Genomic DNA, 72089 nt, shown 5'->3' with positions numbered 1-72089 from the left:
CTTACTGAAAGTGAAGAGGACCTGAAGCACTTAACTGATGAAGATCAAAGACCACAGCCTTTAGTATGGATTACACCTCAACATAAAGAAAACAAAAGTCCTCACGAGTGGACCAATAAACAACATCATGATAAATGGAGAAAAGATTGAAGTTGCCAAGGATTTCATTTTACTTGGATCCACAATCCACACCCATGGAAGCAGCAGTCAAGAAATCAAATGACGCATTGCATTGGGCAAATCTGCTGCAAAAGACCTCTTTAAAGTGTTGAAAGGCAAAGATGTCACCTTGAAGACTAAGGAACCCCTAACCCAAGCCATGGTATTTTTAATCACCTCATATGCATATGAAAGCTGAACAATTAATAAGGAAGACCGAAGAATTGACACCTTTGAATTGTGATATTGGCGAAGAGTACTGAATATACTATGAACTGCTAGAAGAACACACAAATCTGTCTTGGAAGACATACAATCAGAATACTCCTTGGAAGCAAGGGTGGTGAGACTATGTCTTACATACTTTGGACACATTGTCAGGAGAGATCAGTGCCTGGAGAAGGACATCATGCTTGGTAATGTACGGGGTCAACAAAAAAGAGGAAGACCCTCAATGAGATGGATTGACACAGTGGCTGCAACAACGGGCTCAAGCATAACAATGATTGTGTGCATGGCGCAGGACGGGGCAGTGTTTCATTCTGTTCTACATAGGGTCGCCATGAGTCAGAACCTACTCAATGGCACCTAACAACAACAACAACATCTTTATTCATCAAGATCAACAAAATAATACTAGTAAGAGTAATGATAATAACTAATATTTATTGAGCACTTAGTATGTGCCAGGCATTTTATACATATATTATCACATTTAAGACTTATCAACAGTACTATAAGTCATATGCCATTATTATCCCCATTTTGCAGAGAAGAAAACTGAGGGATAAAGAGAGTAAATAATTATCCAAGGTTAATGGTAGAGTCAGAATTTGATACCCAGTTCTGATAGACTCAGACCTTTCAATCTGAAATACTGCCTCTCTATCGACTAGCCTTAACTTAATACTGCTACTGGTATTTGTAAGTTGAGCTATACATCTCTTGTCTATATCTATACATATCAGAATTTTGTTTCCGCAGCAAGTAGAGACCTTTTTTTTTTTTTAGAGACCTAACTTAAACAATGGCTTACGTGTAGAAGGGTACTTCCCCCACATAAAGAGGTCCAGAGGTTGGCTACTGCTGGGTTTGGTTCATTGGCTCATGGATGCAACATCTGAGGTTTCTGCCATTTTCTTGGACTTTCCTCTTAGTTACAAAATGGCCACTCAGGCTCCAGCAATCATGCCCATGATCCAGGCAGGAAAAAAGAGAAAGGTAGAAGGGAAAAAAGCCACTGCCAGCTATATAAAACCTCTTTACAGGGCATTGCCAGAGGTCTCAGCTATGTTCTTTGTTTCACTTAAAGAATCACCTCTACTGACAAGGGAGATTGGGGTATAGGTATATTTCAAAGAGGACATTGCTGGCCCCAACAATATGGAGGCTCTGTTTTTAAGGACGAGGAGAAATAGGTGGTGGGAAGGCAATTAACAGTCTCTGCCACACTTCAAATATCTGTTCATCCATACCTGTATCTTTAAATATTTATGCTTTACTCCAGGGGTCAGCAAAATAGACCCTAAATAAAGTTTTATTGGTATTCAGCCATGCTCATTCATTTACATATGGCTGCATTAACACTACAATGGCAGAGTTAAGTAGTTACAACTGAGACCATATGGCCCACAAAGCCCAAAATATTTACTATCTGGTCTTTTACAGAAAAAGCTTGCCAACCCGTTTTACTCTATCCCTTTTTATCTTTGTGAAGAGAAAAAAAAAAAAAAAAAACGTACATCACTGTGACTCATTCATTGAAATGAGAAGATGTCCAAATGTAACAGGCGAATCGATAAACAGTCCTGGGTCGTGATTTCCGTGTCGCTTCGTCGTTGCTGCTGCAGCTCCAATTAATAAAGCCCACTCGAGAGGCATTTCCACGACCATCTGTTACAACAAGGTTGGAGCAATTCCACGTCACTCTGCAATATCTCTCACGACAATGGCAATCATTTTCACCAAAGAATAAACATATTTTCTTGCCTCCAGGTGGCCAAGGACGTTCCAGGAGACACACACACAGGAACAATCTAAAATTATCCAGCTTTGTGTGCTATGGGAATATTCCCATTCAATGGCCACTTTGTATTTGTTGGGATAATTACAAGTTTGGTAAGTACAAATTATCTGAGGAATAATTTCTGTGAAGAATTATGCAAGTGTGTAGAGTGCTGGGTAAAGAATATTTTAGAGCTAATCTGCATAGATTGAGAAAAATCAAAAGTATTAAAGTACCTATAAAAAAAACCAGTTGCCGCCAGATGGATTCCAAATCATGGAATCCCCTGTGTATCAGATAGAACTGTGCTCCATATGGTTTTCAATGACTGATTTTTTGGGAGCAGATCACCAGGCCTTTCTTCCAAGGCACGTCTGCATGGACTTGAACCTCCAGCCTTTCAGTTGGCAGCTGAGTGTATTAACCATTTGCAACACCCAGGGACTCCTAACCAAAACCAAACCTGTTGCCGTGGAGTTGATTCTGACTCATAATGACTGTGTGGAACAGAGTAGAACTGCCCCATGGGGTTTCCAAGGTTGTAACCTTTACAGAAGCAGACTGCCATATCTTTCTCCCACAGAGCAGCTGGTGGATTCAAACTGCTGACCTTTCAGTTAGCAGCCCAGTGTTTAACCACTGCACCACCGGGGTTCCTTCCAAGGACTCCTAGGCACATAAAATTCCAAATGCCATGTTTTCATTCAGTTCTCAATACAGGGCAGGTACATTTTTGCAAAAGAGGTGTGCCTGGGTAAATCATAACCCAAAACAGTTCTGTTTACTAACTCTAGTGGTGTTGTCATGTGGCTGCATTGTGTACATATATATCATGTACAGTTCACTCAACCTACTAGTTCCAAAATTATGCATTTCTTGAGAAATTTACAATTTAAGAGGGAATTTCACACATATCGAATTTTATGCAGTTAGATGTTTTTAAACTTTATGTAACACTATGTTCAAATGCATATAATTCAAATTTTCATAATGCTCATCACATTATACTTAATTTGAATTTATGGCTCCCAGACAAAGACAGGATACAAATATCAGTCTGAAGTGCTTTGGATTGGCCTGTTGTTGTGTGCCATTGAATCAATTCGGACTCACGGCGACCAAATGTGACAGAATAGGGCTGCCACATGGGGTTTCCTAGGCTGTGATCTTTATGTGGACCCCTCGTGGCACAGTCATTAAGAGCTTGGCTGCTAACCAAAAGGCAGACAGCTTGAATCCACCAGCCGCTCCTTGGAAACCCTATTTGGCAGTTCTCCTCTGTCCTATAGGGTCTCTACGAATTAGAATCGACTCCACGGCAATGAATTTGGTTTTTTGGGAATCTTTAGGGAAGCAGATCACCCAGTCCTTCTCCCACAGGGCCGTTGGGTGGGTTCCAACGACCAACTTTTGGGTTAGCAGCCAAGTGCACCACCAGGACTCTTTTTGGATCAGCCTGCGTGTCCATATAGCACAGGATTTCTCAAGAGTGGCACTTTGGATGTTCGAAGCTAGAAAATTCTTTGCTATGGAGGGCTGTCATTTGCATCACAGAATGTTTAACAACACCACTGGCCTCTACCCACTAAATGCCAGTAGGACCTCTCCCACCACCAACACCACCAGTTGTGACAATCAAAAATGTTTCCAGCCATTGCCCAATGTCTCCTAGGAGGTCAAATTGCCCCTGGTTGAGAACCACTGGCATGGCATTGTGTTCAATGGGAGAGGCGAATTATCCAACAGGCAATGTAAGCACGGTACTCACCTTGCTTACCAGATCATCTGTAGTGAACAATTTCACATGTGTTGTTCTACAGATTAGTAAGTAAGCACAAGTAAGCCTGTGCTTACGTTGTTTACTGGGCCATCCACTCCTGTCAGGGATTAGAAATCTAAAAAGAGGCCTTGATTCTGTAGGCAGGTGCTATGGGGTTGGGAGAGAGACAGATGCCAGCCATATCTAGAAGCAGAATCTTTGAGGTGAAAAAATGTGGAATTGTTCACTACAGATGATCTGGTAAGCAAGGAGAGCACCAAGCTTACCTTGCACGTTGGATAATCCACCCCTGTTCAAGAGAATTTGTTTTGTACACAAACAGACTCAGATTCTCTACTCTTGACTAGCTACTAGCTGTGAGAGTTTAGGCATATAACAAGCCCTGAAGACCTCAAGTCTCTTTCTGAAACATGTACATAATAACAGTTTCTACCTCATCAGGTTGTTGTAGAATTAAAGTAGATAATACAAGCAAAACAATAAATTCTCAACAAACGGTGCTATTATCTTTGTATTCCCATTCTGAATAATAATAATCTGTCTTGGAAGAAGATTAAATGTCATTTCCTCAGGGGACTAACCCAAAGGTCGGCGGTTTGAACCCACCAGCCACTCCACGGGAGAAAGATGTGGCAGTCTGATTCCATAAAGATTGTTGTTGTTGTTGTAGTTGTTGTTAGGTGCTGTCGAGTCGCTTCCGACTCATAGGCGCCCTGTGCACAACAGAACGAAACACTGCCCAGTCCTGAGCCATCCTTACAATTGTTGTTATGCTTGAGCTCATTGTTGCAGCCACTGTGTCAATCCACCCCATTGAGGGTTTTCCTCTTTTCCGCTGACCCTGTACTCTGCCAAGCATGACGTCCTTCTCCAGGGACTGATCCCTCCTGACAACCCGTAAAGATTATAGCTCTGGAAACCCTATGGAGCAGTTCTACTCTGTTCCATAGGATCGCGATGCCTTAGAATCAGAATGTACTCAATGGCAATGACAATCCTTAGTAGCCCTGGTGGTGCAGTGGTTAAGCATTTGGCAGCCAAAAGGTCAGCAGTTCAAATCCACCAGCCACTCCTTGGAAACTCTGTGGGGCAGTTCTGCTCTGTCCTGCAGGGTCGCTACGAGTTGGAATCGACTCAACGGCAATGGGTATAAGGAGCTTTTAGTGGCACAAACGGTTAAGGACTCGGATGCTAACTCAAAAATTGGTGATTCAAACCCACCCAGTGGCTCTTGGGTAGAAAGACCCGGTGATCTGCTTCCGTAAAGACTAGAGGCTAGGAAACCCAGTGGGGCAGTTCTACTGTCACGTGCTGGAATCCAACAGAAAGCAACGACTGGACATTCCTTCATTCCTGGGCACAACTACCTGCAGAATGTGAAGCATCTCCTAGCAGAGCGCCTCTCTGGGGACCTTGCCCCTGCTTCTCCCTTTTTCTAGGGTGTTCTTCCTCTGGCTCTCTGCACAATTGGTCTTCTCAGCACTTAGACCTCAACGTAGACGAACGTCTTCTGTGTTGCCTTCCATGTCCACCCTGTTGAAGCTAGTCATTAACCTACCCCAGTTTCACCCTATATATAAGGGTTCCCAACACTGTTTTGTGCCATGGTCCACATTGTCAGATACGGACCCCTCCTCAAGATCATGTTTTTAAATAGGTGAAGAAAAAAAAAAAAAGCCATTGCCGTCAAGTTGATTCCAACTCATAAGGACCCTATAGGACAGAGTAGAACTGCCCCACAGGGTTTCTAAGGAGCGGCTGGTGGATTCAATATGCCAGCCTTTAGGGTGGGCCAAATGCTTATCCACTGCACCACCAGGGTTTACAAAGGAAGAGAAGCCTATTGAAACACAGTTATCAAAATGTTTAAAACATGCACACATTTGTAGTATATAACAAAATGATACATTTAAATATAAGCAAGAGGTCAGTGAAAATAAAGATGTCATTTTGTCACCATTGAAGTCCACAGATCCCTTTGAATCTGTTTTCACTTGACTACTAACCTAAAGATTGGTAGTTCAAACCCACCTGGCGGTGCCTCGGAAGAAAGCCCAGGTGATCTGCATCCAGAAAGGTTACAGCCAAGAACACCCGATGAAGCAGTTCTACTCTGTAATATGCAAGGTTGCTATGAGTCAGCGATAGCAACAGGTTTGGCTTTTTTTGGTTTGGTTCACACTAAACCAACCACCTTGTTTGTTTTCGTCTTAACCCACTGCCATCATCTTAGCACTTATTAATCGCCAATTATCTAGATTTTGTCGTTGTTGTGGTTTGTGTGCCTGTTTGATGACTATGCCCTCTCCATGATGGTAGTTCCACGGTGCGAAGCGGGGGGCGGGGCTTTGTTTTGTTCTCTCCTAACTCGGGTCTACAACAGTGCTTGACACAGAGATCAGTTCATATTTGCTGGAAGGGAAAAATGAATGGACAAATAAAAAAGGCAAATAGGTGTTGCTGCATATATTAACATTACTAAATTCTTATCAAGGCTGTATTTGGGTACTTCTCAGTTCCAGGCAGGATATCCGATAAGAATACCAAAAACCAAAACCAAACCCAGTGCTGTAGAGTTGATTCCGACTCATAGCGACCCTATAGGACAGAGTAGAACTGCCCCACAGAATTTCCAAGGAACGCCTGGTGGATTCAAACTGCTGACCGTTTGGTTAGCAGCTGTAGCACTTAACCACTACGCCACCAGGGTTTCCTCTGATAACGATACCTAAGTTTTACTGAGTGCTTACTATTTGTAAGGTACTTGGACTTCCTGAAGGAGCATGATGGCACAGTGGTTAAGCACTTGGCTCCTAACTGAAAGGTCAGTCATTTAAACCCACCAGCTGCTCCGCAGAAGAAAGATGTGGCAGTCTGCTTCTGTAACGATTACAGCCTTGGATGCCCTGTGGGGCACTTCTACTAGGTTCTACCCTGCAGGGTCCCTAGGAGCCAGAATAGACTCAAAGGCAACGGGTTTGGTTTTGGTTTTAGGAGTTCCTGGTGGTACAAACAGTTAAGCACTCAACTACTAGCCAAAAAGTTGACAGTTCAAACCCACCCAGAGGCACCTTGGAAGACAGGCCTGGTGGTCTGCCTCTGAAATGTTACAGCCTCGAAAACCCTGTGGAGCAGTTCTACTCTGCACACATGGGGCTGGCATGAATTGGAATTGCCTCGATGACAGCCAACAACATATAACAACACCACCATAGAAAGCTCTATTTGATGCTATGTGGCAGGAATTTTCATTATCTTGATTTCACAGATGACAACACTGAGGTCTAGAGAGATTAAGTAGCTTGCTCAAAGTCTTACAACCAGTTAGTGGCAAGATCAAAGTTTAAACTCCAGCAGCCTGGCTCCAGATTCTTTTATCTTAACCTCTCTGTTCTACTACTTTTCTTTAATCATCCAGAATCATCTTACATGTGTGTAAACAGAGGCCAGGAGAGGAAAAATGTCATATCCTACATCCCACAGAGATTTTAAGAGAGCTGGTATTGAAAGGAGGGCCCCTGCCCCCTGCTACTTTAGAGCCTGTTCACAACACTCTGCTTTATAAACCCTATGGCAAGTTACTTTCTTCTCTCTCTTAGGCTCAGTTTCCTCCTCCATTAAATGGAAATAGCATTAGTTAACTCAAGCTCTGGAAATCTCACTCTGTGCCATGCAAGCACCACGTGGAATCCAGCAGGGACTCAAACTACGCAAAGCTTTTGTTTTGTATATTTGTTGAATGTAACCAATTTGCATTTCCACCTGTGCCTAGAAAGAGGGAAGGAAGGCATGTGAGCCCAGATAGAAAGTCAGGTAGGACCAGGATGTAGGAAAAGATAATTAAACTAGCTGAGCTGAAGGACCAGTTTCTTGTCCCCTAGGGGACAAAATCTCCCCAGGTGGAGAACTTCCTTAAGGTAAGCTGCCTCTCTTATTTCCTTATTTCTAAGATCCTCAACACCATAATAAACGGAGAAGAAATAGAAGTTGATAAGGGTTTCATTCTCCTTGGATCCACAATCAATGCCCATGGAAGCAGCAGTCATGAAATCAAACGACATATTGCATTGGGAAAATCTGCCACAAAAGACCTCTTTAACGTTTTAAAAAGCCAAGATGTCACTTTGATGGCTAAATGTGTCTGACCCAAGGCAAGGTCTTTTCAGTCACCTCTTACGCATGTGAAAGCTGGACAAGGGAAAAAAAGGAGACAGAAGAACTGATTCCTTCAAACTGTGGTGGAGGCGAAGAATACCATGAGTGTACCATGGACTGCCAAAAGACTGAACAAATCAGTCTTAGAAGACACACAACCAGAATGCACCTTAGAAGCGAGGACGTTGAGACTTCAACTCACTTACTCTGGAAACGTCATCCGGAAAGATTAATTGCTACAAGAGGACATTAATTGCTACAACAAAAGTGAGGAAAACCCTCAATGAGATGGATTGACGCGACAGCCACAACAATGGACTCAAGCATACCAACGATTGTGAAGATGGCTCAGGACCAAGCAACGTTTTATTGTGTTATACAAAAGGTCGCAGTGAGTCAGAGCCAACTCGGCGGCAGCTAACAAATCCTCGTTATCCTGGTCCCAATATCTCTGAGCGAGTCTCAGAGCTCTTGCAACATCCAAGCTGAAAGAATCAGAGCAAAACCTGGGCCCCTAGGATTTCCCTGCAAAACCCCTTTCCAGGCTGAACTCTGGAATTCAAGTCCGTCAGTGCTGTGTCTGTGCTGTGGTAACTTTGTTTACTTTATTTATTTATTTATTGTTAATCTAACCACTTTATACGAAAAATGAAACCAGGGCCCAGAGGGGTTCAGCAACCAGCCCAAGTTTACACCATTACTTGGTGAACAAGTGGCTTATTCACTTCCACCCTGCACAAACCATTGGGAACACTGCCAAATAATGATCAGTTTTTGCATTGATTTTTTTTTTTTTAGGTACAGGTATTAGATTGGCAAAGGGCATTTTGGCCACTTGGACCTCAGATGAAATGACTGAACTGGTAGTTGAGCGAAGAGACCTCAGCTCAATTTGCATGTCGAGCCTGCTCCTCGGGGGTTTTCTGTTTTGCTAAATGCCTGAAGGTGTCAGGGTTTTCCCTTTGCCTGCTGCAGCCTGTCTGGAAGAAGAATCCCTTGGGTGTTGTGAAACCTTCCAGAAGAGAACAAGAAAAAGTTCTCCAAATTCACACTTCAGGAATGAAGCAGGAGTCAGCTGAGCCAGCAGGCACCGTGAGGCGATGTTTTTGCTAAAAACAGTCAGGATCAGGTGGATGAAGTGATTTGTTTTGAAACGAGACAGTCGCGTGTCATATGCTGCCACAGCTGTAACCTTTCTCACCTTTGCAAGCACGCGTGAGTCAGAGCCTGCTCCGAACCTCAAGGATTGGGGCTGTGTGTCAGATCAAGTCCTCAGAACACAAAGCTCAGCCAGTGACTCACTGCTTTGATGCCCAACAGCTCCAGTGTGGAGGGCTTGCCCCACCTACTGCAGATGCTCACAGGGTGAGGTCTGCAAGAGGACTCTGGGACAGGGCTTGCCTACCTTTTTCTTACCCACCTTAGAGACATGTTGCTTAAATTAGGTTGTGCCCCAAGCTGTGGTTCCAGTTGAGTGGGTGGCAGTAGACAAGCAGAGATAATGCAACGAATTGTCATTCAGTCATTCAGCACGTTTTTATTGAGCACCTGCTGTATAGCCCTGCCAAAAGAACAAACAAATCTGCCTTGGAAGAAGTACAGACAGAATGCTCCTTAGATGCAAGGACGGCAAGACTACATCTCACATACTGTGGACATGTTATCAGAAGGGATCAGTCCCTGGAGAGGACATCATGCTTGGTAAAGTAGAGGGGCAGCAAAAAAGAGGAAGACCCTTCACAAGATGGCTTGACACAGTGGCCGAAACAATGAGCTGGAGCACAACAACGATTGTGAGGATGGAGCAGGACTGGGCAGTGTTTCATTCTGTTGTGTGTAGGGTCGCTATGAGTCGGAACCGACTCAGTGGCACCTAACAAGAAACACACTGTGTACCAGCACTGTTCCAGACACTGGGATATAGTCAGGGCCAAATCCTTGCACTCAAGAAACTTACCTTGTAGTCATTTGTTACTGTTGGCTGCTGCTGAATTGGCCCCCTACTCATAGTGACCCCACGCACAATGGGGTTAGACCATTATGGTCCACAGCACTGATTTTCAGAAGTAGATTGCCAGGCTTTTCTTCCTAGTCTGTCTTAGTCTGGAAGCTCTGCTGAAACCTGTTCAGCATCACAGCAACCCACAAGCCCCCAATGACAGATGAGTGGTAGCTGTACATGAGTTGCGTTAGCTGGGAGTCAAACCTGGGTCTCCCACACGGAAGATGAGAATTCTACCACTGAACAGCCCCTGCCCTCTAGTAGTTAGTCAAGACAAATAATAAATCAATATCTAAGGTATGTTGTTGTTGTTAGGTGCCATACGGTATAAAAACCAAAACAAAAAAGCCCGTGTCTTACAGAGTAAGACTGCTCCATACTGTTTTCTTGGCTGTTGTCTTTATGGGAGCTGATCATCGGGCCTTTCATCCATAGAGCCGCTGGTGGGTTTGAACTGCCAACCTTTAGGTTAGCAGCTGATTGCAAACCATTGCACTACCCAGGAACCTGTGTAAGGTAGAAGAGGGTGATAACTCTGAAGAGTGAGGGCGTGCGTGCTGTTTTTGATAGGTGGAGGAAGAAGGGTGTTTGAAGTTGTTCTGTAACCTACACCATCAATGTTTTGGGTGAAGATGGAGCTTAGGACTTCAAAAACACTTTTGAAAAGGGATGGAGTGAGGGAGGAGAGAGGAGAACATGGCCAGGAACTATATTTATGGAGTGAAGGCTCACGCTGGACCATTCGCATGGTAACCTTCTACACATGGTAACCTTCTCACTTAATCTTTACACTTAATCTCACTTAATCTTTACAGCATCCTTAGACATTAGATATGATCCCAGTTTACAGATGAACAGACTGATGCTCCAGACAGCTAAGCAACTTTCTCAGGTAGTGAGTGACAAAGCTGTGATTCAACCCCACATTCCTCACTCTCTGCCCACAGTTTTAACCTAGTGCCTTAATTAGCCAGCATGATGTCACCTGGTCATTTGTTTAAGCCATTCGCAAAAACCATCACCTCTTACGCAACTTTCAATAGAATGGTTGCTAAGTAAATCCGTAAAGGCCGTGGCCTTAAGAAGGGCTCAATTGTGGGGGAGAAATTCACGAAGAAGATAAGCCCATGTTGTACAACATGAAGAACACAATGGAAGTCACTAAACTGTATGTGTATAAAAAAATGTTGAACAAATTTTTTGTTATATAAGCTTTTACCACAATGAAACATTTTTTAAAAAATTGAGCCCATTAGATTTGGTTCCTTGGTTCGGAGGTTTAGCATCATGGTTTCATGGGACAGCCCAGTTAATTGGCCCAATAATGTGTATAGTGCTTCTGGTCTACCTCCTAGTTCACTGTGTAGCGCCTGGGGTCTTAAAAGCTTGCAAGTGGCCATCCAAGTTACAGTTGGTCTCTATTCACCTGGAGCAACAGAGGAAGAAGGGGAGTCAAGAATAGGAGGAGGGAATAGAATGTGTGGCTAACTGCCTCCATGAACAACTGCCTCCATCACCATGAGGCCAGAAAAACTGGACGGTGCTTGGCTACCATTACAGAACATTTTAATCAAAGATTCTTTGGATGAATCCTGATGAAAACGGGGGAAATACAGAATAGAATTTCATATTCTTGTGGACTCTAGACTTTTTGAAGCCACAGAGGCTGGAAGAACCCCTAAAACTATTGCCCTGAGATAATCTTTAAACCTTAAACCAAAAACATTCTCTGAACATTCTGCTAACTCAGAGCTGAAGCCACTTCCAAAGTCCACCTTTCAGCCAAAGATTAGACAGGCCTATAAAACAAACAATAACACACGTGAGGAATGTGCTTCTTAGCTCAATCAAGTATACGAGACCACAGGGGCAACACCTGCCCAAAAGCAAAGACCAGTAGGGAGGAAGGGACAGGAAAACTGGATATAGGAACCCAGGTGGAAAGGGAAAGGGGGAAAGTGCTGACATATTGTGGGGGTTGCAACCAATATCACAAAGCAATTTGTATAGAAATGTTTGAATGAGAAACTGATTTGCACTGTAAGCTTCTACCTAAAACACACACACACACACACAAAAAAAATCCCCTGAAGTCTTCTTAAAATTAAACAATGGTTAAGTGTAACTAGTAAAGAATGTCTGCCTTGAGGAAAATGGACAACAGCAACTCAAAAGATTCGATAGGAAACTTAGGAGGCAGTGAGTTTACGTTAATGGGGAAGGAACATCTCAGAAAAGGAGGAAGAGAATGGTTGCACAACTCCAAGAATGTAGTCAATATCACTGAATTGTACATGTGGAAATTGTTGAATTGCTATATGTTTTTTTTTTTCTGTTTATATTTTCAACAGCAACAGAAATAAATTAAGAATTAATTTTTTAAAATGAGCCAGTTAGAATCTTGAAAGCCCAATAGTGTAATGTTTTGAATATTTTATTGCATATTTGGTAAAAATATACCCAGCAAAGCACACTCCCATTCAACAATCTCCACACATAACGCTCTGTGTCACTGGTCACTTTTTCACATTGTGTCACCATTCTCATTATTTTCCTTCTAGCTGTTTTACTCCCATTAAGGTAGCCTCAACTGCCCACCAAATTCCTCATCTGTGCTTTAGAGTCACTGTTGTCCATTTGGCCTCATACAGATAGTTTTTTTTTAAAGTGCAGTACTCAAGGGTGACCTTTTCTTTTTGAGCTAAGCAGCTATTTAGTTTAAAGGTGACTTCAGGGGATAAGGCTTCAGTTCAAAATTTAAAGAGTATCTCAGGGCAATAGTCTCGGGGAGCCCTCCAGTCTTAACGGGTCCATAAGCCTGGGTACTTAAAGAATTTGAGCCAATGGAATCGTTTAAATCTTGAAAATAATTTGTGGCACTCATACCACAAACACACCCAGGTGCAATTCTAAGAAATTTGGACGTGTTAAAGAAACACTTAAGACAGCTGGCTACTTGATGAACAGCCTGGTCTAATAGAATAAACAGATAAAGAAAAAACCACCTTCGCCCTGTGGCACAAATGCTACAGAAATGTCACACAGGGATTGGCCCGGATGCTAACAGATCCCAGAGAACTGCAGAGAAGGGAGTTTCGCCAGCCCTAAGAAATCAGAAAACTTCCTCCTCCCCAGATAAGTTTAGTCGCCTGAGAACTTGAGCTAGAAGAGTTAACGAGAGCCTTAACTTGCAGTTTCTGACACACTTTCACTTCCCCACCCACCTTCCTTCCCACTGGTCAGTTTCCTGGGAAACAGCCACATTTTGAGAGCAAAAATACCAATAACATGTCATTAGGATGACATCAACATGACAAGAACATTTTGTTAAAATAACTCCGAGTCCTAAAGTACATGTGAGAATTATTTTTAAATGGGATTAATTCCACAGCAGGGAGGTACTAATGAGATTCTTTCTTTCTTTCTTTTTTTAATACAAAAAAAATTTGATTTCTCATGATGCTTATCCCCTGGATCAGAACAGTGATTGGGGTTTGGTATTAACTGTGGAACAATTTAAGTCAAGTGTGTTCTTTGGAAAGAATTAGCAGAGCCTCTGGGATTTTGCGATGGAGCCAGAGATAATGGGTGTAGCAAAACCTCATTTTTTCACTTTCTCCAAGAAAGGAGTATGGGATGCTGCTGTTTCAAGAGGTTTAGTTCTTATGCCTTGAACCAGAGCAGGGACCTAGAGTGTGGTGTGCATGGAACCCCCTGGTACTGGCTCTGGAGAGCCAGTTTTGTGAATTTTTTCCCAACTCCGGAGTTCCCATGTGGTGCAAACAGTTAAGCACTCAGCTGCTAACTGAAAGGTTGGAGGTTCCAGTCTACCCAGGGGCACCTAGGAAGAAAGGCCTGGAGATCTACTTCCCCCAAATCAGCCATTGGTAACCCCATGAAGCACACTTCTACTCTGACACACATGGAGTTGCCATGAGTTGGAGTCAACTCGATAGCAGTGAGGTTTTTTTCTCTTCAGCACTCTTACCTTCAGTGATATCACATTGGATGTCTAAACTCAGACTTGGAGGGAGTGTTCACACCGGGGAAATTGGCAAACACAATCAAGGATCTCCACCCACCCACCCACGACGTGGTTAACCAGCATGCCACTGGTCTGAGGACTATACATTTGTTCTATTAAAAAGTGACTGCTTTATGGTCTATAGACCTTTCTCTCCTTAGGTCCTGAAATAGAACTGTTGTGCTCATGTGAACTGCGCCTCTGTGGTTACAGACAATGTTACTGTAATTTATGATGCAAGGCGGGGCCCTTCCCTCTTGTTTAAAAATGCACTGATAGGGTGTTACAGGCCCCAAGTGTGGCTTATCATAGCTTGCTTAGGAAGGGGAATTTGTAAAAGAGGCAATTTCTAGCTCTGGCAAGAAACCCTAGCTGGGCTCCCTGAAAGAGATTAAATATCACGCAAGCACATTCTTGCAGCAGACAGATTCAACTGGGAGGCAAGCCTCGCCACAACTGAGGGGTTTAAAGGAAATTAACAAATTGCTTCTCGGAACTGGTCTAGAGAAGCTTTCAAATCAAGGACACACACAGCAAAGCACACAGGAAGGAGAGATGAGGTGGGGTTTTTTTCATTTTCAGGGAATGGTGCCAACCACATTTCTCTGCTTCCTTGGATAGAAAGCACATTTTGCCCTCACTTTAAATAGAATATTTAAGATTCCTGGACTATTCTGTGTTTCCTAAAGAATTTTATCCTCAACTGATAATGCCTTGGTGACTGAGCTTACAATCCGAGAAAAAGCACACGCGTGGTGAAGTCAAACATTGCATATTGAAGCTGCTTCGTCCCTACCTATGCACGAGGTGAAGCTCGCAGGGTAACCTGACTTACTAAGTGTGATCTGGCCAGCAATTGGACAATTCAAGCAAACACACCCTTGAGAAAAGAGATCTAGCAATGCGACTTGGTTAATATTGGCCCAGTGTGCAATTGTGTGCAATTATTCATGTGTATCCTCGAACATTAAAACAAAAATACACCCAGAAACGGAACTTATTTTGGCTTGAGTACCAAGCCTGGCTTAAAAATAGTTTCAGGTTCTAGAAAAATTTTATCAGGACTTCTGAAGAAAAGACTGGTCTTGAAAGAAAACCCCAAACTACATTTTTTCTAACTCTCTCTTTCTGAATGTTAACTAGCAAAAGTGCAGATGGATTGCCTGATAGGGAAGGGGGAAATGTAATCAGGACAGAAGACTTATTCTGAGCTGGGCTGTGAGGTGTAGGTGCAGTTTCTTTTTCTTTTTTCTGGTCTCCTTCTTCTCCTCTTTCTTGAGAATGTTCTTTTCAAAATATTGGACCTATTCTGTTTCTAGGTGGGAATACAGGTAGGACGGACACATTCCATCCACTCACCTCTGGTTCTGTGAAATCGTATCATTTAAGTTGTGTTATTTAGTGTCTACTAATCTGTGATGGAGCCTTGGTGGCACACTGGTTAAAAGCGACGGCTGCTAACCAAAAGGTCAGCAGTTCAAATTCATCACCTGCTCCTTGGAAACCCTATGGGGGCACTTCTACTCTGTCCTACCCTCATAGCGACTCTGTCCTATAGGGTCACTATAATCAGAATCGACTCGAAGGCAATGGGTTTGGTTTGGTTGTCTGTGATAGGTTGTGCGTTGCTATGATGCTGGAAGCTATGACACCATTATTTCAAATACCAGCAGGCTCACCCATGGTAGACTGGTTTCAGTGGAGCTTCCAGAAAGGCCCGGAGATCTACTTCCAAATATTAGTCAACGAAAATGCTATAGAACAAACAAAATATTGTCTAATACAGTGCTGAGAGATGAGCCCCTAGGTTGGAAGGCACTCAAAATACACAATAGCTGCACAATGGACTCACACATACCACAGTTGTGAAGATGGTGCAGGACCAAGCAATATTTCGTTCTCTTATACGCAGGGTCACCACGAGTCAGAGCCCACTCCATGGCGTCTACCGACAACAGATTCTATTCACGAAAACAGGCTTGATGAATTCTACTACTAATGCTTGTCTAAATGTGCTGAATCATATCTGCCAAAGATCCTCAGCTTGGGAAGTGTGGCATGGATGGTCCACCAGGGAATACTTGGGTATACTTGGGAAACACACGGACTAGGTTAGAGGCTTAAGGCAGTACGGAGAGTTAGGGAATCTCTGCTGAGAGCCTGGGCTCTGGGGCAGACCGCCTGGCTTCATGACATTGGACAAGTGGCTTAGCCTCTCTGGGCCTCACATCCCTTATCTGTAAAATGGAGGTAAATAATAGGCACCTCTTCACAGGGCCTTTTGGAGGATCAGATGAATCAGGACATGAATACTGCCTGGCACAAGGTCATGGCTAGCTTGTATTAGTAAAATATTGTATTTGTGGGTCCGCCTTTGGCCTACAATGATCTGGGGTGATTTAAAATCAATAATATCTGGAATGGCGCCCTGGTGGCACAGCAGTTAAGAGTTCAGCTGCTAATCAAAAGGTCAGCAATTCGAATCCATCAACCACTCCTTGGTAACCCTATGGGGAAGCTCTGTTTTATCATATAGGTTTGCTATGAGTTGGAATCAACTTTACAGCAATGGGTTAATATGTGGAATACTACTTAGCACTGAAAAGGAATGAACATTGATACCGGCAACAACCTGGATTGGCCTCGAGGGCATTGTGTTGAATGAAAAAAGCCATTCTCAAAAGATCACACACTGTAAGTGGCTTCCATTTGTAGAACATGATGAAAATCACAAAAGTATTAAGAAAACAGAAAAATCATTGCCATTGCATTGATTCTGACTCATAGCAACCCTATAGGTCAGAGTAGAACTGCCCCGTAGGGCTTCTGAGGCTGTAATCTTTCCAGGAGCATTCTGCCACATCTTTCTCCCACAGCAATGGAAGATCAGTTAGTGGTTGCCAGGGGTTGGAATGGTGGGAACACGACTCAATGGAGTAATGCAAAGGAGATCCTTGAGGTGAGAGAATAGCTTTGTATGTTGATTGCAGTGGTGGTGAAGTGAGTCTACATGCATGACAAAATGACACAGAAGTCCATACACACGTTGTGCCAGTGCCAATTTCCTGGTTTTGATATCGTCCTATACGTGTGTAAGATGTGACCATCAGGAGAAACTAGGTGAAGGGTACCTGGAATGTCTCTCTACTATCTTTGCAGCTTCCTGTGAAACTGTAGGAGCCCTGGTGGCACAGTGGCTAAGTGTTTGGCTGTTAACCAAAGGGTCAGCAGTTCGAATGCACCAGCTGCTCCTTGGAAACCCTATGGAGCAGGTCTACTCTGTCTTATAGGGTTGCTATGAGTCTGAATTGACTCAGCGACAATGAGTCGGGGTGAAGCTATAAGTATTTCAAAATACATAGAAAAAAAAATCAAGAATAGGCATGCAGTAAGTACAATCCAATAGGCATTGAGTCCATGAAAAGAGAACCATATAAACATGCTACTCAAGAGGGGCTTTTAAAGTGATTAAGTTTCCAGTTGGATTTTAAGGATCCTACCAGCCAAATCACAAAGAAAAATCTGGAAAGAAACAGGGCAAATTCCGGGGGTGGGGAGAAGACTTTATTTTTCAGATGCTTCATTCTAAAATATAATTTATGGCTGGTTGGGTAAATTGGGGTCATTTGGGAAAATATTCTGAATGGTAGTTTGTATCCATGCAGAATTGTTTTTATTTTTTTTATATTGGTTTCTTGTAGTGATTCTTAATCAAAGGGGAAACTGAAATTTATCGGCCATTTGCTAGATGCTTTATACATGTTATCTCCTTCAATTATCCCCCACTTAATACACAAAAGGAGTACTGGTGGCACAGTGGTTAAGAGTTCAGCTGTTAACCCAAAGGTCGGCAGTTCAAATTCACCAGCCACTCCTTGGAAAACATACAGGGCATTTCTACTCTGTCCTATAGAGTCACTATGAGTCAAAATCTACTCAATGGCAACAGGTTTGGTTTTTGGTTTGGAATACATTAAATAAGGAACACCGCCAAGAAAACTCTGTGGGGCAGTTCCACCCTGTCACATGGGGCCACTATGAGTTGGAATTGATTTGATGGCATCCAACAACAATGACAAAAACACTTAAGAAAACTGAGCCTCAGGGAGGCTGTTTATTTATTCAGAAACAAGTAGGTAGTCAGGTGTACCCTTCACTCCAAAGCTCAGGTCATCCAGTCCTTTCTTCTTGTAAACACCCCTGACAAAAATAGCTCTTAACATAATCTCCATCTTGGGCCTGGAATTCTATAATTTGAGAACTTTGATTCTCCAATCTTAAGTGTGCATAAAAATCCCCTGGGGAACTTGTTAAAAATGCATATTCTTGGGACACACCCCAGTCAATTCTTTATTAGTCAGACTAAAGGAGGACCAGGTATCCTCACTGGTAATATGTACTTCAGGTATTTGGATGTAGCTCATTCTTCCTCTGCTCTTGAGGACCACTGGCCCAGAGTCTTGGGATGCGACCATCAGATTGTTCTGGAATTCTCAAGCATTGAGGGCAACTTGTTAGGGTGACCTCCTGTCCCAATTTGGCCAGAATTGAGGGGTTTTCCGGTATATGGAACTTTCAGTGTTAAAACTAGGAAAGTCCCAGAACAACGGGGACAAGTTGGTCACCCTATCAGGTCAGGAGGGGACTGTAAAACATCTTTGGGGTTATGATGGCTGAGAAGAATCTTGATCACTCTTCTAAGAGCCCCACCTTTACATTCATTTCACATTACGAGGGCTGAAAGGGTCACCTAGAGCCAAATAATGTGCATTTTCTGTCAAACGCATAATTAGGAAGAATGGTCAGCATCTGGACGATCTTATTCCCCAAACCCACTGTGGTTAAGAATCTGGAATCTGAAGAGACCTGAGTTCAAGTCCCAACTCTGCTACCCTTTGCTGTCAGTTCTTGGACAAGTTATTTAACCTCTTTGATTTTCTACTTTCTCATCTGTAAAATTATCAAACTCCTATTTCCTTTTGGTTTGAATATTATCAATTTTTACATATGATTCTTTAAATCCTTTCTTCTATCCCTTTAGCGTTTATTTTGCTATCCTTTTCCAAGTTTCTTGTGTTCAAGTGTTATCAATTTGTTTGTTTTTTGTTTATATTTTCTAGAGGGTTTATTTTAAGGCTATACATTGCCCTCCGAGTACTGCTTTGGCTTTGCCAAACAGGTTTTAATGTAAAGTGCTCTGTTCTCATTGTTCAGCTTTTACTGGATTGTAATTTCCATTTTGATTTTCTCTTTAGCTGAAGAACTCATTTGTAAAATATGGATAGTAATATTTTCTATCTCACAGGGGTGTTGTTAGTCTAAATTGATATAATAAAAGAGAAATGCTTAATACAGTGCCTGACACATAATAAGCACTCCATAACTTTTTGTGCTACTGCTGCTGCTTCCCATGAGATACAACATAATATCATAGGGCTCTTCCATTTCTAATTAGAATCTTAACAGTTTTCCTGGCCCTGGTCTTCTCTCCATTCCTTGTAAATACCACTATCAGAATGAATCTTCTAAAAAGGAAACCTAATCAAGTCACTTTCTCACAAAACTAGAATGGCCACCTATTGCCAAAGCATCTTTATGATCTTCAAAACTCCTCATAACCATCCTAGATTGTAAGCTCCATGAAAGTTGAAGGTTTTCTATCACATTGAGCTCTGTCTCACTGGGGTTGGAAAGAGTTCCTGGCACATGGGAGGTCCTCAATATATACTAGCTGGGATGAATGAATAAATGAATGAATGAATGACCCACTGTTGAGGATGGCCATTTAATTTCACGGAAGCTCTTCCTTTAGATCTCAAGTTCCCTACTTCCCCATTTTCTTCCACATAGAGCTAGTGCATCTTATTGAAAATTGTTTTCATTTCAAGAAGCAGAAGTCCATTCTTGCTAGCTTAGGTTGAAAGAGGGACATTTATTAAAGGACACATGGGTGTACCCCAGAACTAAAAGCCAGGGATGAAGCCTGACATGACATCAGGAAGGACCAAGACTAGCAAGTGGTATTCACTTGGAGCCCAGGGAGACCCCATCTATCAGTTTGGCCTCTCTCTGTACATCGTTCTTCTGCTTCCTGCAGACAGGCTTCCTCTGGGGGATGTATAGTGTCCAAGGCGCCCCATCTGATTTATTTCAGGCCCACTCTGGATGCCCACCTCTTTCAGCTCCAATTCCAGATTCTCAGGGAAGGGTTGGATTTTCTCAGGCTGGATCGGGTCCTGCCCTTGTTTCATTCAGCAATAGTTGGAAGAGCAAGATCTTCAGGGTAAGCCAGGTGTTTGGTAGGGAAAAGAGAGGGCAATTAAGGAGTCATTGTGATATGGAAGTCATTCCACAATGTATCCACTGCACCTGGTCTTTCCAAACTGTCATTCACACCTCCCTCACAACGGAAGTGGCAGTACCGACTGCCTGGATACAAATTCCAGCTCTGCCACTTCCTAGCTGTGTGACCCTGAGCAAGTTACTTAGCCTCTCTGTGCTTCAGTTTCCTCATCTGTAGGATGAGCATTGTGAGGAGTGAAAGAAGTTAATCTGTGCAAGTCTTAAAACTGGTGATTGCCACATAGGGAAGAAATTTAGCTATTATTATGCTAAGAGGCTTTACTGTTTTTAAATTCCCTCAGGGACCACACGAGATTATTACTGTTATTTCTAATAGGTACTTTAAATAAATTTAGAAATACTGAACCCTGCATCACATAAAATAATAATAATAATGCTAAATTCTAGCCAGATAGCATTACCTGCCGAAGATTCAGATGAGCTGGAGACCTGCTATCTCTTGGTGACAAAGGGAGACTACCAAATATTAGACAGGTGCTCAAGACGCCCTGGCCTCAAACCGAGGCTTTCTGCTTTGAGTAATCATAAGGATGGACCAGACAATGTAAAGGGCATTATGTTGTCACTGGGGATTCGGTGTGACTAATGCCTTATCTCTGTACCACTAATTTCTCTCCTAGGAGGCAGACAGGGAAACACTGTTACTTCACCAATCTACATTCACGTTACAACAATCAGGCTTTTGTCCACTAAGAACCCCACTTCCATTACAGCCTTCACCAGCAGTCTACTTTAGCCCAGTACGGGGCTCCTACGTTGCACTTACATCTGACGGCTCACAGGAGCTAACTGAACAATAGGGGCGTAAGATGGTGCAGCTGCTTTGGAGAACAGCCCGGCAGTTCCTCGAAAGGAGAAACATAGAGTACCAAAAAAAAAAAAAAAGAGCTGAGCTCATAACCACTACTCCACCAGGGCTCCTAGAGTATCACGTAACCCAGCAATTCCACTCCTAGGTCTATACCCAAGAGAACCAAAAACATTCGTTTGCACGAAAACTTGTACTAGAATGTTTACAGCAGCATTACTCATAATAGACAAAAAGTAGAAAAAACCCAAAAGCCCATCAAGGGACGAATGAATAAATAAAATGTGTTATAGTCACACAATGGAAACCTTGGCGGTGTAGTTGTTAAGAGATTCTCCCACTAACCAAAAAGTCAGCAGTTCAAAACCACCAGGTGCTCCTTCGAAACTCTATGGGGCAGCTCTCTGTCCTACAGGGTTGCTATGAGTCAGAATCAACTCGACAGCAACTGGTTTTTTCGGTATATTCATACAGTAAAATATTATTCGTCAATAAAAAGGAATGAAGAATGGATGAACCAACTGTGTGTACATGATAGAATATTATCAAGCCATAAAAGAAGAATGAAGCACTGCTAAGGAAGTACTGATACGTGCTACAACTTGGATGAACCTCGAAAACACCACGCTGACTAAAAAAAGCCAGACACACAAAAGATCACATATTGTATGGTTCCTTTTCTATGAAATGTCCAGAAGAAGTAAATCCATAAAAAAAAAAAAAAAAAAATTTTTTTTTTTTTTTTTTCCCATACAGACGGAAAATATGTTACGGCAGTGGCTTCCGGGGAAGAGGCGAGGAGGGACTTGAGAGCGATTGATTGCTTGATGGGTACCGGGGTGTCCTCTGAGGTGGTGAAGAGGTTTTGAAACTAGACAGAGGTGGTGGTTGCACAGCATTGTGAACGCACTAAACGGCACTAATTGTACATTTTAAAGTAGTTCATTGTATATTGTGTGAACTTAACCTCCATTACAAACAAAAAAAGAAAGTACTGATACATGCTACGATATGGATGAACAATGAAAACATAATGCTAAGGAAAAAAGGCAAGTCATAAAGGACCATATATTGTATAATTTAATTTATAAGAAATGTCCAGAATAGCCTAATCATGTTGGTGTTAGGCACGTAGAGTCAGTTCTTACTCATAGCGACCCTATATGTACAACAGAACGAGACACTGCCTGGTCCTGCACCACCCTCACAATTGTTTCTATGCTTGAGTCCATTATTGCAGGCCACTGTGTCAATCCATCTTGTTGAGGGTCTTCCTCTTTTTCGCTGACCCTCCACTTTACCAAACATGATGTCCTTCTCCAGAGACCAATCCCTCCTGATAACAAGTCCAAAGTATGTGAGACATAGTCTCGCCATCCTTACTTCTAAGGAGCATTCTGGTTGCACTTCTTCCAAGACAGATCTGCTCATTCTTTTGGCAGTCCATGGTATATTCAATATTCTTCACCAACACCATAATTCAAAGGCACCAATTCTTCTTCAGTCTTCCTTATTCATTGTCTTTCGCATGCTTATGAGGCGATTGAAAACACTATGGCTTGGGTCAGGCGCACCTTAGTCTTCAAGGTGACATCTTTGCTGTTTAACACTTTAAAGAGATCTTTTGCGAAAGATTTGCTCGGTGCAATGCGTCTTTTGATTTCTTGACTGCTGCTTCCATGGGCATTGGTTATGGATTCAAGTAAAATGAAATCCTCGACAACTTCAATCTTTTCTCAGTTTATCATGATGTTGCTTATTGGTCCAGTTGTGAGGATTTTCGTTTTCTTTATGTTGAAGTATAATCCATACTGAAGGCTGTAGTCTTTGATCTTCACCAGTATGTGCTTTAAGTCCTCTTCACTTTCGGCAAGCAAGGTTGTGTCATCTGCATAATGCAGGTTGTTAATGAGTCTTCCTCCAATCCTGGTGCCCTATTCTTCTTCATATGGTCCAGCTTCTTGGATTATTTGCTCAGCATACAGATTGAATAGGTATGGTGAGAGGATACAACCCTGACGCACACCTCTCGACTTTAAACCATGCAGTATGCTCTTGTTCTGTTCGAATAACTGCCTCTTGATCTATGCACAGGTTCCCCATGAACACAATTAAGAGTTCTGGAATTCCCATTCTTTGCAACATTGTCCATAATTTGTTATGATCCACATAGTCAAATGCCTTTGCATAGTCAATAAAACACAGGTAAACATTTTTCTGATATTCTCTACTTTCAGCGAGGATCCATCTGACATCAGCAATGATATCCCGAGGTTCCACGTCCTCTTCTGAAACCGGCCTGAATTTCTGGCAGTTCCTTGTCTATGTACCGCTGCAGCCACTTGTGAATGATCTTCAGCAAAATTTTGTTTGCGTGTGGTATCAATTATATTGTTAGATAATTTCCAAATTCCGTTGGATCACCTTTCCTTGGAATAGGCATAAATATGGATCTTTTCCAGCCAGTTGGCCAGGTAGTTGTCTTCCAAATTTCTTGACAGGCGAGTGAGCCCCTCTGTCACTGCATTTTGTTTGTTGAAACATCTCTATTGGTATTCCATCAATTCCCGGAGCCTTATTTTTCACCAATGCCTTCAGTGCAGCTTGGACCTCTTCCTTCAGTATCATAGGTTCCTGATCATGTGCTACTTCCTGAAGTGGTTGAACATCCACCAATTCTTTTTAGTATAGTAACCTTGTGTATTCCTTCAATCTTCTTTTGACGCTTCCTGCATCTTTTAATATTTTTCCCATAGAATCCTTCAGTATTGCTACTTGAGGCTTGAATTTTTTCTTCAGTTCTTTCAGCTTGAGAAATGTCAAGTGTGGTCTTCCCTTTTGGGGAATAACTATATCATTATAGTACTTTGTCTTTGAGCCACCCTTGAAATCTTCTGTCCAGCTCTTTTACTTCATCATTTTTTCCACTTGCTTTAACTACTCAGCGTTCAACAGCAAGTTTCAGAGTCTCTTCCGACATCAATTTTGGTCTTTTCTTTCTTGTCTTTTTAATGTCCTCTTGCTTTCTTCATGTATGTCCTTGACATTGTTTCACAGCTTCAACTTGAACTTACATAGCTCACATGCAAGGCAAATCATAGAGACAGAAAATAGATTAATAGTTGCCTAGGGCTAGAGTGAGGAGCCCTTATGATGCAATGGTTAAGTGCTCAGCTGCTAACCGAGAGGTCAGCGGTTCAAAACCACCAGCTGCTGCTTGGGAGAAAGATGTGGCAGTCTGCTTCTGTAAAGGTTTACAGCCTTGGAAACCCTCTGGGACAGTTCTACTCTGTCCTACAGGTTCACTATAGGGTCACTATGAGTTGCAATAGACTCGATAACAATGGGTTTTTTAAGGGCTGAAATGGGACAGGGTTGGGAGGAATTGAAGAATGACTGCTAATGGGTAAGGGGCTCCTTTTGGGGTGGTGAGACTATTCTGGAATTAGACAGTGGTGATGGTTGCACAACTCTTTGACTATACTAAAAAACATTGAGTTACATAATTTAAATATGTGAATTGTGTGGTATGTAAATTACATATCAATGAAGCTGTTATTAAAAAAAGGAGCTAACTTATGCCTTGGAAGGAGTTCGGTGGCCAGTTCTGTACCTCATTAGACTGTATAAGTAATGCTGCCCTGTCAAGTGCATCGAATTGTGGGCTAGGGAGCCAGTCAGCACATGGTACTGTTTGTGTCTGTGGATTTTGCCTGTAGCAACAAATTTGAATATGTTAAAAACTTTGCCTCAGAGAATGGTCATTATAGTATACCCAAATACTAGCCTTAAGCATTCAGAGTGACTTAGGCTGTTGTTGTTGGGTGAGGTCAAGTCCATTCTGACTCATAGCAACCCTATATGACAGAGTAGAACTGAACTATAAGGTTTCTTAGGGTGAAATCTTTACAGAAATTGCCAGGTCTTTTCTCCCCCTGAACAGCTGGTGGGTTCAAGCTGCCAAACTTTTAGTTAGCAGCCAAGGGCTTAGCCCTTGTGCCACTGGGGCTTCTTGGCTGAGGCTAATCCATTCAAGAAATCCATTTCAAAAAACATTTACGTAGCACCTACTGAGTGCCAAGCAAGGAGTCCTTGGGTGGTGCAAATGGTTAAACACTTGGCTACTAACCAGAAGGTTGGTAGTTCAGACCCACCCAGAGGTGCCTCAGAAAAAAGGCCCAAAAAGATCGACAGCCATTGAAAATCCTATGGAGCCCAAATCTACCCTGAAACACATGGAGTTGCCATGAGTTGAAAATTAATTGGTTTGGGGTTTTTCTTATTTGTTTTCTTGCTTTGGTTAAATACAAAGCAGTGCTATAGAATCTAAGACACAGCAGTGAGAGACTGAAGAAGACAATGTTCTCATGGAGGTGACACCCAAGTGAGGAAGAAACAACCCAACAAGATCATTTCAGAAAGTGACGGAAGTTCTCTGATGGTAGTGAAACAGCAAGATGTGAGAGAGTCAAGGGGGCAGGAGGCCTCCTTTAGTTGAGATTCCATTTGAACTTAGACTTGAATGAGAAGCAGGCCATGGAAACCTCTAGGGAAAGCATGTCCTGGCAAAGTACAACAAGTGCAAAGGCCCTGAGGCAGGGACAGGCTTGGCATGGTAAAGGAATAGAAGTGAAGCCAGTGTGATTTGAGTAGGAGCAAGGGGGAGCGTGGCAAGTGAAGGAAGCAGAGAGGCTGGCAGGGAACAGTTCCCATAGGCACCGTGCCTGTTGCAAGGAGTTTGGATTTTGTTCTGAATCAGGTGGGATGCCACTGTGGAAGCTTTGAAGATGGAAGTGACAAGATCTGATTTATCTTTTGAGAAGATTCCTCTGGCTGCTGCGTGTAGAGTGGCTTGTGGGACACCAAGAGCAGAGCCAGGAGTCCGCTGAGGAAGCTTGCAGTTGTCTGTCTGTTCTGTGTTGTCTTTCTCATCTCAAAAACAGGGTTCAGGGCCTTTATTTGTTATCACATTTCCCAAGCATTGACAAGCCTAATTTCTCTGAACAAAATGTAGAGGAGTGAGTTAAAAGGCAGAGGGCCACTGAGATTCCTCTCTGCATGTATATGGGTTCTTAATCTTGACCAGAGTGGGTGCTTGTGTGGGCATTATTCTCTAGGCTATGAGGTCTGATAGCAGGATGCAAAATACCACAGTATAGCATATGCCTATAGTTGGCACTCAGAAGTCAAAAGGCTGGAATGATTGCTAAAGATTTGAAGACTATAAATTAAGGGAGAATATACATATGCATGTAAATATATTTATGAATATATGTGCAAATAAGTCTCTATACAAATAGCAATACATATAAACATATTTTATAAGTTTATAATAATTTATTAATATTTTATAATATATAAATATATGGAAACCCTGGTGGCGTAGTGGTTAAGTGCTTTTTTAATAAATATGTACATAAATTAGAGGAAGATATATATCCTCCTATATTTTTTTACTCATTCATTTATTCATTCTTTGGTCTCCCATATATAGAAATGCATTCAGTTTGTAGTTGCTGCAAATGGGCCTGCCCAAATCCAAACCACATACCAACCTGTTGCTGTTGAGTCGATTCCAACTCATGGTGACCCCATGTGAGTCAGAATATAACGGTGCTCCATGGAGTTTTCAGTGGCTGATTTTTCAGAAATAGATCTCCAGGTCTTTCTCCCAAGGTGCCTCTGGATGGATTCAAACCACTAACCTTTCAGTTAGCAGCCAAGCATGTTAACCGTTTGCACCACCAACCAACCAGTTGCCACCCAGGGATTCCCAGAATCATATAGTTTTGTTTTTGTTGTTGGTGCTGTTAGATGCCATTGAGTCTGCTCTAACTCACAGATACTCTATGTGCAACAGAACGAAACACTGCCTGGTTCTGCACCATCCTCACAATCGTTGTTACACTTGAGCCCGTTATTGCAGCCACTGTGTCCATCCATCTTGTTGAGAGTCTTCCTCTTTCTCGCTGACCATGTACTTTACCAAGCATCACGTCCTTCTCCAGGGACCGATCCCTCCTGATAACATGTCCAAAGTATGTGGAATGTAGTCTCACCATCCTTGCTTCTGTGGAGCCCCCTGGCTGTACTTCCTCCAAGACAGATTTGTTCGTTCTTTTGGCAATTCATGGTATATTCGATCCTCTTCACCAACACCATAATCAAAGGTGTCAATTCTTCTTCAGTCTTCCTCATTCATTGTCCAGCATTCACGTGCATATGAGGCAACTGAAAACACCATGGCTTAGGTCAAACACACTTTAGTCTTCAAGGTGACATGTTTGCATTTTAACACTTTAAAGAGGCCTTTTGCAGCATATTTGCCCAATGCAATGCGTCATTTGATGTCTTGACTGCTGCTTCCATGCGTGTTGATTTTGAATCCAAGTAAAATGAAATCCTTGACAACTTCAATCTTTTCTCCACTTATCCGGACGTTATTTATTGGTCCAGTTGTGCATTGGCTTTGTTAGAGAGTATTAAAGACTTGTTAGAGCCTGAGATTTTCTCCTTAAGGTAATCAGATGGATTGAAAGAAAATTGCAAAGGGAATAGCTTTCTCATTAGTAGACTCATCTAAAATTATCTTCTTGTGTACTTAATAGTTCTGCACTTTGAGAAAATTGATTTAGAATATTTTCAATTGAGAATAATAAAACCCATGGAACTAAGGGAAGTAGGATTCTGCAAGGAAACCTGTAAGAGGCAAAAAGCTGGGCCACACAAGGCTGGAAAGGAATTCAGGAACAAGGGGGACGACACCCAGATCTTACGACTGGGTTACCTGGTCTTCATGCCCCGCTCTTCTCCTTCTAGCACCCACCTAGATGTGGTCTTTTGTTGTTATTAGTCGCGTGGAGTCTGCTCCGTCTGACTCACAGTGACCTTATGTATGCCAGAGCAAAACTTGGCCTGGTCCTCTGCCTCATCATGACTGTTGCTCTGCTTGACTCCTTCGTTGCGGCTATTGTGTCAATCCATCTCATTGAGGGTTTCCCTTTTTTCATTGACCCTCTACTTTACCAAAGGAGCCCTGGTGGCACAGTGATTAAGCACTCGGCTGGAATCCCAAAGGTCAGCAGTTCAAACCTACCAGTCAGCTTCCCTAAACATTACAGCCTTGTAAACCCTATGGGACAGTTCCACTCTATTCTAGAGGGTTGCTATGAGCTAGAATTGACTCAATGGCAATGGGTTTGGGGTTTTTTTTTTTACTTTACCAACAATGATGTCCTTTTCTAGTGATTGGTCTTTTTGATGACTTGTCCAGAGAAAGTGGTGTAGATGTTAACAATGCTGATATCAGCTATCTATTACAGAGCGCTGGTCATCACTCCAAGTGCTTCATATGCACTAGCTCTCTCAGTCCTTACAACAAACAGCCCTAGGAGGTGGTGAGGCACAGAGAAGTCAGGCTTTTGGCCAAGGTCACAGAGCTAATCAATAGATGGTGGCTTGATAGTCATCACAGTCCTTTTTTCTGGGTGACTCAACATCTTTCATCTTCTATGTCTCCTGCCTCTCCCAAGACCATGCTTTAAAGGCCCATCATACAGGCATTTGCTTCCAGGGATTTCCCAGTTCTTGGGGCGCTATGGGAATGACCAATTTAATTAGGGCAGGCAACTCCTTCTCCCCTCCCCCACCTCTTCCCCCAGCTTCCACTCCACGAGAATTTTCTGTAAAAGCAGAAAACACAGGAGACAGGGATTTTCATCCCCCATAGTGGGCATCAAAGAAGCCCTGGTGGTGCAAAATGTCAAGCGTTCAACTGCTAACCGAAAGGTTGTCAGTTCAAACCCACCCAGCAGCTCAGTGGGAGAAAGACGTGGTGATCTACTTTTGTAAAGATTGTAGCCTAGGAAACCTTATGGAGCAGTTCTACTCTGTCACATGGGATCACTATTAGTTGAAAATTGACTTGACAGCACACAACAATGGGCATCAGTTGCCAGATATCTCTCCTGGTTTGAGCATCTCAACACATGGTATGTAATTCCACAGGTCAGCCTGACCTTTTCACACAAGCCAAATACTTCAGCAGGTGCAAGCCATGTCCAAAATGGAAGACCAAAACAGGCCGTGTTGGACTTGGGAAGAGACATGTTCTGGGTACTCTACCTTATGGGAAGTCTAAGTATTTTGAAGGATAATTTTGACTGTACACAATTTTTAGTTAATTCAGAACCTAACTACTGTTTCAGGTGAGATTCCACCGAATTTCCCCCTCCATTCTTCATGCCTCTTCTTTATGTTATGGCTGTTGTTTCTTAGCACTTTGGTTTCTCACCATGCCTTCATGGCATCTGCCAACTACATTCTTTCTTATTCAATCCTTAAATTCTGTCATTAAGCAGGTCCCTACTATTACCCCCACCTTCAGGGTGCATTGGAAAAGGTGACATCAGCTGCACACATCCACACAGCTTGTTCCCAGTGGAGCTGAATGAGATCCAAACACTGTCTAACTCCAGAGCTTAATGGCTGAGAAACAAGTGAACCTTCTTTCTTTGGATACCAAAACAAAGCAGGATGAAATCTAAAGACACCACATTTTTAGTTTAATTTGAGGTGAAGAGAAAGGAGACACAGATCAAGGCCTGTGACCACCTCGCTCTCTTGGTTTTCCTTCTCCATGCAACTGAACAGGACAGGTAGAATACAAGAAGGTTGTAAGTGACCTTTCTTTGCAGTTAGATAAATGTGGCTTTATATCCCGCACAGCCATTTAATAGCTATGTGACCTGGTACAAGTTACTTAACCTCTCTGGGCCTTTCTCATGAGTAAAACAAAGGTAATAATATTATCTCACTGAATGTGGTGAAGGATAAATGAAATAATGCATTTTAAAGCCGTAGGACAGGATATCCCATTGCTGTCAAGTTGATTCCAACTCATAGTGACCTTACAGGACAGGGTAGAACTACCCCATAGGGTTTCCAAGGCTACAGTCTTTACGGAAGCAGACTTTCTCCCATGGAGCAGCTAGTGGGTTCAAACACTGGGCCTTTCAGTAGGCAGCTGAAAGCTTTAACCATTGAGCCACCAGGGCTCCTAGCACAGGATATCAATAAAATAATAATTTTTCAAACTTGGTTTTCATCAGCTCAATGTTCACAGGACCTGCAAGAAAACCAAGCACTTGGGTATTGAAAAACACACTGGGGAATTTATTTCCAATTCTAGTCTGCAAATTATATTTAATGCAATCAAGTTTGATTATAATATTTAGATATTTTTTTAAATGCAGTGTGTTACTATAATGAATTGCTTATGAGAGGATGTCAGCTCATACACAAAAATTTTATAGTAAACAAAGCACATCAGCTGAATCCATTCAAAAAAAGTGAACAGACTCCTGGGCTCACAGACCTAGTAACAGCTCTAACCACCTGGTGACAGGACATTAAAAGTTCAAACTAGCTCACTTGAGCAGCCTATTTGGGCATGTCAAAACAAAACAAAATAAGAAAGCTAGGACACAGTAAGCAAACATAAAATAAATAAGTAAAAACAATAACTTACTGATGGTTCAGAGACAATAGTCAGTAAAAATCACATAAAGAGGCAGACCTCGGTGGCTTCAGCAAGCTCCCAAAACAAAGAACCAAGAAATCTTCTGGATGAAGAGAATAATACACATCATATAAAATGATAAAAAAAAAAAAAATGATAGAGCAGGTAATGTCTTTTAGAAAAAAGAAAGAGAAAAAAAAAGAGAAAGGAAAGAAGGGGAAGGAAGGAGAGAGGGAGAAAGGAAGGTAAGGATTCAGGATTTTCCGACAGAAATGAAAAAAATTCACAAATTAGTATAATGAGAAAAGTCAAAACCTCCTTAGCAATAGCATGGAGATGACAAATATAATTCCTGGTCTAATATTACTATAATATGGCTTTCAAAGAACTTCTTTCTTTTTTAATCAAATAATTATGGGAACAATATACTATTTGGCACAGAGAACTGAAAAAGTATTTTATCAGAGAACATTAATTAGGACATGTGGTATTTCTTTTAGCATTTAAAGCTACCACATTTTTTTTTTTTAGTACTAAGAGAAAAAATTTTTAGTTGTCTTGTGTGTTGGCAATCTATGTTGTTTTTAAATAATCACAATGCAGCAACCCACCAATATCCAGGCAGCGAACAACCTTAGGCTGGATAGCTTGTGAAGTGAGATGCATATTTTTCAATTCTGGCCTGATAAACCAGCTTCCTCACAGGCTTTGTAATGAAATAAGAGATGTCAAAACTGCCGCTGCAATGACAGCCTCTTTACCCACAGGCCACTTGGGTCCAGCTGTGAGGAACCTCTTCCCTCTACACCCCTCAGATACACCATAGCCTCCCTTAGTAGCCTTGACAACTACCTACCGGCATAGTTCAGCTCAGCTTGGAGGATTTCAAGCACATTGATTATTGGAAGTTGAATTCTGACATGATCAAAGATGAATCAAGATGAAAATGCCCCATGAATTAGCACTAGGACATTCAAGATAACAACCCAGTGTTTTCATAAAGAAAATACCTTCACAGCTGGGGCAAGCTCACCAAAGACTGAACTTTTTTGTTTGTTTAATAGGTGGGAAATTTATACACATAGGCAAAATTCTAGACTCATTACTGCTCTTGTTGCATGCTGTCAAAGTTGATTCCAACTCATAGCAACCCCATGTGACACAGTAGAGCTGGCCCATAGGGTTTTCTAGGCTGTAATTTTTAAGAAACAGATCACCAGGTCTTTCTTCTGGGTGAGTCTGAACCACCAACCTTTTGGTCAGCAGCCGAGTGCTTAATCCTTGCATCGCGCTTAGATGTATTACTACAAACCATTGCCGTCGAGTCGATTCTGACTCACAGAGATCCTATAGGACAGAGTAGAACTGCCCCATAGGGTTTCCAAGGAGCACCTAGTGGATTCGAACTGCTGACCTTTTTGGTTAGCAGCTGCAGCTCTTAACCACTGTGCCACCAGGGCTCCTAGATGCATTACTAGGGATCACTAATTACTAGGTAACACTAGACATGTCAAGGATTACTACATTTGTAAACTGCTTTCCTTATCTGTAAAATGGGTGTAAACTAGGACCTATCACACAGGGTCATCGTGAGGGTCAAATGAGTTCACAACAGCCCAGCAATTATCATTTTTGAATGTCCAGTCCTCAGGGATCACACCTAGGTGTCACAATATCTAATAAGGACCAGCTCCATGATTTGGAGCCCAATAGAAAATAAAATGTGTGGCCCTTATTTAAAAATTATTAAGAATTTCAAGACTGTCCCTACAGAGCATGAAACCAAGGACAGAGCTTCTCTGAGCACGGGGCCATGTGGGACTGCCAGGTCACTTGCCCTTGAAGCCCACAGAATATGTGATAACACCACAACTTAGAAATGAGAACATTGAGGCCAAGATAGTCACTCCAATAGTGTAGGGCGTGAAACAAAGAATGCCTCAGGGCGGTCACACAGACAAGCCACACAATTCTATGAGCCCATATGTCATGGTTAAGATTGTGTGTTAACTTGGCTGTGCCATGATTCTCAGTGTTTTGGCAGTCGTATAATGTTGTGATCACTTCACCGTTGAGATTTGAGATGTGATCACTCCCATGATGGGATCTGCTGTGAGTAGCCAATGAGTTGAAAGGGAGTTTCCTTGGGAGCGTGGCCTGTATCAAATATAAGCAGACATTCTGGCAAGGTTTGGGGGCATTCTGCCCACTCTGGATTCTGCAGCTGGCTCCTGTTCATGTGACCTCCAACTCTTGGGACTTGAGCTAGTGGCTTACCTATGGTCTTCCTGTCAATCTCGGGATTCATCAATCTTCACAGCCTGTGAGCAAGAACCTGCTCTCTGACCTGCCAATCTTGGGTTTGTCAGCCCCTGTGGCTATATGCATCAGGAGAAGCCTCTATCCTGACCTACGGACTTGGGACATTCCAGCCTCTACATTTCCTTGCAAGCCATTTCCTTGATATATACATATATATACACTTTACTGGTTTTGCTTCTCTAGAGAACCCAGCCTAAGACATCATGTGTGATAAAATTTAGAAATTATGGCACAAGACCAAGTTTTACGTACAAGTATCCTTACCGTGGGGGTCTAGGAGATTTATGAATAAGCCTGGACAATGTCTATGAAGCTCCTGAAATAATGTGTCAAGTGTTGTGTTTGTACACCTTTTTCTGGGAAAACTGTTCATAGGGAATCCAAGGCCTCAAATCAGGGATTGGAACCACTCCATTGTTGTTGTTAATTGCCCTCAAGTCAGCTCTGACTCATAGCGACAGTCTTAGTCATTTAGTGCTGCTATAACAGAAATAGCACAAGTAGATGGCTTTAACAAAGAGAAGCTTATTTTCTCACAGTAAAGTAGGCTAAACATCCAAATTCAGGGTATCAGCTCCAGGGGAAGGCTTTCTCTCTCTGTTGGCTCCGGAGGAAGGTCCTTGTCTTTGATCTTCCCTGGCTGAGGAGCTTCTCAGGTACTGGGACCCTGGATCCAAAGGAGGCTCTCTACTCCTGGTGCTGCTTTCTTGGTGGTATGAGGTCCCCACTCTCTGCTTGCTTCCCTCTCCTTTTATCTCTTGTAAGATAAAAGGTGGTGCAGGCCACACCCCAGGGAAACTTCCTTTACATGGAATCAGGGATGTGACCTGGTAAGGGTGTTACAATCCCACCCTAAATCTCTTTAACATAAAATTACAATCACAAAATGGAGGACAACCATAGAACACTGGGAATCGTGGCTGATCCAAGTTGATACACACATTTTTGGGGGGACATAAACCCATGACAGCAACCCCACATATAATAGAAAGAAACATGGCCTGCTCCTGCACCATCTTCATGATCACTGGTATGTTTGAGTTCATTGTTACGGTTATTGTGTCAATCCGTGTCCTTGGGGGTCTTCCAGCTGTGTGGCCTTATTCAAGTCACTCTACATTGCTAAGCATCTGTCTCTTCACCTGGAACATGATGCTAGTGCTTCCTTCAGACACATGCTGCCTCAGTTTGGCCTCAGTTTTCTTATCTCTAAAATGGAACTGTTAACAACGCCTGCTTCCTCAGGTGGTTGTGAGAATTATATGAGATAAAAGTACAAAAAATAAAACAATAAAAAACCTTTGTTACAGGGGACAGAAAATTTGTTAGCTGGTTGGTTATAGTAAACTGCTAAAAACGTAGACCCTTTGGGTGGAGGGACATGGAGGACTTTTCCTCCTCTATACAATGCTCTGTAGAACTTTCCCAACGTTCTATTTTGAACATATAGCACATTTATGGTCACAAGAAGCCAAAAAGAATTGGGCCCAATTAGATCTGTTGGTGTTTCTGCAGATTTGGGATATATTCATAATCTCCTAACAGTCTTTTCCCCTTCTTACCAGTTGCCACCGACTCACAGTGACCCCATGTGTGTCAGAGTACACCTGTGCTACATACAGCTTTCAGTGGCTGATTTTTCAGAAATAGGTCACCAGGCTTTTCTTCTGAGGTGCCTCTGGGTGCACTGAACTTCTAACCTTTCAGTTACCAGCCAGGCACGTTAACGATCTGCATCATCCACAGATTCCTTTTCCTGTCTTAATGTCCCCAAAATATAGATTAACTATATTAGAAATGAGTTGAACTTGTTGAACTTGTAAAAAACGAGCAGAACATACCTCTCAAGAAACAGCGTAGCAGAGTGGTTAGGAAATTGGTCTGTACTAAGCCTGAACATGGCTACTGGGCACTTAAAAGGTGGCTGACCGGAACTTGGATGTGCTATGAGTGGAAATTACACCCCAGACAGTGAAGACTTAGTCCCAGAAAAAAAGAATGTAGAATACTTCATTAATAATTTATTTTTGTATTGATTATTGCAGAAATGATAATATTTTGGATACATTGATTTAGACAATATATTAAGCATTTTGCCTTTTTTTTTTTTTAACTTTTTTCTTATGACTACTAGGAATTTTGAAATTACATACACGGTTTGCATTTATGCCTCATGTTATATTTCCATTGGGCAGCAGTGTCTCAGAGGGTTCTCATGAAGATGAAATAAAGAAGTAATCACCAATGTTTATACAATGCTTACCGCCTGCCTGCTGTTGTTCTAGGCACCTGCATGTATCAACTTATCCTACAATCTCCCTTTGACACACTGTTATCCCCAATTTTTCAGGTGAGGAAACTGAGGTTCAGAGCACTCAAGTTCCTTGTCCAAGGTCACAAAGCCATTAAGAAAAAAAAAAGTATCTGGATGAGGAGGCTGGCTGATTACCCACTGGTTGTGGGACCTCAGATGAGGGAATAAATGAACCTCAGTGTGCCTCAGTTTACCCTCATGGAATGTTGAGTAATAATAACACCTGCTCATGTATTGTGCGATTCAAAAAAAAAAATAGTAAACTTTGACCATTTAGGACAGGGCTGGGCCTATAATACCAAAATGCTGTCGCCATTAAGTTGATTCTGACTCATAGCAACCCTATAGAACAGAGTAGAACCGTCTCCTGGGGTTTCCTAGGCTGCAATCTTTATGGAAGCAGATTGCCAGGTTTTTTTCTCCCTGGGAGCTGCTGGTAGGTTCGAACCGCCTAGTTTTAGCTGAGCGCTTAACCAGTGTGCCACCAGGGCTCCTTGGTGATCTGTAATTGTTACCTATTTTTGTTCAGTAATAATTGATTCTCTATTTTTCCAATGTGACCTCCAAGATCTAAAACTAGTAAGAAAGGAAAAACCTTGGACTGGAGGACGAAGGTTTTGCAACAGAGAACACAAACTGGGAGCCAGCCTTCCTGGCCGTGGCACCCGCCCCTGCCAATCCCTGTGCCCTTGTGTGACCTAGGGCAAATTACCTAGCCTCTGCTTGGCGACAGGACCTGACACACAGTAGGTGCTACACAAGGGTTAGCTATTATCACCATTATGATTGAGTTCCTATTACTGGACAAGTGTCTTTTCTTCTTACATGTGAAAACCAACAGTTACTGTTACCAGTTTAGCGTTATTTCCCCAAACTCAAGCTTATTATGCTTTTCATAAACTCTTTTGCCACAAGGAAAGAACAAAAACTAATACAACTGTAGAGTGTTTATCCTGGTAAGAAGAAACACTGGGTTTTCTAAAGCATATGAACATTTTCCAGGTTCATGGATTTACAGGCAAGCCATTCTGTTCCCAGTTATTAACACATACACCTAAGCCAGCTCGTCAAAATAGAGGGTATAGAAATATTTTGAGCACAGTCACGGTCACACACCCAAGAAATCCTGATACCTGCCTTGGTTCATCCTGGCAACAACCAGATGGAATGAATTATTATTAAACCCATTTTACAGCCTAGGGAACTGAGGTGCAAAGCCAACTCTTCACTAATTTGCCCAAGATCTCATGAGTCGGAATCGACTAGACGGCAGTTCACTTTCCTTTCCAAAATAATTATCTTGAGTGAAACCACAGTAGCTTGGAGCCAGGGACACTTCCTCAAAATGTGGGGACAAGCAAACATTAACTGTCTCCCCACATTCTCAGTTGTTTTTTGGGTTTTTTTAACAGCATAATCTACCGTGTTGCTGTTTTTGACACAATAAACGAGAGAGCAATCCTTGGCCTTGTGATTCTCCTGTCTTCTCTTTCCTTCTTAAGGAGGTGCTGTTTTTGTCTACTCAGCCCAAATAACTAGTCACCAAGACCCTGAGTGATATGTGACTTATAGAGAAAAATTCCACACACATTCCCTAAATAATCATCCCCAGGAGTTATGTAGTCCATCACTTCCAAGCCAAAACGGCGCTATTTATTTCTTTTTCATCGTCCTCAATCTATTTTTCAGTGTTCTGCATTATCATCTGCTAAATATATTCCAATGTGCTGTGTGTTTTAGTCCCTGGTGCCAAGACCTTGGGTGCCTCTTTGCCCCCACCTCAGGAATTCCACAAATAAATCCTGGAATGGGGACAAATGAAGTGAGGAGCCAATCCCTAGAATCCAGAAAGAAGTAGCCTAGTAAACATTTGCTTATTCGTCCCCTGTTTTCTCTTCCTATCCTAATCCCATAATTTCTCCTTATAGGAAACACACACCACTTTATAAAAGCACTTCATCAAACATTGATCTATTTTTGTCTCTCAGGGAGGTGCCAGCAGATGCGCTTTGAACTGCTTCTCCCCGGCCTGGCCAGCTCATTCAGTCCTCCCCTCAAAGGAGCCTTCTTTCACCTCTTTAAAAATCACGGCCCTTCCTCTCATTTTGGAAGACTTCAGTCAAAAAGGTCCCACAAGGTTGTGGCCAGAGAAGTCCAGAAGATTCCCAGTCAACCCCCGAAAATCACAAATGTTCCCATGCACAGGCTGTGGGTGTGGAAACCCTGTCCGGCGTTTAAGAACTTCAAGGTAAACAATTCTTTGCAAAGCAGCCTTTAAATTGGCTTTCAGGGAGCGACTTAGGATGACTGGGCATTTTTTGAGCTTGGGGTATGATTTGTTGTCCTTCTTCAAAAGGAAGGTTTAAATCGTTCATTCTGCCATTCTGTTGTCAACGCTGCACTGAAGCACAACTTCAACAATGCAGCCATAACTAAACCAGATTATCTATCTGGACTTAATCTAGAGCGAACAAAGAAATCCATTCAAATTGCCCTGAAATCCAATTTAATCCATAAACACGAATGGGCAAGTCAACATTCTGTGTAACTTTAACGCAGTCATATGATTTTAAAAGTACAGTATGCCAGAGAATGGTCAATGTCTTAAAAAAAAAAAAAAAGCCATAAATTTAATCATTAAACATAAACTTGGCACGATGATTTCTCAGAGATCTTTTCTACTTCAGGAGGAAGCTATTCAAGCTGCTGCGGTGAAAGGTATTTAGGGGAAATTGCTTTGTGTATCCCAGCTGTTTGCTATTCCTATACCCTCCTAGAAGCAACGCCCTCTGGCTTCTTTAAGCGAGATACAAATATAAACGGGTGTCCAATAAAAATACAGGCCAGCCTTCAAAATGCTGAATTTCTAAAAGCAGATAATGTTGGAAGCAAAATCAGAGAGCATAAGAGAACGTTGGTGTTTCTAGCTCTTAAGAATATGCTTCTCCGTCCACCCCTTTATTGCATTTTGCTTTGATAAGACCAAGGGTGTATTTCTTTCTTTCTTTTTTTAACATTCCAATCCAAGTTTTCGGTTTGTTAATTTTTTTTCAATACCCAAGACGTTCAAGTGTTCGTGTAGCCTTTCCTTTCTGTTTAATGCTATTAATTATATTCTTGTTCTGTCTGTTAAAAGCTGTCCCTCCGGCAGAGATTCAAGGGAAATTTCAAAGAGCAGGCATATTTATCAAGGAGGGAAAAAAAAAAAAATGAAAATAAAGACAGCACTGGAGCATATTGGATATATAAACTGTTCTTCCTGAAAAGATAAATGATTTGTTAATGAATAGATCCTTTAGGCCATAAAAAATCCATTTATTTTCTTTTGAATTTGAATAGAAGAGATTTGCATTTTTCCTGCGCAGTTACACTTAAATTAAAATGCAGACCAGGAGGCAAGCATACAATCAAATGAAATCATAACTGGGGTATACTGTATTATTCATAAAAACAAAATTAATAGATCCAGGAAAGGAAGCGCTGTGGTGAGGAATAAGTACACTGACACCAAATACCTACTGAAGGAGGAGAAAATAAAGCTGACTGAGAAAACCTACCAATTGGGAAAAGAAGTTTGGCATTTATTCTCACCTTATTCAGGAGTGGTTGGGGGGACGGGGGATGGGCAACGTATTTATCTTGTATGTAATCAGCCATGTCTAAAATGCCTGCTTTCCTGATAGCAAAGCGTTAAAAATGTTTCTCTGTATTTTGATCTCTAATTATATGTATAAGAAGCCCTGGTGGCAATGGTTAAGCACTCAGCTGCGAACCAATAGGTCAGCGGTTCGAGCCCACCAGCCGCTCTGTGGGAGAAAGACCTGTTGATCTGCTCCTGTAAAGATGACAGCCTAGAAAACTCTATGGGGCGCTTCTACTCTGTCCTACAGGGTCGCTATGAGTCGGGATTGACTCAACAGTGCACAACAACAAATTATATATAGAGATTGGAGCCCTGGTGGTACAGTGGTTAAGAGCTACAGCTGCTAACCAAAAAGGCAACAGTTTGAATCCACCAGTCGCTCCTTGGAAACCCTATGGGGCAGTTCTACTCTGTTCTATAGGGTGGCTATAAGTCTGAATTGACTTGATGGCAATGGGTTTGGTTTTGGTTTTATATATAGACAGAGAGAGTCAACCACAGATTTTTCTCAAAGTAGAGTAGAAACAAGATTCCCCCCCTCCCCAAAATATATTTCAAGTAAATGTATTTCGGGGGCTTTAGTCTGACAGCCACAGATGGCCAAGAACAGGAAGGTTGGGTGAAAACCCTCCAGACCCTTTGTGTCTCTTCCTCTCTCTCAGTTTCCCCTCTTCCACCCCACATGCACAGAAGAAAGTATTCCACTGTCTTTGATTATCATTAAACAACAGTAGAGAGTTTGCTGAAAGACTGGTCTCTCTAGAGAGTTGTCCCTGCCAGTCTGGTGAAGACAAAAAACAACTTAGCAGCCACCAAAGAAGGCCTCAGGAGTAGAAGGTCTTAAAAATCAGGAGAAGAGAGAAAAATGAATTTCTTTGAATTGAGGAAGTAATCCAAGATAAGCAAATCTGCCGTGTACACATTCCAAACTTAAAAAAAAAAAAAAGGTGTGGCAAAGTCAGAATGCCTACAGGCAGGGGTCAGGTAGCAGCGAAGTGAGCAAGGCAGCAGGGTGGGGCTCTGATAGTCTGAAGAGTGAGGGCTAAGATCCTCATCCCCAGCCCCCAATCGCCAAGGAGGAGGAAGTGGCAGCTTAGTGTGATCAGAGCTCACATTTTGTTCAGAGAAGCCAGAAATCCAGACTTTTAGGTAAAAGCTCACTCACTTCAGAAAGGTTAGCAACTACTTCAAAATGTTTAAACATCACCTGAGCCAAACAAAACATGACTGTGGTCTAACTCTGCCCTTGCCTACCAGTTTGCTGTCTGTACTTATGGAGAGCATAAAAACCCAGAAAAAGATTCTTCAGAGCATATACTTACACCCATTGGTGGCCTAAGGAGCCCTGGTGGCTAAGTCCTGGTGCCCTGCTACTAAGCAAAAAGTTGGCAGTTCGAATCCACTGTGACAGAAGTACCTGGGGATTTGCTCCCATAAACATTACAGCCTAGAAAACCCTATGGGGCATTTCTACCCTGTCCTATAAGGGTCGCTATGAGTCAGAATCAACTCCACGGCAACAGATATTGGTGACCTATTGTTAGGTAATAACTGAAGGACTCTGGTTGACTGGATAGATTTTGACTGAGAGGATAGACACTTTACTTTTTAGCTTTGTCATACGTCATTTATTCATTGAACTGTTCTTCACTGAGTGTCCACTATGTGCTTGACACTGGGTGTTGTGTAGAGTGCTCTTGTCTACAGTGAAAGCCCAGGTGAGAAGCCTGTGCCTTTGGGCATATACAGCCAATGATTCCACGACAATTACAGCAGATTTGGACTGGGGGAAGTTTGGAAGGCAGTCTTCTCTCTTAAAGGAGCCCTGGTGGCACAACGGTTAAGCACTCGGCTACTAACCAGAAGATTGGCGGTTCAAACCCATCCACAGCAGCTCTGCAGGAGAAAGACCTGGAGATCTGCTCCTGTAAAGATTACAGCCTAGGAAACCCTGTGGGACAGTTTTACTCTTTCTCATAGGGTTGCTGAGTCAGAATCGACTTGATGGCAATGGGTTATTCTCTCTTGAATTGGCAGGCTGTTTATCATATGCAAAGGTCCCTTGTAGTGCCAATGTTCTGCCCTCAACTACTAACCCAAAGGTTGGTGGTATGAACCCACCAGCGGTGCTGCGAGACAAAGGCCTGACAATCTGCTTCCATAAAGATCACAGGCAAGAAAACCCTACAGAGCAGGTCTACTCTACAACACATAGCATCGCCAAGAGTCCGGACTGACTCGATGGCAACGGGTTTAGTTTTTGGATATTACACGTTGACTAATTAAATCTTTGATTTAATAGATTCATACCTGCTAGACGGATTCATTAAGGATTTCTCGAGACTTGGAAAGATGACTTTTTCTCGTCTGCGTTTGTGTCTGTGTTACAGTCTCGAGCCCGGATTTTATCTTCACGATGCTGAAAATACTAGTTAACTCCCTGAAAGACATTCATGTTTCTCTTCGGGCCTTACGTGGGCAAACAGAAAAACCGACTCGTCTGGTGTAGTGTAGACATTTTCTTTTTCTTGGAAGTGATCCACTTCACAACAGAACTAATCTTTTTTCCTAAGGAATAGTAATACATGAAAGTGGACATTAAGAGTGGTCTTATGAATGGTTTAAAAATCACAGGTACCAAAAGAGACAATTTCTTGCTCAGTTGGAAGAGTGATAATTTGGTGCATCCCGTCCGGAAGTCAGCCTGCTAATATGAAACCAAGTGTAAGACCTGGGTGCCACTGATGCAGGTATGCTACCTCTGGGGATTTGCCAGGAGTCTTTGGGTGGCACAAACAGTTAAGTGCTGGACGACTGCTAGTTGGAAGCTTGGCATTCGAACCCACCCAGAAGCACCTTGGAAGACAGGCCTGGTGATCTGCTTCCAAAAAGTCAGCCTTAAAAACCCGGGTGGAGCAGTTCTACTCTGTACACGTGGGGTTACCAGGAGTCGGAATCAACTCGATAACAACGACAACAATAGGGACTTGCCTTAAGGAGAACATCTCACAAACATCAAAAGCTAGATGCATGGGGGTGTTTGCACAAAGCCAAATCTGGAATAATTATAAATCACCAACAGCCTGAATGTTCCCGGTAAGTGGACAAAGCGTTACATGAACTATGGCATCACCCCACAATGGACTATTTTTGGTCAGTAGCTAAGATAATGTAGATCTATGTTTATTCTCACAGGAAGAAAGTCTATAAGGCACTGCACAAAATGTGTAGAGGATAATTCTATTTATGAAAAATTGCTGGACGCACGTGTGTCTGTATGTGTGTAGAAGTCTAGAACGATGTTCATCAAAATGCTAAGTGTTCATTTCGATGTGATCAAATCGTAAACCATAAAACCCACTGCCGTCGAGTCAATTCCAACTCATAGCGACCCTATAGGACAGAGTAAAACTGTCCCATACACCTTCCAAGGAGCGCCTGGTGGATTTGAACTGCTGACCTTTTGGATAGCAGCTGTAGCCTTTAACCACTACACCACCAGAGTTTCCGATCAAATTGTAGGTGGTTTTTATTTTCTTTGTATGCTTCTTTAAATTGAACATAGGCAGTTTAAACAACAGCTAAATCTCTTTTCCAAAGGATTAGGAATGCATTAAGCAGAGAAACAACTTGAGTGAAGAGTGGGTAAAATTTAAAAAGTTAAATGCATAAGAAAATGGAATAAAAAACTTTCTAAATTAAATAGTAGTGACGACTGCACATTGAGTAGTAGGCCTTGTCGTGACTTTCTGAGGCTAGGTAGGCTGTCCTTCACTTACTATAAACAGGCACACACAGTACCCCGGAGGTGTGGCCTCTGCACCTGAGCCAGGAGCCACACACCTTTGCCCTGGATGGGGGTGTAGCTAGAAGGATGAAGAGCCGTTGGTGTTTTTGTCATGCTATGCAAGCAGCAAACTGCATCTTTTTTTTTTTTTTTCCTTGCAAGCTCATGCTACTACTTACAAGGTCTTCTGCCATTTGTAATTTGCCTCTGAAGACACATCTGCACACAACCACAGGAATCCGTTGAAAATAAATCAGCTGGTCATTCGCCTGCTTTGTCTACTGGACTCCAACCAGCAGCTTACAGGCAGTTGCATTCTTTAGTTGTTGATGATGATGGGAATATACATAGCAAAACATGCCCCTACTGAACAGTTTCTGCATGTACAATTCAATGACTGACCACATTCTTGAGTTGTGCAATCACCGTCACCCTCCTTTTCTGAGTTGTTCCTCCTCCCATGACATAAACTCACTGCTCCCTAAGTTTCCTAATTTTTTGAGTTGCTATTGCCAATTCGATCCCATATAGATAGTTCTTAAAAGACTATAATGCTTGTGAGGCAGACATTTTTTACTGGCTGAGCTAAACTATTATTTGGTTTTAAGAAGACTTCAGGGGAATTTTGGTTTAAGGTTTAATGAGCATTTCAGGGCAATAGTTTCAGGGGTTCATCCAGTCTCCACGGCTCCAGAAAGTCTGGAGTTCATGAGAATGTGAAATTCTGTTCTATATTTTCCCTCTTTTGATCAGGATTCTGCCACAGAACCTTTGATCAAAACATTCAGTAATGATGGCTGGGAGACATCCAGTTCTTCTGATCTCATGGCAAAGGAGGAAGCTGTTCATGGAGACAACTGACCATACATTCCACTTCCTCCTCCTATTCTTGACTCTTCTTCCTTGCAGGGGCCTCTCTAGGGAAAATAGTACCTAGGGCAGTAGTGTTGAGTTGCTGAATGATCTCTCACAGCTGGTGATGGAAACTGTGATGGCCAATAGAAATTGCTCATTGGCATCATGCTTCACTTGGTGTTCAGGGTGCACACACGCTCAGGGCACTTGCCCTACCTACTATTCCATAGTTATGCCTCTGCCTGAGGCTGTTGCTCCAGGTGAATAGAGACCAATCGCTGTGCCTCGGATGGCATGCTGTCAGATGAGCCTACGGAATGTTTGCTTGGGTTTTCTGTAGATACAACAATATGTTAGAGTCTTCCAAACTATGTTCCATGATGTCAGTAAGCAACAGAAAACACTACAACAACAACAAAAATGATGTGGTCAAATCTGCGTAGGAAATGTCGGGTTAGACAAAATTAAACTGTTTTCCATCCTATGGAGCTGCTTCTTGTTGTGCGCCATCAAGTCGATTTTTGACTCATAGCGACCCCATGTGACAAAGTAGAACTGCTTCATAGGACTTTCTAAGCTATAATCTTTACAGGTGAGCCCTAGTGCGGCAGTGGTTAAAAGCTGGGCTACAAACTGAAAGATCAGCATTCGAATCCACCAGCTGCTCCTTGGAAAACGTATGGGGCAGTTCTACTCTATTCTGTAGGGTTGCTGTGAGTCAAATCGACTCAACGCCAGTGGGCTTGGTTTTTTGGTTTTTTTAATTTTTTCAGAAGCAGATCACCGGGTCTTTCTCCCTTGGAGCCTCTGGATGGGTTTGAACAGCAAATCACTTCTCGTTTGCAGCTGAGCGCTTATAGTTTGTGCCACCGGCGATTGTTACAAAAACTTCTTAGAGCCTTTAAGATGTAAACACATACTGTGAGTGTTTAAGGGGAGGACGTTGTGTTTTCTGAATTTATTTGACTATTTAACCAGTCCTGCCCCAAAGAACAACAAAGTTCTTCAAAAGGATAATAATATGTGAGCCATTTTACTTAAAAAATTCCCTAATTTTTTTTTTTTTTCTTTAACATTCTGCTGCTCCTGCATTCTACTCTTGTTTCCTGTTCATCCGCAGCTCTCCATCGTCCCTTGGTTTCACCATCTCCTAAACCCGTCGTGGGCAAAGATTTTTGCATAAGGGACAATTCAGGGAAAAAATGTTTGTAAAGATGTATTTACTATTATTTAATATACAATTGATCTTGACTCCCCCACTCTGTAAGCTTTTTGGTCACATGTCACGCAGAGTGCTCTAGGTATCCTGAGGGAAGAATTGGGGGGCGGGGAGGAAGTATCTACCAGAAAGGGTTGATAGTAGAGTTGCCAAATAAAATCTGATTTTCAGGTAAACAATAATTTTTTAGTATACAAATACATCCCAAACCTTGCGTAGGACACACACACACACACACACACACACACACAAAGTATTTGTTGTATATGTGAAATGCACATCTAACTGGGTACCCTATAGGTTTTTTTTATTATTAATATTTTATTATGTTCAAGGCATAAATTTACACAGCAAATGAGGTCCCCATTTAACAATTTCTACACAAATTATTCAGTGCTTTGGTTACTTTTTTCACAATGTGTCATCATTCTCATTCATTCCGTTCTGGTTGTGCCATTTCCAGTACTCTAGTTTCCCTGGTCCCTTCCTTACCTTCTCATCTTTGCTTTAATTTTTGACCGTTTAGTCTCCTATAGATGATTTTTTAAAAAAGAAACTCATCACTTACAGGCAATATTCTTTATTTTCTGAGCCAATCTGTCCTGTAGTTGTTGACTACACCTGGCAGCCCTAGCAATGGTACCCTTTCTCCAGTGTTTAGGTTTAATACTTTATATCAGCCAGAGTGAGTTGATTTTGGGATTCTATTATCTAGTTTCGCCTAAACCAACTTTCTTCAGACATTAGTACTTTATCGAAAGCCCTGGTGGAGTAGTGGTTAAGTTCTACGGCTGCTAACCAAGAGGTCGGCAGTTTGAATCCGCCAGGCACTACTTGAAAACTCTATGGGGCAGTTCTACTCTGTCCTATAGGGTCACTATGAGTTGGAACTGACTGGAGGGCAGTGGGTTTAGTACTTTGTCAGCATTATCTTCAAGCCATGGTGACACTGCACAAGCCTGAGCCCAGGCTTCAGGACACCTTGCAGCTTTCATACTTGCAGCCAGGGCTTTGAACTGGTTCATTCCAGTTCGAACCCCTCCTGAGAATTTGCATTTCCACCCCCAGGTATACTAAATCAAAATCTACACTTTGACAACATCTCCACGTGATTTTTATGCATGTGTATGTGTGCTTTAGGTGATCGTTTACAGAACAAATTAGTTTCTCATCCAAAAATTTATACACAAATTATTTTGTGACATTAGTTGCAACCCCTGCAATGTGTCAGCACTCCCCCCCTTTCCCTTTACATCTGGGATTCTCCACGTCCATTCGTCCAGGTTTCCTGTCCCCTCCTGCCATCTTTGTTTTTGGCCAGACGTTGCCCATGGGGTCTCGTATACTTGATTGAACTAAGAGGCATGCTCCTCACGTGTGTCATTGTTTGTTTTTTAGGGCTGTCTAATCTTTGACTGAAAGATGCGCTTTGGGAGTGGCTTCAGTTCTGAGGTAGCAGAGCTTCTGGGGGCCATAGTCTCAGGCGTTCCTTCAGTCTCCATCAGATCAGTAAGTCTGGACTTTTTTTTATGAGTTGGAATTTGTTCTACATTTTTCTCCCACTCTGTCCAGGACCCTCTATTGTGATCCCTATCAGAGCAGTCGGTGATGGTAGCCGGACACCATCCAGTTCCTCTGTGCTCAGGCTGGTGGAGTTTGTGGTTTTTATGGTCCATTAGTCCTTTGGACTAATATTTCCCTTGTGTGTTTGGTTTTCTTCATTCTCCTTTGCTCTGCACAGGATGGTACCAATAGATGTATCTTAGATGACCACTCGCAAGCTTTTAAGAGCGCAGATACTACTCACCAAAGTAAGATGTAGAACATTTTCTTTATGAACTATGTTATGCCAGTTGACCTAGATGCCCCCTGAGATCATGGTCCCAGCCCTTATCTCCAGTAACTCCATCCCTCTAGGTGTTTGGATGTGTCTAGGAAGGTTCTATGACTGTGTGTCCCCTTTGTGCTCTCTCTATTATATATATGACCACACATGTTGTAATATAAATATGTCTACAAAAACATCCCAGCCTAGCCTATGTATGTGTGTGAGTATAGGCCTATACACCTTCCTGCCCGTTCAGCACACGTATCTGCCTTTGTATCTACTTGCAAGTTATTGTTTGTTTTTACTGTTGTTGTAGGGTTGTATATGCTGTAGTATTTACTGTGGTTGCCTCTTTTTTTAATTTTTTTCTTGTGTTCCTCTGAGTGTCTTCGTTTGCCTTAGTCAAATTGTGCTGACTTCCCCTATATTGTGTATTGTCTTTCCCTTCACCAAAGTTAACACTTATCTATTATCTAGTTAGTGATTTCCCCTCCCCAGTCCTCCCCTCCCTTATAACGATCAAAGATTGTTTCTTTCTGTGTGTGACCCTTTTCCTGAGTTTTTATAATAGTGACTTCATACAGTATTTTTCCTTTTGTGATTGACTTATTTCACTCAGCACAGTGCCCTCCAGATTCATCCATGTTGTGAGATATTTTGCAGATTCATCATTGTTCTTTATCGTTGCATACCCGGGTGATTCTTACATATGATAAATTTTGAGAACCACTGCTCTACCAGCGATTCTCAGAATTGGTCCCTAACCACCAGCATTAGCATTGCCCGGGAACTTGTTAGAAAGGCAAATTCTCAGCATGGGTTCAAACCGAAACAAACCAGTTTGAAGCCCTGCTTGAAGCTCTTCGGAATCCTGGGACCATGAGGTGGAGCCAATGTGGGCTACTGTGCTTGAGCATGGGAGACCACATGGTACAGAGACGAGCCATCCCAGCTGAGGACTCCTAGACCATCCAGCCTGACAAGAGCCATCCATGTGAGTGAGACCATCCTAGGTCCTGCAGCAGCCAGCTGGCCCACCAGCTGACCACAAATGCATGAGAGCACCCAGCAGAGATCAAATTAATGTGCTCAGTCTAGAAGATAGGACCTAAAAAAAATGGTTGTTGCTTAAAGCCACTAAATTTCGGGGTGGTTTGTTAGACAGCCAAAGTGAGCCCCCCCAAAATTTTAAAAGCCTTTTGCCGTCGAGTCGATTCCAACTCACAGCGACCCTAGAGGACAGAGGAGAGCTGCCTCATAGGGTTTCTAAGGAGCAGCTGGTGGATTTGAACTGCCGGCCTCTTGGTTAGCAACCGAGCTCTTATCCACTGTACCACCAGGAAAACCAATGTACAGTGCAAAGATATTTGGCTGGACAGACCTTACACTGGACGGAAGAAAACAAAAAAAATGTTTTGCCAGGCCGGCTTTGGGCTCTAAAGATGAACATTATATAATTGCTTCAATTTTTTTTCCATCTTCTTAGAATTCCTTCAATTCTCTGTTTTCCACAAGTATATAGATTTCATTGTTTTTCTTCTATTACAAGAAACAAAAACACGACTGACGTATTTTGCACACATGGTTAATTATGGGGACAATATGTATACAAGCAAAGCTGTGGTTGGAAATTTTTAATTGGGCATACAAGTGGCCACTAAAAATGTTCCAATTAAGTGGTTAGCCATCCAACCACCACACAGTGAACACAGGGGGCTATTTCTCCCACAGCTTTTCAAGACTCAAATGTTGGCTAAAGTTCAATCTATACAACAGTAGCTGAGATATATACTATTTATCTGTTCCTTCATCCAACATATTTACTTAAGGCCACTTTCTTAGTTACCTAGTGCTGTCATAACAGAAATACCACAAGTGGGTAGCTTTAACAAACAAATTTATTCCACAATTTAGGAAGCTAAAAGTCCGCTCTAGGGAAAGGTTTTCTGTCTCTGTCGGCTCTGGGGAAAGATCCTTGTCATCAATCTTCCCCTGGTCTAGGAGCTTCTCAGCACAGGGACCCCAGGTCCACAGGACACGCTCCACTCCCGGCTCTTCTTTTTTGGTGGTAACGAGGCCTGTCTCCTCTCTGCTCAGTTCTCCCTTTTATATCTCAAAAGAGATTGACTCAAAATACAACTAATCCTATAGAGTCCTGCCTCATTAGCATAACTGCCTGTTATCCTGCCTCATTAACATCATAGAGGTTAGGATTTATAACACATAAGACAATTACATCAAGTCACAAAATGGAGGACAACTACACAACACTGGGAATCATGGCCTAGCCAACTTGACACAGTTTTTTGGGGGGACACAATTCAATCCATAACAACTGGCTATGCCAGGAATGTGGGGTACATTAGGGAGTATGACCTACATAGTCCCTGACAACATGGAATTTGTGTTCTACACACCCAATGCTTTGACTTTTTCAAATTTCTTTGACTAGAGTTAGTAAGGAGCCCTGGTGGCACAGTGGTTAAGTACTCAAATGCTGACCAAAAGGTTGGCAGTTTGAATCCCACTCTATGGGATATGGCAGTCTATTTCTATAACAACTACAGCCTTGGAAACCCTATGGGGCAGCTCTGCTCTGTCCTATAGGGTCACTATAAGTCGGAATCAACTCAAAGCAATTTTTTTTTTTTTACTAGGGTCAAGTGAAGAAATTTCTATTAAGCACCTTTGCTTTGAAGAACACTGTGGGGAAAGGAAGCAAAAAAAAGTATTTTTACATTTTCTTTAGGTGATTCTTTATGACCTCAACTAATGCTTTTTCCAGATGTATTTTTTTTCCACAGAATTGCCTGGTTATTTGAATGAATCAAGAAATATGTTCTGGACATTGTAGAGGCATGTTGTTGTTCTCTGGTGCCATAGAATTGGTTTTCTTGGTTGTAGTTTTTATGGAAGCAGGTTGCTAGGTCTTTCTCCTGTGGAGCCACTAGGTGGGTTTGAACTGCTAACCTTTCAGCTAGCCGCTTAATGGTTGTGCCACCAGGGCTCCTTTGTAGAGGGATAGCCTACATCATACACTATCTGGATGTCTAAGGCTCAACCTCACTTTCCTGATGCAACCGGAGAATTGCAGCAACCACCCACATGATCAAGGTCACTTGAGTGCAGATAAAGAGCCCTGGGGACGCAGGGGTTAAGCACTCAGCTACCAGCCAGTGGAGGAGAAAAATGTGGCAATCCAGCAGTCTCTATGAATTGGAATCAACTTGAGGGCAATGGGTTTGGTTTGAATGCAGGTAACTCAAAAGATAGCATTTTTTGGTTTGAATTATTTAGATGATTCAATTTCCGCCTTCATCTGGACTACGAAGGGGGAAAAATGGCTTACAGATTCCTTCATTCATTCAACAAATTATTTCTGAGCCACTGTTACATCTCAGGCATTATTCTGAATGCCGGGGCTGCAGCAGTGAGCAAAACAAGGCAAAATTCTTGTCCTTGTGGAGCTGACATTTAAGGCTGAAGAGGCAGAGAATAAACACAGCAAACAAGAAAAATGCATATGACCTGAGACTGTAGTAAATGCTGTATAGAGGCTTCCAAATAGTCCATCTGTGATGTTTTACAGATGTTTTTTCCTATGTGAATGCCAAACGCTCCTAAGATAATCCTTGTCTTTTTTTTTTAACATGGTAAAGCAAGTACTGACCACATTTCTATCTTTGTTCCATTCAGATTGGTAAAATATATGTTGAGCTCCAATAAACAACCAAAATGTGAAGAACACATTTCCCGGGCCGAAGGAGTACTAGAGCCACTAAGCAAATGCATGGTTTTCATATAACGTGGTAATCCCTTAATAAAGATGTCCCAATGGTACCATAGTTAAACACTCAGCTGCAAACTAAGAGGGTGGCGATTTGAAGCAACCCAGCGGCTTCACAGGAGAAAAGACCTGGCGATCTGCTTCAATAAAGGTTACACCACAGGAAACCCTACGGGGCAGTTCTACTTTGTCACATGGGGGCGCTATGAGTTGGTATCGACTTGAAGGCACCCAACAACAGTCCCTTGATAGAGGTAACTATAGGTTGCTAAAGGAATACAGACACTTCCTGGAAACTCCTGAGTTGCCTCCTGAAATATGGGAAGGAACTCATCTTCCCATGGAAGAGGTATGGAAAGGACTTACAAGGTGGTTAGAACAGCATGGGAGTCTCTCAGTGGGGCAAATGGTGAATACACTCAGCTGCTAACAGAAAGGTTGGCAGTTCGAGTCCATCCAGAGGTGCCTTGGAAGAAAGGCCTGGCAATCTACTTCCAAAAAAGCAGCCATTGAAAACCTTATGGAGCCCTAGTGGCAAAGTGGTTAAGCAATCGACTGCTAAATGAAAGGTCTACTCTGACAGACATGGGGTTGCCATGCGTCCAAGTCAACCTGGTGGCAACTGTTTTCTTGTTGTTGCTGTTGAGAATATACACAGAAGAACATAGACCAGTTCAACGATTTTTACGTGTACAATTCAGGGCAACTGATTGTTTTAAGGAAATCCTGATAGCATAGTGGTTAACTGCTACAGCTGTTAACCAAAAGGTCAGCAGTTCAAATCCGCCAGGCTCTCCTTGGAAACTCTATGGGGCAGCTCTACCCTGTCCTATAGGGTCGCTATGAGTCGGAATCGACTCGAGGGCAGTGGGTTTGGTTTTGGTTTGTTTTAAGAGCAGCATGAGCAATGAGCAAAGGCCAGGAGGCCAGCATCTGCATAATATTAGGGGCTGGACTAGGGAAAGGTAGGGTACTTTGATATTCCCAGATCGTAAAATGCGAAGTGGATGTTTTCCATAAGGACCTCTCTATCTAGCTAAGCCTGCAAAAGCCTTTCCATAGGAAATCCGGAGTTTACAGTACCAAAGTCCATGCTTCTATGCAGCTCTTTGACAGACAGACATAATGCAAAAATAAAGACATCTCTTCTTCCCTCTCACTGCAACCTTTTCCCTCTTTTCAAAATCTTTTAAACAAAATGCCTCTTTACCGTGGAATCAGTTCTATTGGTTTGTTTTCATAAAAGGTCGTTCCTAAAGAAAAAAAGTCCATGGCTGATCTGACTTGACAAAAAGATCTAATCAAACAATAAAATCTGTAGAAAAAGGGGGGAGGGAAGCTTCTTTGAGCCACATCAAATATATGAAAGAGAAAATACTTCATTTGAATGCTGAAAACTAACACAAAACAGCTAGAAATGCAATAATAGCCTCTGCTGAATAAGCGAAACCACATGTTGATCTGACAGGAGTTTCTAAGACACAATTAAAGGTCACTTCATGTACAAACATCTTATTCTGCACTGAGAGGCTTGAGTTCTTGTCAGCATTGCTGGCCACTGTGAGACAGGTGCACTAACCTGGTGCAATCTAAGTAGGTGCTCCAAACAGGGAGGAAGTTGATACCCCACAAACCGGAAGCTTGCAATCTAACCACCCCAGAAAGACGTACAACACTGGGTCTCACCTGTCCCTTCCTTGAAGTCCTGGAAGACTGGAACTGAATACCTTTTTGGATCCTTGCTAATTCAAAGACAATATCCTTCCATGGAAAACCTGGTGGTGCAGTGGTTAAGTGCTATGGCTGCTAACCAAGAGCTCAGCAGTTCAAATCCACCCGGTGCTCCTTGGAAACTCCGTGGGGTAGTTCTACTCTGTCCTATAGGGTCACTATGAGTCGGAATTGACTCAACGGCAACGGGTTTGGTGGGTTTTTGGTATTCCTTCCATAAAAGAGCTATGGTGGTGCAACAGTTAAGCACTTAGCTGATAACCAAAAAGTTGGTGGTTCAAATATTTTGTCACGAGCAAATTATATGAAATTCAAATTTCAGTGTCTATAAAAAAAAAATTATAAATAAGGTTTTATTGGAACATATCCATGCCCATTCATTTACATACTGTCTGTGGCTGCTTTGGGGTTACAGCAGAGTTGAGTGGGTGTAATAGAGGCTGCAGGAGCCCCGGTGGCACAATCCTTAAAGCATTCAGTTGCTAACCAAAAGGTTGGCAGTTGAAACCCATCCACTAGCTCGGTGGGAGAAAGACCTGGCGAATTACTTCCATAAAGATTACCAAAAACCAAACCCAATGCCTTTGAGTCGATTCCAACTCATGGTGACCCCATAAGGTTTCCAAGGCTGTTACAGAAGTGGACTGCCACATCTTTCTCCCACGGAGCCGCTGGTGGTTTCGAACCACCAACCTTCCGGTTAGCAGTCAAATGCTTTCATCACTGTGCCATCAGTGCTCCTAGGAAACTCTATGGGGGCAGTTCTACTCTGTCACATGGGGTCGCTTGAGTTGGAATTGACTGTACGGCACCTAAAACAACAACTACATCCTCATCACGGAAGCAGCTTAAATATTCAAACACAATTTTATTTCTGCCCTGCCTACCTTCACCTCCCACCCCAGGGTCCAAAGAGACGGTTAGGTGTTCCTTCTGGGACCTCAGGAGTTCAAGCTGTAGCACTACTTTGGGAAATGTCTTTCAGCAGCTGAGATTTTTCAATTCAAGACTCTTAAGGGGGAGACAGGGTATTTGGAAAGTGACATTTTAAAAATGCTCTCGCTGGAGGCCAGGCCTGTCTCCTTTTACCATATCCTTCCACGAGAGGATGTGTCGGAGAAAGGCTTCAAAGTCTCCGTTTCAAAAGGGAAAACACGTCTAGAAAGCTTTTCTCAGAATGAGAGAGAAACAAATTATTTCCTTTGAAAGAGAAGTAAATCTTATGAGCAATGAAGGAGGATCAAAGAATACATCCGTGGGAACTGAAGAGCGAGCCTTTCCAGTGGAACGTGACTTGACTCTTTCCGATTCACTCAAGGCGCTGTGGTGTCAGTGAGTGCTGGAGGGGCAGAAGGAAGAAGTGCGTTAGCCTTCCAGAAAATCACATGATCGCTCTGTGTGTGTGTGTGTGTGTGTGTGTGTGTGTGTGTGTGTGTGATTTTTCTCCTTGATATCTCTGTCTTTCTGTCTCTTTGATCTCTTTCTTCTCTCACTGTCTCTTGCTGATCTCTCTTCTCCCTCTCCCTGTGGTTGATCTCTCTCTCCTTGTGGTTGATCTCTCTCTCCCTCTGGTTGATCTCTCTCTCTCTCTCTCCCTCTGGTTGATCTCTCTCTCTCTCTCTCCCTCTGGTTGATCTCTCTCTCTCTCTCTCCCTCTGGTTGATCTCTCTCTCTCCCCCTCTGGTTGATCTGTCTCTCTCTCTCTCCCTCTGGTTGATCTCTTTTCTCTCTGTCTCTCTCTCTCTCGTTGATCTCTCTCTCTCTTTTACAACTCTCTGGTTTCCTCCTTTGCACCAGGCTGCGTGCACCCCTTGTCCAGGCCGCGTGGACCCCGAGCCACCCGCGCAGCTTTCCGGAGCGCTGAGATGTGCCCGCCCCGCTACCCTTGGGGGGAACCGGTGCGTGGGGGGCCGGGGGAGGGGGGCAGAAAACGGCCGAGAACCGGGGGACCTAGGAAAGCAGTTTGCGTCCGCCCCGCCCACACCCTTAGACGCTCCAGCTCCCCGGTCCGCTTCCTGGCCTTTGGACCCCGCGCTGAGCCCAGCAGGCAGCAGATGGTTAGGGAATCTCGGGGGTTTTCTTTGTAATTTTAATTATTCAAGTAATATCCGAATACATCCTCCTTGTAAAAAAAAAAGAAAGAAAGAAAAATTGGAAAGCAAAACTAAAAACTCCACTGCTTTTAGGGATAAATATGTGTGCGACCTCCCCCCTCCCCCCCGCCCTCAAGTGCGATGTGCAACCTGGTGTCCACCTTCCAGCCAATATAGGTACCGATGTGCTCTGTAGACATGAGTAGAAGAAAGGACTTAGTAAACTTAAAAGGAGAAAATTATGAAATAACTAAGAACAACCAATACCTCGGATCGATAAATCAAGCACTGATTTTTAGCAGCCAAAAAAAACCCCAAACCCACTGCCGCCGAGTGGATTCCGACTCATAGTGACCCTATAGGACAGAGCTGAACTGCCCCATAGAGTTTCCAAGGGGCGCCTGGTCGATTTGAACTGTTGATCTTTTGGTTAGCAGCCATAGCTTTTAACCACTATCCCGCCACCACGGTTTCCATTCTTAGCAGTTCAATAAAATTAAGACAAACGCTTGCTAGGAAGGCACGCAGAAACCACATCAAGAATCGAAACAGAGACGTAATTACACACAGAGGAGGCCTTACATTTGAAGGTACGTTTGTGTACATACAGCTGCCTGTACCATGCAGCTTGAAATCTACTTTTAGCTAGAAAAAAAAAAATTACCGAAATTAGCCCAGTTAGGTGTTCCATTTACACCTGTGTCACTTTTCTTGATCCGTTTGCTCCATGCTTACCTGTTTGCCTGCTTGCTGGATAGTCAAAGCCCCAGTGTAGAAAATCATGGGGGAAATTCAGTTTCTTTTCTCATGGGATTATGATTCTGAGGAGACTAGATGAGCCCCAGTGCCTAGAATTTCAGTATCTAAAAAGGGGCTCATTTAGAGATTAATGTAGTTTTTAGAAGTTACTGCAGCAAGTCAGTCAGGATATCGATGAGGCAAGTGTTCTCAAGAATCACTAATTTTTAAGATTTTCCTTAAAAGCTTATTAGTAACTAATTTGCTTTGTAAACTTTCACCCAAAGCACAATAAGTTTTTTTTTTTTTTTTACTTATTAGTTAATCCTATTCCAGGCTGAAGAAGCTCGTTGTTCTTCAAAAAAAACAAACCTGTTGAGATCCAGTTGATTCTGACTCGTGGCAACCCAACAGAACAGAGTGGAACTGCCCCATAGGGTTTCCAAGGCTGTAATCTTCACTGAAGCAGACTGCTACATCTTTCTCCTGCAGAGCAGCTGGGGGGTTGAACCCCCAACCTTTTGATTAGCAGACAAGCACTTAACCACTGCGCTACCAGGCTCCTTTTGTTGCTCTTAGACAACCCAAAAGTAACCAAAAAACCAATGTTATTGTTGCTATTAGGTGCCATCGAGTCTCTTATGACTCATAGCAACCTTGTGTACCACAGAAGGAAACATTGCTTGGTCCTGCACTGTACTCAAAATTGTTGTTATACTTGAGGCCATTGTTGCAGCCACTGTATCCAATCCATCTCATTCAGGGTCTTCCTCTTTTTCGCTGGCCCTGTACTGTACTGAGCACGATGTCCTTCTCCAGGGACTGATCCCTCCTGACAACATGTCCAAAATATGCAAGATGTAGTCTCCCCATCCTTGCTTCCAAGAAGCATTCTGGTTGTACTTCTTCCAAGTCAGATTTGCTTGTTCTTCTGACAGTCCATGGTATATTCAGTATTCTTCTTCCACACCACAATTCAAAGGTGTCAATTCTTCTTTGGTCTTTCTTATTCATTGTCCAGCTTTCACATGCACATGATGCTGTTGAAAATACCATGGCTTGGGTCAGGTGCACCTTAGTTTTCAAGGTGACTTCTTTGCTTTTCAACACTTTAAAGAAGTCTTTTGCAGCAGATTTACCCAAGGCAATTCTCTTTTGATTTCTTGACTGCTTTTTTTTTTCTTCCACGGGTGTTCATTGTGGATCCAAATAAAATGAAATCCTTGACAACTTCCATCTTTTCTCCATTTATCATGGCCTTGCTTATTGGTCCATTTGTGAGGATTTTTGTTGTTTTTATGTTGAGGTGTAATCCATACTGAACACTGTGGTCTTTGATCTTCACCAATAAGTGCTCCAAGTACTCTTCGCTTTTAGCAAGCAAGGTTGTGTCATCTGCATAACAAATGTTATTAATGAGTCTTCCTCCAAGCCCGATGCCTAGTTCTTCATATAGTCCAGCTTCTCAGATTATTTGCTCAGCATGCAGATTGAATAGGTATGGTGAAAGGATACAACCTTGATGCACACCTTTCCTGACTTTAAACCACTGAGTATCTGCTTGTTCTCCCTGAACAACTGCATCTATGTACAGTTCTTCGTGAGCACAATCAAATGTTCTGGAATTCCCATTCTTTGCAGTGTTATCCATAGTTTGTTATGATCCACACAGTCGAATGCCTTTGCATAGTCAATAAAACACAGGTGAATGTCCTTCTGGTATTCTCTGCTTTCAGCCAGGATCCATCTGACATCAGCAGTGATATCCCTGGTTCCACATCCTCTTCTGAAACCGGCCTGAATTTCTGGCAGTTCCCTGTCGATACACTGCTGGAGCCACTTTTGGATGATCTTCAGCAAAATTCTACTTGCGTGTGATATTGATATTATTCCATAATTTCCGCATTCAGTTGGATCGCCTTTCTTGAAATAGGCATAAGTAAGGATATCTTTCAGTCAGTTGGCCAGGTAGCTGTCTTCCAAATTTCTTGGCATAGACGAGTGAACACTTCCAGTGCTGCATCCATTTGTTGAAACATTTCAATTTGTATTCCATCAATTCCTGGATGCCTGTTTTTTTGCCAATGCCTTCAGTGCAGCTTGGACTTCTTTCTTCAGTACCATTGGTTCCTGATCATATTCTACCTCTTGAAATGGTTGAATGCTGACCAATTCTTTTTGGTATAATGACTCTGTGTATTTGTTCCATCTTCTTTTGATGATTCCTGCATTGTTTAATATTTTCCCCATAGAATTATTCACTACTGCAACTCGAGGCTCAAATTTTTTCTTCAGTTCTTTCAGCTTGAGAAATGTTGAGCGTGTTCTTCCCTTTTGGTTTTTTATCTCTAGCTCTTTGCACATGTCATTATAATACTTTCCTTTGTCTTCTCGAGCTGCCCTTTGAAATCTTCTGTTCAACTCTTTTACTTCATCATTTCTTCCTTTCACTTTAACTACTCAGTGTTCAAGAGCAAGTTTCAGAGTCTCTTCTGACATCCATTTTGGTCTTTTTTTCTTTCCTGTCTTTTTAATGACCTCTTGCATTCTTCATGTACGATGTCCTTGATGTCATTCAACAACTCATCTGGACTTCGGTCATTAGTGTTCAATGGGTCAAATCTACTCTTGAGGTGGTCTCTAAATTCTGGTGGGCTATACTCAAGGTTGTCCTTTGGCTCTCGTGGACTTGTCCTAATTTTCTTCAGCTTCAGCTTGAACTTGCCTATGAGAAATTGATGGTCTGTTCCACAGTCAGCCCCAGCCTTCTCCTGACTAATGATATTGAGCTTTTCCACCGTCTTTTTCCACAGATGCAGTCGATTTGATTCCTGTGTATTCCATCTGGCGAGGTCTGTGTGTATAAAAAAATTTAAAAAAAATAGTCACCGTTTATGTTGGTGAAAAAATATATTTGCAGTGACGAAGTCTTTGGTCTTGCAAAATTCTGTCATGCTATCTCTGGCATCTTTTCTATCACCAAGGTCATATTTTCCAACTACTAATCCTTCCTCTTTGTTTCCAATTTTCGTATTCCAATCACCAATAATTATCAACGCATCCTGATTGCATGTTTGATCAATTTCAGACTGCAGGAGCTGGTAAAAATCTTCAATTTCTTCATCTTTGGCTTTAGTGGTTGGTGCTTAAGTTTGAATAATAGTCATATTGACTGGTGTTCCTTGTAGGCGCATGGATATTATCCTATCACTGAGAGAGTTGTACAAAAAAAACAACGGCCAGCCTTTATCTAGAGATTACTCTGTGCCAGACAGAAACCCTGGTGGCGCAGGGGTTAAGTGCTACTGCTGCTAAGAAAGGTTGGCAGTTTGAATCCACTAGGTGCTCCTTGGAAACTCTATGGGGCAGTTCTACTGTGTCCTGTAGGGTCGCTATGAGTTGGAATTGACTCGATGGCAATGGGTTTGGTTTTTTCTGTGCAACACATATGCATTAACGTATTCAGTCCTCACAATAATACTCAGCACTTGATACCAATATTATACCCATTTTATATGTTTGGACAAGTTGCCCAAGTTCATATAGCTTTGAGAGGCAGAATGGGGATTCCAACAACAGAGGAAGGCTGATTTTTCAGGGTGTGGTTCAAGTACGGTCTGTTACACAAGAGATTTCTTCCCTCATCCTCTTTTAACGGGGACTCTCATAGCATCACCCCAGGTTAGCAAGAGTGGGAGTCTATGGTAGGAAAAACAGCAAATTATCAGGAAAAAATGATGAAAAAGGGTTTTAGGAAACTGAGGAAGTATTAACTAGGGTGAGGTTTATCGAAATCTGGGGGTTTAGGGGGTAAGATTGGAAAGAAGCCTCCACCTCAGAAATGCCAATACAAGCCAGCTCTCAGGCATCATTTCCATTACTGCTGTTATCACTCTTTCTCTCCTTCCTTTTAATTAAAAAACATTCCTTTTCTGCATCCCACTTTGAAATGTGGCATCTGGGGTCTTAAATGCTAACAAGCATCCATCTAAGATGCATCAATAGGTCTCAACCCATCTGGATCAAAGGAGAATGAAGAACACGAAGGTCACACAATAACTATGAGCCCAAGAGACAGAAAGGGCCACGTGAACCAGAGACTTACATCATCCTGAGACTAGAAGAACTAGATGGTGCCCGGCCACAACCAATGACTGCCTTGACAGGGAGCACAACAGAGAACCCCTGAGGGAGCAGGAGATCAGTGGGATGCAGATCCCAAATTCTCATAAAAAGACCAGACTTAATGGTCTGACTGAGACTAGAGGAATCCCGGCAGTCATGGTCCCCAAACCTTCTGTTGGCCCAGGACAGGAACCATTCCCGAAGACAACTCATCAGACATGGAAGGGACTGGACAATGGGTAGGAGAGAGATGCTGATGAAGAGTGAGCTACTTGTATCAGGTGGACACTTGAGACTGTGTTGGCATCTCCTGTCTGGAGGGGAGATAGAAGGGTAGAGAGGGTTAGAAGCTGGCAAAATTGTCACGAAAGGAGAGACTGGAAGAGCTGACTCATTAGGGGGAGAGTAAGTGAGAGTATGGAGTAAGGTGTGTATAAACTTATATGTGACAGACTGACTTGATCTATAAACGTTCACGTAAAGCTCAATAAAAATTATTTAAAAAAAAAATTCCTTTTCTGTTTTCCCCTTCTCTCTCCTTCCTCCTTCTCTCCCAACCAGAAGGACAAAATGTTAATCCGTTCAAAAGACGCAATAGGCTGCGAATGCCAGCCATTTTTGCACTCCAAAGGAGAATAACCTTATCTGTGCCATAGCTTTGGAGGGTAGGTGTGGGGAAAGGTTGTTGAGGCTCTGGGTTCTTTAAGCCCCTCTCCTTCCCATTCCCCCACCACCTCAGGCAGCCCCCACTTCCACCCTTGTCTTCCCATCCAGAGAAACCAGGGGTGGAATAAATTTGTGGGATCCTGGGCCCAAAGTCACTGAGGTCTATAACAGAGAATATTTGAGGGGGAAGGGTGTAGTGGTTGTTCTCCAATTGTTTTATTGTAAACTCCTCCAAGTCTGAACTCAGGGTTCACCTTCTTTTGTATAAGCACCCTCATTAAATACCTGTTCCTCCCTGGAGACATGTTTTAAATACTCTAGTAGCAGAAAACAGAAAATATACTTTGGAAGGATCATTTCAGCCTGTTTGACACAGGAATTTAGCCTACATTTACCCAGGAATTGAATTAAACTATTTCTCCTTTTTTTCTTTTCTTTCTTCTTTGTTTTTCTTTTCCTTCTTTCCTTCCTTCCTCCCTTCCTTCTCTCCTTCTTTTTCTTTTTCCCCCACCAGTGGCCCTGAAGGAAGATTCTAGGTGTATATTACCTGTCTCAGAACCCACTGCCATTCACTTTAGGGAGATTCTCTTTGAAAGCCATCTTAGTGCTTTCTGTTTAAGGGCGTGTCTGTCCCTTTCGACCTGATAGGAAAAACACAAGCCATTCTGCTTTCTTAAAGCCATAATACTAGTGGTTTTTTAAATAACTGAACTTTTCTCTGTGGGCAAAAAAAAAAAAAAAAAACCACCTGCTTTTATTTTATAAGCTCTCCAGAGCTTTAGAAGTATGTATGTTATAACAACTCTGATAAAAAAAATTTTTTTTTTTAATTCTGTTGTTTTAATTTGGTATTTCAACAACTTTGGAAAGCCTTCTATCAGTAGTGCAGTTTCTAACTGACCTTTCCAAGTCCTTTGTAATAATGTGAGCTTTGTTGTAAATGCTGAATCAATCAAGAAGCAGAAATCGTTAGTGTACTGCCTGTATTTTATGCTTTCCCTTTCTCGGGCTTGTCATTTTCAGAGGACACAAATTAAGCAACGTGTTACTGAATTAAAGTATGGCTCAATTTGTTTGCTTTCTTAAGAAGAATTACACTAAACCACGACACTATGGGATCCTGGCTTTGATCAAGTCTGTAATGAACTTTTAAAGTTCAGTCTACCAAGATCAGTCAATGTGATTGATTTATTAATTAGTAAAAGCCATCCTCTACAATTACCCAGCATTAATCACAATTCATGCAAAATATATCCAATTAGGTTTAAAATGTAGATTTGACAAGCCAGTCTTTCTTCCGAGGCTACAGTCTATTTTAATAACTCTTACTGGATAAATCATTAATGTTGAGCCTGAAACGATGAGTGGTTGAGGAAATTCCACAAAGGACAACAGGCACTTTCTGGCAAAGCTGAAAACTATGCAAAATGGAGACAGGAAGGCTTGATGAGGCAGGAAACCAGATTCTGACAATTCTGGATAGACTAGTATCTGTTGCCACTTGCACTGAGAGAATCAGCTCTAATTGGGTTCTTCTGAGTCAAGGGCTGGTGAAAATGCACAGACCCAAATGGGCAGGAAACCCTAACTGCCAAAACCCAACCTTTTAGTTGAAGGCAGCCAATACCTGCCCAGTGCCAAAATAAACTGAGCCACGGGTGGAAAGGTGGGGCTGGGTAGGCACTTGGACTTCTGGACTCCCTGTCTTCCGTGCTCTGAATCCTATGCTCACAAAATCATATACATTTAAATAACTGAAAAGCCTGTCCCCCAGGGGACCCATTTTACAGAGGAAGAAACAGAAGCCCAGGGAGGTCAAGGGCCCTAGGTAAGGTTATATGGCGAATTCAGAATCAGAATCCAAAACTCCTAAAGCAGGTTAAATAGTTTCTCTCCACCTCAGTTTCCCTACAATAAAAACGCTGGATAAGGAGCATTGTATGGTTTCCAATTCTAAAATGTTTTGGTTTCAAGTCTACTTTTTCAACAAACTCATGATGCCTAAATATTCATGTATGTGTAAGCATGTATACATATGTTATTGTTGTTAGTTGCCACTGAGTCCATTCCGACTCATGGCAACCCCACGTGTGGCAGAGCAGGACTCCTCCATGGGATTTTCAAGGCTGTGATTTTTCAGAAGCATATCATTAGGCATTTCTTCTGAGTCATCTCTGGGTGGGTGTGAACCATCAACCTTTCATCTGGTAGTAGAGCGCTTAACTGTTTGTGCCACCCAGGGACTCCTTATATATGTGTGTATACGTGGGAATATTGTACTTCCAATCTCAAGTTCTATAGGAACAAAGTTTTGAGGATTCACGTTTAACTCATTCGTATATGACAGAATCTTTAAAACATGTGTCTTAACATATTCACTTCCTATTACTACATGTGGGTGTTTGACCTACTGATTATAAAAGAAAAAAAGGGAAGCCAGATATTTCTGGAGATTTTAAATTCCCCATTTTTGAGTTAAAACGAAAATGACTGGCTAAATAGCCTTGTTATTCTTGTTGTTTTTAACCTAACTCCTTTAATTACAAAGATTTAAGTACCTCTAGATTTTATGGGAAGAGAAATCTGCTGAGGCATGGACAAAACCAAATTAATAAAACACAGGGAATTTGAACCAATTTGTCTCCTACAGATAGGTCACCGCTGGTGGAGTGTGGTTCCTGAATTATCTCGTGAGTCCAAGTGATTAATCAGAAATGAAGTCAGGAATAAGATCCGGAGAAGTTCCTAAAAAGAAAATGTCCCCAGATAACGTTATTTGGGGGTCAATTTTTCTTTTCTTGAGGCGTTTAACATTTCACAAAGTAAACTATAGGCCCCTTGAGTATTAATGAACTCTCAACTCCTGTGGGTTATTAAGAAAGGGAGTTGGAACAGAAAGAGAGAGCTTTTTCTGCCAATTCCTCTTTCTTAGACTGAGAAAACGCTGATAGGCACAAACACTGAGAAACAAAAGAAGCTTCCATCTTACAGGCGGAGTCACCTGGGAAGACAGCTCTTGGAAATGAGTTTACTGCTTCCTTAACTTTGAAACTCCTACTCTTGATCACTCAACACGGAGCGTAGCAGGCTTCAGTTCAGCAATTAAGGAAGTTAAAACCCCAGGCCTGAGACTTCCTGGTGAATCCGGCCCCGCCCGGCCCGGCCCGGGTCTACCACAGTGTTCCCTGGGAGCAAGGATCCTTGCTCAGCTTTCAAAAAGGAGAGCCTGTTTTAGCAGGTGATTGTCCAAATGCTGCAGGGTGAACAAAATACACTGAGGATAATGCTAGCTTTTAGGAAGAATTTGCACAGCAGTTGAATCTAGCTCAACTTTTTTTCTTTTGTTCTGAAGATCTCCGCCGGGGGAAGTTGATAAAGGAATGATTTATCGTTTTGCAAGGGACATTCCAAAAAGCAGTTTGTTCTATTTTATTATTACTTTTTTTTTAAGACAAGCAAAGGTCATAGAGACCAACCCCACTTTTAATCTAACTTCAGGGGACTATTTTGAAAAGAGGGACTTATAAAGACTTTCAGAGTCTTTCGAGTTATTTATCAAGAGTACATAATTTTCAAAAAAATAATTTTAACTATGCAATAATATGTAGGAAACCCTGGTGGTGTAGTTAAGTGCTACAGCTGCTAACCACAAGGTCGGCAGTTAAAATCCACCGGAGGCTCCTTGGAAACTCTGTGGGCCAGTTCTACTGTGTCCTATAGGGTCGCCATGAGTCGCAATCGACTCAACCAGCTGCAATGGGTTTTTTGGGGGGTAATGATATGTAAATACATTCTAATTGTAAAAAAAAAAAAAAAAATTGATATGTAGTAAAAGTTTGATGGAAAAAATGGGTTTCATAACGGACCCAATCCCACTGCTGCCCAGTCAATTTCGACTCATAGTGACCCCGTAGACGAAGTAGAACTGCCCCATTGGGTTTCCAAGGCTGTGATCTTTACCGAAACAGACTGCCACATCTTTCTCATTAGAGCGGAGCTGCCTGGTGGGTTCCAACCACCGACCTTTAAGTTAGTAGCCAAGCCCTGTACTCAGTGCGCCACCAGGGCTCTTTTTCATAGGGACATTCGAACCTGATCGATGGATACCATCAGCCAGTATGGCTAAAGGCAGATTGGAAGAGCTGGGTGATCAGTTTCCACGCAGAACACCAGAGTCCTAATCAGTTCTCACTTCCGTTCCACGACTTGGAGTGTAGCTAAGCTACTTATTTATTTATTATTTTTTTAGCAACCAGCTGAGGCTTCTGCTTCTTTCAAGTATGGGATAGTCATAGCTACTTCCTCCTACTCCTTCCCTCCCATGGGTCCAGAGGACAAACGTTAAAATTTTCCTTCTGATAAACTGTGATAGCAGTGTGAGAATGGCCGCTTTTCCCCAAGCTAGGGCAGGTCTTGTCTCAATTTTAATGTCACCCCCCGTTCAGAAAAAAAAAAAAGCAAGGCTTGGTTCCTAGCCATGATTTGCTGCACACACTTGCTTGGGTAGAAAGGGCTACCTTCTGCAAAATGGAAATGGCACTGTAAGAATTTTAGTTTACAGAGAACACACATCTATACAGTCATAGCCCTTGATCTTCAACTTGAATTTCTCATTCCCAGCTTAATACTCCATTTGTTTTAGAAATACAGTAAACCTGAAATGCCCTTTAAAATCAAGATTTTTTTTAATAGCACTAAAAGCTTTAAGGATATATATTCAAATTACCCTATAAAGTGTCCTTTTAAAAACAAAACAAACAAGACACTGTTCTCACAGATTAATTACAGCGAATCTAAATTTAGAACTATCTATTTTTTTTCTTAATGTTGTCATGAGTGATCATGATAACAGGCAAAATTGAATTAGTCTCAGCTTGACACCCTAGGGTTATAAAGAAACAAACAAATCTACTGTGTCAAAGTGTTCAAACATTGGCCACTGTGAAGGGGATATAAAAATAAAATCAAAGAGATGGAAGAACTGTTCTCTGCCAGTGCAGTGGGAAAGTTTACCCAAATGACAAACTGTCACGTGGGGACATCTCAACTACGCTCTAAAGTCTATTTCCTCAGATCAAAAAGGACAAAGCCCAACATTTACATCTGTGCTCCTTGGTCAGACTCTCTTCTCAAGTGTAATTATATGTCACACCCATGAAGCTATATGTCTGATACCCTAATACTCTGAGTATAAAGACTGGTGGGGTCATATGACATTGCTATCTTTAGAAAAGGACTCTGTTTTCTGTTTTGCTCAACCCTGACAATTTTCTGCTCTGAAGAAATCCGAGTTTCAAATGTACACTGATCTTTCTCATATCGTGAATGAACCAAATTAGCACCTGCTTTCAACTGCCAAGCTACTTTTTTTTTTTTTTTAAAGGGGAAAGGGAAGTCTGTGTAGTCTTAATTCAACATGGGAGGTAATTTTTTTTTCTCCTGCTTTCTCTAATAGAACTTAACCATAAAGATACAATAGTAAGACATACCCAGTTTTATAAACGCTGAGGTATGGACTTAGCTGAACAAAACGAGGTGTGGCAAGACGGTAATACCCCAAGGCAATTTAGGTGAATGTCTTCCCCACCTGAAAAAAATGCTACTTATCTCGGGAAAAACTAGCCCATGTCACTCTGCAAAGTGACTGTGAAAAATGATCTCTAAGGATGCAGGAAAATAACTAATTAATTACAGAAATGTAAAGTGTAATCCCCTGTCTCATAAAATGTCTGGAAATAATAATGGCTTCAAATATGGGTAGTTTTTTTCTTTCTTTTAAGAGCTAAATATCATAAACATCAACGGGCTTCCACAAGAATCAGCTTTTTGATTGTGACTATTCTCTCCATGAAAGTAACCCAGATAAATCCCTGAAGTGGAACACTGAATTAAATCAGTATTAAAAAGTTGTACCCGTCCATACTCTATGCATGTGACTCAGATAAGTCACGTTAAGAAAGCAGGTTTAGATGTTACGAATGTCTGGTGTATTAGGTCAGACACAATGCTAAAGTGATTTCATTGAGTTAAATGAGCTAGTGGGGGGTCGTCTGACTTTTAACACTTGTATGTTTGTGGTTTTCCCTAACCCTAATACCCCTCAGAGATTTGTCCTGAGTATGGAAGTTTGAACTGGAGTGACAAACAATTAAAGAGGGGGGGGGGGAACAACCCTACCCCCAAAAGGCTGGGAATGGGGTTAAAATGCTAGAACTGGTACAATAGCAGCTTAAAACCAAGTCACTGGGAATCAGAGCTAATTAAAATCTTGCTTGCCTGAAGGTACAATTCACGTTTTCCTTCAATTCTACCCAGCTGTGTCAGACTTGCTTGTATGTAGATGGCCTGTATCGTGTTTGGTCAGATAATGAGTTTCAGGTTCCCATATGTACAGAATTCATTCATTCATTCAAAATTTATTAAGGTCCTCCTACTAAAAAGGATGACTGCCAATTTATATACCTAGACTAGAGATAGAACGGGTGCTCCATGTATGCACATAGTATAACTGAGTCAAAATGATAAAATGATGTAGAATTTTTGTCTTTTTTTCTTTTTTTGGAGGAGTTATTTTAATTAACATTTATACAAAACAAATTAACACAGTACAGAACCACTACACCATTATTCCCAACTTTTTTTTGTAATTATCATGCGTTACTCCTATAATCAGGGAAGAAAATTAAAAACCATAAACCCTATAAAAATAGATCTGTAGTCTCTAGAGAAGCCCTGATGGCACAGTGGTTAAGAGCTTGGCTACTAACCAAAAGGTCGGCAGTTTAAATCCACCAGCCACTCTTTGGAAACTATGGGGCAGTTCTACTCTGTCCTATAGGTCACTATGAGTCAGAATCAACTCAACACTACTGGTTTGGTTTTTTCTGGTAGCCTGTAGATAGTACCTATCCAGATCTTTATGGCCAAGAAGGTTTTGGTAAATATTAACTAGAGGACATGTGGCTGGCACAACGGAGGAACTTTCATAAGGAAATGTCACAAGGGTGGTGAACTCCTTCAAAGGACTCAATGGATGTAGAGTTTTTCTAAAATACAGCAGGTTAACCACAGACCTATTGCATCAGCACCAGTATTTTATTAAGAAAATATCTATCCAAGTCTCCTTATTTTTGTATCATTATAGTTTTCTATCTACCATTCTCCATGGCAGGTATGGTGGTTTTATGTAACTTTATTTGCTTCCTGTGAGAAGATTCTTCAACTGTAGCTTTAACTAATTTGTTCATTTCTCATCATTTATTTATTCTTTCCTTTAACAGTCATTATTAAGCAATACTGGTCTAGGTGCTCAATGATCTTAGAATTTCCATTTTATGGATAGTCAAAATTTCCCAAAATATTTACAGAAGCACTCAATCTTTTGAAAATATATAGTCTTTAATACACACATTTATGCTTCTTTGACATTGAATTGGGTTGGTTCAATACTGGGTGTCATGGACTGAATTATGTCCTCCAAAAATATCTCCCAACTTGCTTAGGTCGTGGTTCCCAGTATTATATGATTGTCTACCATTTTGTCATTTGATGTGATTTCCCTACATGTTGTAAATTCTATCACTATGATGCAATGAGATGGATTAGTGGCAGTTATATTATATTGATGAGATCTATAGGATTAGACAGTGTCTTAAGCCAATCTCTTTAGAGATTTAAAGAGAGAAGCAAGCAGAGAGACATGGTGACCTCATACCAGCAAGAATGAAGAGCAGGAGAAGCTCCTTGACCAAGGGAATACTGATGAGAAGGACCTTCCTCCAGAGCCAACAGAGAAAGCTTTCCCCTGGAGCTGACGCCCTGAATTTGGACTTGTAGCCTACTAAACTGTGAGAAAATAAACTTCTGTTTGTAGAAGCCATCCACTTGTATTTTTGTTAGAGGAGCACTAGATGACCAAGATACTGGGTTTTATCCATTCTGAGGTGCACTGTTTCTACATTTTCAACATAACTGAAATTTGTATGCATTTTGCAATTGATGACATCTTGCAATTACAATTGAAAGCATTTTTTCTTTCTTAATGGTCCATAAAATAGTGAAACATCTTACAAGTAGTAATGTTTTAGATTCCACAAAAATACAGTAACGACTCCTATGGTTTGCTGAGTTATTTTGATGCTATTACTTAAATATTTCTTCTCTGACAAACTATCATAGGAATGATAATATTTATGAAAATAATAAAATAGTAATAGCTAACATTTATTGAGTTCATCCTGTGCTAAATCCGTGACATTTAATCCTCTCAAAACCCTACTTGCAGTTGTTGTTAATTACGGCTAAGTCAGTTCTGACTCATGACAACCTGACGTATGTTGTTGTTGTCAGGTGCTGTCAAGTTGATTCTGACTCATAGCCACTCTATGTACACCAGAATGAAACACTGACCGGTCCTGCGCCATCCTCACAATCGTCATTATGCTTGAGCCCTTTGCTGCAGCCACTGTGTCAGTCCATCTCGTTGAGGGTCTTCCTCTTTCTTGCTGACCCTGTATTTTACCAAGCATGATGTCCTTCTCCAGGGACTGGTCCCTCCTGATAACATGTACAAAGTACACGAGACAAAGTCTCACCATCTTTTCTTCTAAGGAACATTCTGGCTATACTTCTCAGGACAAAATGTTGCCCTCTCCTGTAACATCTTCATGATCCTTGGTGTTATTGCAGCTGTTTGTGGTGCCTTCCCACCTAGAGGGCTCATCTTCCAGCACTATATCAGACCATATTCTGTTGTGATCCATAGAGTTTTCACTGGCTAATTTTTGGAAGTAGATTGCTAGGTCTTTCTTCCTAGTCCATCTTAGTTTGGAAACTGTTGAAACCTGTCTACCATAGCTGACCCTGCTGATATTTGAAATACCGGTGACATAGCTTCCAGCATCATAGTAACACGCAAGCCACCACAGTACCAAAAAATTGAATGCTCTAGAAGGTCAGTACATTTTCCCCATTTTGCAGATGGAGAAACAAGACCAGAGAGCGTTTGCATGACTTGCCTCACTTGCCTCACCCTAACTTCCATCTTGTTGGAACCTATCTTTATTTAAAATTTTGATATTTTGTTCACCATGGAATTTTTTTTTTTTTTTGCATTAATTTTGATGTTTTAAAACATTGCATTATCTTGATTTCTGAGTTTTTTTGGCGGCCCTTAAATTTTGCTCCTAAGGAGAGAGCCTCACCCTAGTCCTAGCCCTGGGTCAAGAACAAAAATTCAGACCCAGGTAGTCTGACCTGACATTAGAGACAGCACTTCCTTTTATTTATTTATCTTTTTGATTTTTTTTTTGCTGTTGCTGAAAATATACATAGCAGAACATACACCAATTCAACAGTTTCTACAGGTACAACGCAATGACATCGATCACATTCTTCAAGTTGTGCAACCATCCTCACCCTCCTGCTCTGAATTGTTCCTCCCACATTAACATAAACTCTCTGCACCCTAAGTTTCCTATCGACCTTTCGAGTTGCTGTTGTTGGCTTGATCCCATATAGATAGTTCTTTAAAAGAGCATGATGCTCAAGGCAGATATTCTTTACTAACTAAGCTAAAACATTGTTTGGGTTAAAGAAGACTTCGGGAGATATTTTTGGTTAAAGGTTTAAAGATTATCTCAGCCCACTCTTCAGCCAAAGATTAAACAGGCCTATAAAACAAATGGTAACAAACATGAGAAGCATGCTTCTTAGTTCAACCAAATATACAAAATGAAATGGACAACTCCTGCCCTAAAGCAAGACGAGAAGGCAAGAAGGGACAGGAAAACTGGACAAATGGACATGGGGAGCTCAGGGCCGAAATGGGGAGGGTGCTGTCACATTGTGGGTATTGCAATCAATCTCACAAAACAATATGTGTACAAATTTTTGAATGAGAAACTAACCCGAGCTGTGTGATGGTTAAGATTTTGTGTCAACTCTACTGGGCCTTGATTCTTAGTGTTTATATGTGATCACATCCATGATCAGGTCTGCTGTGAGTAGCCAATCAGCCGAAAGGGAGTTTCCTTGGGCGTGTGGCCTGCAACCGAATATGAGCAGATGTTCTGGCTTTTTCCTGCTCTGGACCCTGCAGCAGGCTCATGTTCGTCTGACCTCCAGTTCTTGGGACTTGAGCTAGCAGCTTTCCTGCTGATCTTGAGATTTGTCTATCTTCACAGACTATAAGCAAGAGCCTTGCTCTCTGACCTGCTGATCTTGGATTCACAAGCCCCTGCAGCTACATGAATCAGGAGAGGCCTTGCAGTCTTGCCTGCCACTCCTGAGATTCGCTGATATTCACAGCCTGTGACCAAGATCCTGCAGATCTTGGGTTTGGCAGCCCCTGCAGCTACATGAATTAGGAGAAGTCTCTATTCTGATCCACAGATGTGGGACATTCAAGCCTCTACAATCATGTGAGCCATTTCCTTGATATAAATTTCTCTCTCTATATGTATTTATATGGATTACTGGTTTTGCTTCTCTAGAGAACCGAGCCTAAGCTGTAAACTTTTACCTAAAGCACAAAATAAATAAATTAAGATTATCTCAGGGAAATAGAGTCTGGGTTTCATCCAGCCTCTGTGGATCCAGAAAGTCTGGAGTCCAGGAGAATTTGAAATTCTATTCCACACTTCTTCTATAGCATCTTTGATCAAAATGTTCAGTAATGGTAGCTGGGCACCATCCAGTTCTTCTGGTCTCGTGGCAAAGGAAGCCGTTGTTCGTGGAGGAGAGCCTGCACTCTTAAAGGCACCCGGTTTCCTTCATAGGCTTCATCGCCATTAGTAATAACGAATAATGAACTTGTCTGCTGTCTTGATAATTGTTGGCCTCTCCCCAGTAAAATATAAGCTTCAGGAGAACAGGGACAGTGTTAATCTTCCTCACCATTGTAGCACCAGCACTTAGAACAGGACCAGTTTAGGCTTTCTTTCAACAAATATCCCTGAACAGATGCTCCCTGCCAGCTATTATTTTAGGTGTGGGGAATATAGCTGTGAGCAGGTTTCTGTCCAATCTTCTTTGAATAAATAAGTTAAAAAATAAATAAAGCAAAGCCACTTTGCTTGAATGATCACTATTAATGCTGTTTTTTGCACTAATTGAAGAAAAAGTGGCTAATGAGAAACAACCAGCTAATTGCCAATCAATATTTGGCTTGGAAGTACTTCGTTGGGCTAGAAGCCTTCATTTTTCTGGTTTCTTTTTGTCTTATATCATCTGTAAAGATGAGTCTAAGGGCTCAGTAACCGGTGGCAAGGCAAGGCAGCCCACCACTATAGGGCCACTGGCAGCAACCAACCAGCTATTCTTAAGATCATTATAGCTTCATAAATAACAAAAGATAGCAAAGTTGTTTCACCTCCCACATCAGCCCCACTTCCTATAAATGCAAGCCAGCTGAATGACATTCCAATATTATATAATTACGTTCTAACGGAAATAGCCGAATACCAAGAAAGTAAATTGAGGTCAGTTTAAACCGGATGTATGCCTGCGATTTCATTGTTGGACAATTTCCTCTCAATGCTAGACATGACTGTCATATTTTAGTATTACTAATTATGCTAACTTTATTTTTTATAAGGCACCTTTGCTAGACCCAAGGAGTTTTAAAATATAAATATCAGGTGTCTCCCACATGCAAGGTATTGCACTAAAAGCTTTAGATGAGGGGTCAGCAAACTTACTCTGTGTGAGCCATATAATCTCTATCTCAACTTCTACTGGTGTTCTATCACAAAGTTTAGTAAAGCAAAAGGAAGGGTTTTATTCAGCATGTATTCAAACAGGCAAAAGTAGGAAATGGACATGCTTCCTGCCAGAGCCATGTCTGTCCAAGTCTGAGGAACGTTAGAGACACGTCAGTATATGTTAACATTACAAATGGGCAAAACCATTGAAAGCCTCACTTTTCACAGACTGGCTAAAAACTGTTAAGTCACTGTGATTCTACATTCTGAATCGTCTCTCTTAATAATCATTGTTACAGGTTTCAGTAATGACAGTCAGGAGGGTCTTCACTGATCCAACAAATCTTACTATTCACTAAATGCTAATAGAAAAAGTTAAGAGTGGAAAGTATGTGGGTTTTTTTTTTTTTTTTTTTTTTTTTGGTACTTTAGATGAAGGTTTACAGAGCAAATTAGTTTCTTA

The sequence above is a fragment of the Loxodonta africana genome, chromosome 24 (genome assembly GCF_030014295.1).
Source record: "Loxodonta africana isolate mLoxAfr1 chromosome 24, mLoxAfr1.hap2, whole genome shotgun sequence".
Taxonomy (NCBI): domain Eukaryota; kingdom Metazoa; phylum Chordata; class Mammalia; order Proboscidea; family Elephantidae; genus Loxodonta; species Loxodonta africana.
Note: the sequence above shows the minus strand (reverse complement) of the source record.